At 28.6% G+C, this 72,089-nt stretch overlaps 2 protein-coding genes across 2 annotated transcripts; one reads left to right on the top strand and one right to left on the bottom strand.

Moving 5' to 3' along the window:
* Positions 1-1,705: 1,705 nt before the first annotated feature.
* LOC132933613 (uncharacterized) lies at positions 1,706-37,066 on the top strand. Its single transcript, XM_060999884.1, has 26 exons — positions 1,706-4,034; positions 10,927-11,046; positions 11,802-11,957; positions 15,922-16,059; positions 16,129-16,275; positions 18,508-18,615; positions 18,687-18,803; positions 20,891-21,065; positions 21,213-21,366; positions 21,457-21,583; positions 21,762-21,847; positions 21,950-22,352; positions 22,991-23,166; positions 24,556-24,679; positions 27,098-27,246; positions 28,159-28,308; positions 28,409-29,648; positions 30,323-30,852; positions 34,805-35,098; positions 35,206-35,411; positions 35,528-35,748; positions 35,860-36,080; positions 36,211-36,578; positions 36,658-36,781; positions 36,870-36,959; positions 37,049-37,066. Exons 1-26 carry the CDS (start codon positions 1,706-1,708, stop codon positions 37,064-37,066), a joined length of 7,971 nt encoding a protein of 2,656 aa, XP_060855867.1.
* Positions 37,067-50,280: 13,214 nt separating this feature from the next.
* Positions 50,281-59,385, bottom strand: LOC132933624 (uncharacterized). The gene is made up of 8 exons (XM_060999892.1): positions 59,172-59,385; positions 58,013-58,081; positions 57,484-57,608; positions 57,244-57,313; positions 57,049-57,126; positions 56,684-56,944; positions 56,355-56,540; positions 50,281-50,291 (listed from the first exon to the last, which is right to left on the bottom strand). The coding sequence occupies exons 2-8, from the start codon at positions 58,077-58,079 to the stop codon at positions 50,281-50,283; spliced, it is 798 nt and encodes a 265-aa protein (XP_060855875.1). The 5' UTR covers positions 58,080-58,081; positions 59,172-59,385.
* Between the last annotated feature and the right edge of the window lie 12,704 nt (positions 59,386-72,089).

Genomic DNA, 72,089 nt, shown 5'->3' on the forward strand with positions numbered 1-72,089 from the left:
CACGATCGGCCGTCATGACACACGCGTTTCTATAGTTTGTTTTATATAAAAAAAAAATATATCAGAAAAAAATGCTAAAAATCTGGGTTCTTCGATCAGAATCGAACCAGCAACATCAAGGTTGATACCTCATGGTATTGACCATTACGCTATCTATCTTGCCATCATGGCCGACCGTGACAGTTTTTTTTCGTAGCCTCCATTCAGTATTTTCACTTCAATAAAGTCTAATGGGCAATATCATGAGCTATCAACTACGGCGTTGCTGGGTCAATGCCGGTCGAGGAATCAGCTTTTTTGAATTTTATTTCTGATAGATATTTCACTCCGTGCGTGCATTTTCAACACGCAGCTTTTAGTATTTTAATTTTATCCAGGTATCCGTTTATTCTGCATAGTTTGTATTCGGTCTACCAATAATTTTTCACAACTGTGGTAGTGCAGATTCTTGTTACAAAACTAAATATAAATTTAGAAAATTATTAGTACTAATGATTCAATAAAAATCTCTGCTAAACTTTTATTCGCTTTTACAGTAGACTCTACAAATCTACAACCTATTTATGGACCGTAAACAGTATACTTAAAACTATACAAACGTTATTATCTTAATGGAGTTACCTAATATAATTTATAAATACATTTTTTTTTTCATAGGTTATCATCAGACAAATTCCATATTATTGGCAATTATATTTGGATCACTTATATGAAAGATACGCAATCGTTAAGTAAGTTTTTTTAAATTTTTTTAGCTTTAGACATAGGTACGGATAAATATCTGATAAAAGCCGTATAATATTGACTTATAAATATACAGTGGAACCTTATTGAAAACGAATCAGTTGGGGGCAAAAAAAATTTTTGAGGAAAATTGTTTGTACATTTTAATATGCAAGGGGTAAGATATTACTTCGAGTTATCGACAGTTCTACTTACAGACGTTTTTGAGTTATCGAGGTTCTACTGTGTATAGAAAATAATAAATTAATATTTCGATAATTAAAAAATAATCAAATTCTCCGTTAATAAGAGAATTTGATAGCCGACAGTTTTTTTTCAGGTTTTATAAACTTATTTATCTTACTATATACATAGATAAGATATCGTTAATAGATGGTAAATTTTTGTTAAAATAACGATCAATATCTAATAATACAAAGGATATAAACATTACCTATAGTTATATAGACGATTGATAGTTTAGCCTTTTTTCAGTTGATGATATTGAATAGGTAAACAAAGTGTAGTAGGTAAGTGTTTTTATGATAATTTGGGAATACCATTGTATACAATTGATTTTTTTTTGTCATTACCATTTATTAGTCACGTAAATATACAGAACAAATTTCGTTATTCACCTTTAATTTGAGGAAAAATTAATAAGACTCTTTCAGTAATTTCAAATTAAGACTTTATATGAAAATATATTTTTTTAATAGAATAATTTATTGATAATAAAACACCATCAAAAATATATTCAATTAATATTGTACATTTAAAATTAAATGTTTTTTTTTTCAGTTTTCTTAGGTGATCAAGAAATTAAATATGATTCCTAAAATACCTGCATAATTATCCAGCTCTTCCAATATTCGTATGGTCTATTCATAATTTAAGGCGTAGAACAAGATTTCGTTCAAAACGATGTAAACAATAAAACAATATATTATATTAAGTGACAAGGTGTCTAGTACCTAGTACAATGTCAAACGAGGGGTGGTCTGCTAGAAATGACGCCCTAACTGAGTTTTCATACGGAACAAACGAAAATCAGTACACTGGAATATACTTGAATCATGAATATTTAAATGACATTTCTATTATGGTATCGCCAAATAATCCAGAAAGAAACGGGGAAACTATAAACGATAACACGGGAGTAGTCCATACATTGAGTCAATTAAATCAACCACAACAAAACTCAGCAACAACACCACGTCCATTAATCCACACCGACGATTCAAATGAAACACCGCTATCGTTGAATGTAGAATGTGATGAACCAGTCGTAAAATCGTATTATAGAAACAATACTTCCCCCAGACCAATTAACATGAATAATGTCGTCAATATTCCAAACATAAGAAATAAAAGGCCATCGAACTACGGCTACCAGAATAGATATAATAATCAACCGTATCTCCCTACAAGCTTACAGCATTTGATGCCCGTGGAACAAATTGAAAGCGGACCGTTTTCTCCATATAGGATTGTAAATGCAAGCCCATCTACTTCTACTTCATTCAGACCATCGGATCGACACCAATATACTCATAATAATAATAACTCTATTCGTGTACAGGAATATCCTAGTTCACCGTACCGTTGCGAATCAGTTATAAAATATTGTCAACCGATAGAAAACAAATTTGAAACCTTCAATGCATCAAAACGCGATCCGAGGCTAATAAACCGTGATAGCAATACGTACAGGTTGGATAATTTTGAAGAATTGACACCATTAAGTTACACCAATAAAGAAACATATTTAGACGAGGACTTACGAGTAATCAACATTAAATTAAAAAACATGAACTCAAGTTACAGATTTGGTGTTGTAAATGATTTGCGTAGCGCTGATAACTTTAATATACACAACATTAGGAGCGGAAGAGACCCACGTGTTAAACATACCCAAAACGACCGGGAATCTGAAACATACATAGATTGTAATAAACATTTGAATATTTTGAATACTGAACGATACAAAAAATTAAATGTTGGAAAGATGATTGGTGTAATAGATGTAAGGAGTGACAATGAAGACGTTGTGAATGATATTGAAACTACAAGTACTTCTAATGTGGTAGAACAATATCATAAAAAGAAAAAGGAAACACTCAGGAAATCAAGGGAAGACGACCAAAAAGAATTAACAGAAACTGTAGAAAACATCATTTTAAATTTAAATGATGATATAAGTGATTTAAGATGCACAACAAGAACACTTTCAAAGAAAAATGATGGAATAAATAAAACAAATGATCTTAATGATCAAACAAAAAATAACATTAAAAAGGCAAATCAAAATATTTTAACTGTTGAAAATTCCAGTGTTGATAATACGCACAAGAATGTTGATGATATTTTTGGATCAATTGGAACCTATCAAAATTATAAACAGCTATCAGAACGATCAATAGAACTTGTTGATTTGACGTATGAGGAGAACACAGCTGATGTAAGGACTAATCAAAATGTTGACGCTGGAATGTTTACTACAAAATTAAAAGACATGTTATTAATGTCTACATTTAATAAAGAAAAATTGGAAAAATTTAACAAGTCTTCAGAAAATTCAGAAAAACTTAACACCAATAAAAATGAAACCAATGCTGAAAACATAATATTAAATGAAGATCGTTCTATTGTTGATCAGCGTAAGACATCTGAGAAAAAATCACATAAACACAAATCAAAAAAACGTAATAAATCTAAAGATAATAATAAACATTCTGAAATGTATAAAGATGGAAATTCAAGTAAAACTGATTCCGGTGTCATAACAATCGATTCTGCATTTAAAAATACCAATTCTGAACAAGCAATTAACAGCGGACAAACCTGCGATGAACAAACAAACAATGCTGGAATGTGGACAAAACTATTCAAACAGGAAAAAAAAAATGAATTGATAAGTAAGCCGAATTTGATGGTTCAACGTGGAAATCAAACTCCTAATATTAACAAGAAATTTATGAAAAACGCATGTGATATTATTGAAAATATCCAAAATGAAATATTCAATTTAGTAGAAAGTATTAACAGCGAAACCTATGTAGGAGTGCAGCCGAATCCAAATACTTCTACTGAAAGTGCAATATCAGTAACGGACGTAGGTGAAAAAACATACTACGCCCACGATCAAATATCAATCAGAGTGCAAGATCCATATGAAACAACTGAATCTAACTTTCCTAACATAAATCACAGATCGTCGATAAATTTAAAAAAAATCGTTACCGGTGGACGAGGAACTAATGAAAATTCGCTCAAATCAAATACCGTTCAATCATTACCAAACCCTGAACGTAAGTAAAAAACAGTGATAACACTTTATTTTTCCTAGTCAATAACTCATTTCCAATAATTCTTGTTTTTGTAAATATCGTTACTCTTTTTATTTTTTAAATTTTTTTTTTTATTTTTTTTAAAAATTTTGTGTATGTGTACACGTTTAGTAGTCGAAATACTGCTTCGATTTTTAAATTCAGTATCTTGTTCGATGGGAAAATGAATCTAGTTGGTAGTTTTGGAAGGTCGAAATTTAAAATTCCCAATAGTTTTCAAAAGCGCCCGGAAAAACAAAATAAAAATTAAGGAAAAACGGGAATTTTTACGCAAAATTGGTTTTTGACAATATCGATTTTGGCTTTTGCTGTAACTCAAAAACAAATGATCGTAAATCCATGAATTTTTCAATGAATGTTTATATTAGCATTTTCTATACACCATAACATTTTCCAAATATTTTGACTTATTTTGAGCTGTTTACGAATATACTTAGTTTCCAACTTTTTTATGTTTTTTTTCTATGAATGTCAATAAAACTTTATTTGTTAAGTAAAAAGCTTCACAATTAAAAACAAAGCTTCTGTTATGTTGTAACAATTATATTTGAAAAATATTAAAATTCCTTAGTCACAGTTTTTTTTTATAAGCATTTTAAGTTCAAAAATTGACAAAATATGGAAAAATCACACAAATTAGCTAATTATTTTCAATTGAGAATTCATAAAAATGTTCTTTTTAAATCTAAGATTTGAAAATGTAGTACAAGATTATCCATAAGTTTGTCTACCTTTATCAAGAAAAAAAATATCTACAAGAAAGTCAAGTTAAACTTTTATGAGCGTTTGAAAATCATATTTTTACAACATTTGATATTCACTCGATTTCTCATGTAACAATATTCTTATTTTGCGTTTTTGCGGTTTTGCGTTATTTTTTGTTCAATGAAATTCTATAAATTACGTTTTGCGATATTTTTCGTTTAATGATATTCTATAAATTACGTTTTTCTTTAATATGTTTTGTTTAATGATATATAATATATTATTTTGTTAATCATTATGTTTTGTTTCGTGGCATTTAATTATTTTTGATTACCGCTTTCCGTTGTAATTACGTTTACAAATTTCAATCGTTTTTTTTCAAACATAACGTTATTATAACGTTTGCAAGCCTATTGGTTTAATTAATTATAAAATTTTGTTTGACGGCAAAAAACTAGTAGGTATACCGTATTTCAGATACTTTGTCAAAAATTCCAATTTTAATATCAGATACTTGTAACTTGTAATATTACTTAAGTATATATTTTGTATAATTTATAAGTTAGAACCTTAAATACCTACACTGATATAATTAGGTAGCATCGGCGTAATTAGGGGGGCTAGGGGGGCTTAGCCCTCCTATATTAGTATTTAGCCCCCCTAAAAGGTTTTACTTTTCAGCCCCTCCTTATAGGCTCGTAGTTAAAACCTAAATCCTTACTGAGAAAAAAAATTGTTTAAAATAATTAATATGTAATAATTATAATATTATAATAATATAATATATAATATAATATAAGTGGATGTACCAAGTACGAATTTATCGTATATGGGTCATAGTTTTCGCGGAAGAAATTTGCGGGGAATTATTGATTCCGCCGGCTATTAATTCCGCCCGCTACTGTTTATAAAATCTACATTTAATATTTGATAATTTAAAAAATAAAAATTTGTGATAATAACTTAAGGTAGGTCTCGAACTCTCGACCAACCTTAATTTAAGTATTAATTTTTATTTTCTTAAGCCAAAGTCTTGTTTATGAATGTTATTTGGCCCTAAATTGTATACAATTATATAATAAATTCTATGTAGGTATAAAATGAAAATGTATAAATGTAAATCATTTTTTTCTAATTAATATTATGTTTATAATATTTTAAAATGTATAATGTAAATTGAATAAAATTATAATAATAATATATAAATATAAAATAAAAATATAGGTATAAATCAAACTACTTTTGATAATATTTGGGCACATGTTTTAAATAAGTGAACCTAGAAATTTTATTATCGTTCAAATCATTTGATAAATTTTTAATACTTTGTTTTTTTTTGTTAAAAGCACTATTTTTGCTATTTGTCTCGATGTTTATTCCGTTTATATGTATGTAAGTGTCAGTTTGTATTTTTTTATTTAAAACATGGGTGAATATGAAAATGTTGGGGTGAGCTTTTGTGAATTGTGAATTTAATTTTGAGTGGAAAAACTCACAGCTATTTGTAGTACGTTCTGATGTTATTTCTCTCGATGCCCAAATACGTGGATTGAATTTTGCACCTTCATCAATATAATATTCAACTAAATAATCGCAGAACTTAATTATTATCCTTTCATCATCTGGAGAAACTGACATCAAATCTGTCGTAAAGCAATCGCTTACTTCTTCTGGATTTAGTAATGGTAAGCCAAATACCCATTTTAGCCAATTACCTATTTCACTTGATGCGTCTTTATATTCTTTTGATAAGCCTAAAAAATAAAAATTATAAATTAATTAATATTAATAATACATAATACGACAATAATAGTATTGTATGTGTATTTGAATTTATATGTTTACCAAGACTTTGAATTCGTTTCCACCAATTTTGTGTTAAATGAAATCTGCAACCAACCATTCTTATTTCTGGCCATATTGTTTTTGCACCAATATGTATAGCTTCTTCAAAATCGGAAACTATTTTCGATGGAGTGAATAATAAATTTATTTCCGAACATTTTTCAACCACATATCCGAACGATAGTGCATATGTGTCTTTACATTTGTCTGGTAGTAAGAAGTACACGAGTGGAATATAATGTCCGTTCTTGAAGATGTGTATAGTAAAAAGCTGAAGAAAATATTTTGGACAGTAGGTAAAAGTACCATCCACAAATATTTTGTCTACTGAACATAGAAGTTTTAAATTCGTTTCTGTTGAAAAACATATAATTTTGTTCACTGAACCGACAACAAGAATAAAGTTTTCGTCCTGGACAGTTTTAATTTGACGCTCGCTCATTACGTTGATTACTTCTATAATATTTGTTGGGAGTTTCGGATATGACGAGCTACGAGAACGGTATAAACATTGATAAATATTATTGATATCTGTACCTGTAAACGTTTGTGTTAGTTCTGGATTAGTTAAAATGCCTCTATTTATGACTTTTGAAGGCCTTTCCAATTCGTCTTCCGATTTTCGTTTGAGTCCATTAGAAAATGATTTTTTTGTTATACTTGATTCAGTTTCTTGGTGATGGTTGACATTATGTGTACTTTCATTTTTTTAAATGTTCTTAACTGCTTGATCTAAATATATTTTCGCAGTACACTTTTTATGTATGCACTGCCATTTAAAAGCATCCAAATATTTCATGTAATCTTTTTTATAATATTTACTATTATTATACAAAATCAAATAATTTTTTCGTTCACTTGATATAATAGTAAAGTTCATTGTAATTAAAAATGTAACAAATTGTAATTAAGATCCTAATACAAATGTGCGAGTGTGTGACACTTTATACTCGTGGAGCAATTTCGTTAACTAGATCGATACTGTCGATACTGATCAGCAACTATGCGAGAAGTAACAAGGGAAGTCCATATTTTAACAAGCGGAACCGAGCCAACATAAATATACTATTATTATAGTCTTATATTTTATCTTAAAGATAAGATTTCAGTTAGAGTCATAGGTAGGTAATCAGTATAATAAATACGTAGCTTAATACGTTATAGCAATAGGTACGGTTTGAAATAAAATGTATTACTCGTGCGCTACACGCATAATATTATAAGAAACCTGATGGTTGTAAAAACGTTAATTTGGCACAATATCAAAAATAGATTTATAGATTTATAAAATTTATAAATTCACTTATTAACTGTTTCCAAATATTACCAAAAGTAGTTATACACTTTAATTTTGAACTATACAATTTAGACTATATACAATTAACAATATATGTATATTCACATACACATATTAATTAAATACTAATATTTATATTGTCCAAATTATACCAAATAGAATATACATTTTAAAATACATATACAAAGGGGGGGGGGGGGGATGAATAATGTCCGGCGGAATCAATGTGTAAATATTGTAAACGGTAGCCGGCGGAATTAATAGCCGGCGGAATCGATATGTAGATATTATAAACAGTAGCCGGCGGAATCGATATGCGCCCAAATGTGCGTGTTGTGCATAGCTTATCTGCTTATTACATATTAGCTTCAAGCTTATATAACGCCCCTATGGCCCATTATAATATTATATATTATTTTATTATATTTCAATAGGTACCCTTATTGGCGTACCTACCTATTCTTATAATAGTTATATTAGTTGCATCGTACTGTGTGATCAAAAATAAAAATTCTCATTAGTTTTCAAAAGCACCGGGAAAAACTAAAATAAATTAAGGAAAAACGGTAATTTTTACGCAAAATCGATAATGGCTGTAGAATGAAGTACACGAAATTTTCACTGAATATACCTTACCATTGTATTAGCATTTTTCTTACACGATACAATTTTCAAAATGTTTAACTTGTTTTGAGCTGTTTACGGATATTTTTAGTTTTCAATTTTTTCTATAAATATTAATAAAATGTTGTTAGTTAAAAACATAATACAAGGCTCCTATTATATTGTTACAATTGCAGTTGAAAAATATTAAAAATACATAAGTCACAATTTTTTTTTTTATAAGCATTTAAAGTTTGTATTTTGACACAATACGTAAAAATGACGAAAATGAGAAAATTTTGTGACTATTAAATTTCAGTGACGCTAATTAGGGGGGTGTGGGGGCTTTGCCTTCGACGGCTTATTTACACTTTCGTTTTCTAGGACTCTAGCCCCTGTAACTAATCAATCCTAGTTACGCCCATGATTTAAAAAACGTATGACTGTAGATACTTGAAAATTTCACTGAATGTTTGTATTAGTATTTTCTACAATTGATTTGACTCTCTTTGAGCTGTTTACGGACAATTTCAAATTTAAATTGTTTTATTTTTTTTCTATATAAATCAAAAACATATTATTTGTTGGGTGAAAAAGCATGAAAATGCAATACAAGACTCCTGATATAGGTATTGTTAAAATAGCAGTTTGAAATTATTAAAAATACATAGGCACAATTTTTTTTTTATAAGCATTCAAAGTTCGATATTTGACAAAATGTATCAAATTTAAAATTTAATAATTATTTTGTAGTTAAAAGTTTAACATTTTATAAACTTTTAAAGTTAAGGATTGAAAATTTAAAACAAGATTCCACGTAAATAGGTTATATATAAATTACTTTATTCACAATAATATCATCAAATATACTTGGTAATATCATAGGCTGACCGATCGTTTTCGCTAATAATCGTTTTTCTTATACAACGATATTATATCATTGATTTCAAATTTAACACCATCCATTACAGTGACCCACTTGTAACCTACTGTACAGTAGAGCATCTTCCACTTACCCACCTTTTTTTTTTTAATTCTCATATTTGAATATGTAATACAAAATTACTAAAAAGTTTGTTTACTTTTATCGAAAAAAAAATGTCCACAAGCAAATCGAATTAAATTTTTTTGAGCCTTTGAAATTCATATTTTTTTAAGATTGGATATGAACTCAATTTTTCAATTAGTTATTTTGTTCTTATTCAAAAAAAAAACATTTGTAGATACATGAAAATTTTACTGAATGTTTATATTTTTATTTTCTATACACCATACAATTTTGAAAATATTTTGACTCTTTTTGAGCTGTTTACGGACATTGTCAGTTTTCAATTTTTTTAGGTTTTTTATAAGCATTAAATTTTAAAGTTTAAAATTTTACAAAATTTTATAATTATTTTATAGTTAAAAATGTATTAAATGTTCAACTTTAATATCTAATATGATTGAACATTTTAATCAAGGTTCCACGTAAATAGGTTATATATAAATAACTTTCTTCGCAATAATATCATCAGATATACATAGTAATATTATAGGCTGACTGACCATCTTCGCTCAGAATCGTTTTTCTTATACAATTATATTATATCATTGAATTCAAATTTAACATCATCCATTACAGTGACTCACTTGTAACCTACTGTACAGCAGAGCGACTTCCACTTACCCACCTTATTGATACTGAATTTAGTAATTATAAAGTCGCGGTTTTTTTTTCGACTTTTTTTCTCTATGACTATATCAGCTAATACATTTTTGCAAATCGTATTCTAATATAGAACATATTACTCAGTTAAAATACAAATTTTGTTAACAAATCCAAATTTTTATTTCTGTTTGCGATTAAAAATTTTTAAAACTCGAATTTTATAAAAACCAGAGAAGAACCTCAATATTCCCATTTTCAAGTTCATACGTTTCGTCATTTTATGAAAAAGTAAGCGAATGCAGTAAAGCTATATTATACTTTTAATTTATATTTTGCTAGACAGATGGAACCCCTGTTATATTTTTGCCATCCAGATTTCCGACTTTTCCTATGCAGTTTCCTAAAAAATATTTTTTATACAACGATTGTCCTGTCAATTACGAATACCACAAAAAATCAGATAAAACGCGCCTAACTCAAAATAGCGATGTTGGAAAAAAATTCCAAGTTTTAACCTTATGTTACTCATGTTTTATTGCAAGTTAAAATAAAAACCAAATTTACGAATCGACTGTCATACGTTTTTTTAATTAATAAATATGGCTTTGAACGAAGAAACAGATTTTAAACAAATGTGTTGGAAAACATTTTGCTTTTGCCTAGGATAAACAACGCGTGGATCACATTCTGTAAATTGTTTAGTACTTGCTAATTCACTAAAATTATTTGGTTTTGGGTTTTTGGTTACTTAGAAGATGAATTCGGCAAGGATGTAGAAGAACAAATTATTGAGTGTCCTTCTGAAAACATGTCTAACAGAAATTCTACAATACATTATGCTGCAAGTGACTTTAATTGCGAATCAAATGAAGGTAGGTATATAATATTAACAATTATTAGGTCCCAGATGTTGATGACCTAAAAACCTATAAAAATGGCCTAAAAATGTAATTAGGCCATCAAAAAAATAAAAAAATGAACCCCCTAAAAAAATATCCTACATTTCGTATTGTATGTTAATGGTTAAATACTAAAAATAAATGCTAGTAAAACTGCTAAAAATAATAACATTATTGATTGATTTTTTATTCAAAAAATAAAATTTATAAACTATAAACTTACGTGATTTTTAATCTGAAAACTATGTTTCAACTAGAAAACAATTTAGTAATAGATTTGGTTTTAAGCATTTTTCGTAACTTGTACCTAGGGGAAATAATATTAAATAAGTTTAAGGGTAATATTCATACGTATTTATTAATTATTGTTATCGTCGTAATCAGATATTATTAAAAATAATTAAGTTGTGGTTTTTTTTTGACTTGTTGAAAATATAAAAATATAACAATGAGTCAATGACTAATAATTATTAACTCGATATTGTTCCTTCGATTGTTGAAATAAAAAAGTTAAAATGATCTAAAACTTAAAAAATGCTAAATGGAAATAAGTTATAGAGAATCATATGTTAATGAACATATTATTTTAAGTTAGAAAAACATCGTTTCTATAATGTACCAAAATACCTTGGTTCATGTGAATATCATCAACATCCGGGTCGCAATCATTATTTACACATTGATATTGTATAACTGGAATTGATTAATAATAAAACATTGTGTTATAGCGAGTTTTGAAAATGTTGACGACGAACAAAATTGTTCATATTATACTGAATATCAAAGCACTGGTACAAACGAAACAGATATAATATATGAATCCCACGAAGACGCCTCCCAATCACAGACAGTTGATTGCATGTTTGATAACTCACCATCTGTAGGTGAGTTAAATATAAACTAATTTAATATTAAATTAAGGGTATTGTAAACGAATTATAACATAATAATATAATAAACGACATTTAGTCCATCATAACGACCATACTTTCAAAGCAACGAAATGTCTCAAAAACAGATCTGAATTTTTCAAGAACTTTATTCGTCTCACTTTTTAAGGTCATGTACGAAGCGATGAATTTATTAATTTTACAATTGTTATGCAAGGTTCCTCATAAGTCGTTAATATTATTATTAATTGAAAATTTCGAAAATACTTGTTAGTTTTCTTAAGAAGCGTTTTAAGTACAAATTTTAAGGTTCCATATTATTATAATTCCATATAAGAATAATAATTTATCATCACACGATTATTGTTTTTATGTTATTATTCACAAGTATAAATCGCGAAAATTCGACACTACTTATTTACTTAAATCATACTTAAATCATTGCACATACTCAATACAATTTTTAAAATATTTAGACTATTCAATCGGTTGTAATATAAAACTATCGAATTTTTTGACCAATCAATTAAATCCTTAAAAATTACATAATTATATTCTGACTGATTAAAACTAGACCACCAATTTTTCAACTCATTTCTCTTGCTTAGTTTATCCAAAAATATTTAAGTTAAAAGTTACTTTTATTTTTTTTAACACGCACAAGTTACAATTTAAGTACAAAACATTTTTTACAATGCAATTTAGTTGATTTTAGTTGTACTCGGCCATTTAGAAGTATATATTGAAAGAAATAAAAGAAAAGGTAGGCTAATTTCTAGATAGAACCCTACTGTTCTGTTCTATATGGAAGTCAATTATTATGTAGGTTAAGGTTTTAAAAGAAACGGCAGCAATGTTTTATTAAACTGGGTCATCTGGTAATGTGTTTGAGTCTGTAATTTTCCGTTGAAATGTATAATTATTAAACATTGTTTTGATCCCAATTCAAGTCCAAAAATAGTTTATCAACCAATTTCACCGTCTACAATTTACATTAATAACATATTATTATAACATTGTAAATAATATTTCTGTTTATTTTATTTTTTTAATAATATATCTTTTTTTTCTTTTTCTTTCATTAATAGTCTTAAATATTCACTCCCAACTTTATAGGATAAGACACCCTTGACATACACTTCAATGTAGGTGTCTGTCACCGGCCATATCTTAATTATTCACTAATGAAACCTAGTGATCCACTCACCACTCTCATCGTTTCCTTTTCATACACATCCTCCACTACTTTCAAATACACCCTTGGTAGGTATTCTTTACCTTATTAACTCATAATTCTATCATATGCGGCATAAGGCTGGGCATCAACGAGTTAAAAGTTGAAATTAAGTTAATTTTAACTCGTTACTTTTTTATCAAATTAACTTTTAACTTAATAAGTCACTTTTTTCAAGATTAACGCATTGACTTCAAGTTAATTTTATTTCAAAAGTATCTAAATTAAGTTAATTTTCGTCCGAAGAATAATGACAATTTTTGAATGAGGTTTTTACTTTGATGTATCATTTTAAATTCCCCCAGTAATTTTCTTGGGCGTAAAGAAAAACTATCTAATAAACTATATTACGTGTCTGGAATTTTTTATTTAAATAAATTAGTAAATTTTAACTTTTCACTAAATTAAGTTACTTTTTTTCAAAGTTAACTTTTAACTTAACGAGTTAACGAAAAATTTACGAGTGACTTTTAACTTAACTTAAGTTTATTATTTTAGAATAACTTAACTTAACGAGTTAAAAATATTGTTAACTAGCCCAGCCTTGTATATGCCTTCTCAAATTCTTTAAACACCATACACAAACATATTTTTTCTCCGTTTATTTCTCCAGAATCTGCCTCATGCAGAATATCAGTCCTATCTAGTATAAACCCAAACTGATGACTTAAAAATAGTAGTCTTATTACTTACTCCGATTTCAATAATCTTAACCAAATCTTCATACTATAGCTCCTGCTGATTCCACCATCAGTGTTCAGATTAGATAAGTACTTTTTATCTAGATAAAGATAAAGATAAATTCTTTTTTATCTAGATAAAATAAGGGATACAATTATTTTTTAAATGGTTTTAAATTTAGGTATTTTTTAGTTGGGCACTAGGAATATAATAATAATGATATAAATAAAAATAATTACATTAGTTATAAACCATAAACTTTATTTGAGAATCTGTATTCTGTATAAATATTTAAAAATGCGTTTGTACAATTTCACGATTTTTATCAATAAAAAATGTATCTAGATGAATTTATTTAGATTAGTAAAAAAATTATCTAAGATGAACGTTTCGATACTTCGTTACTATTTATCTAGATAAGATAAAAGATATACAAATGACTATATAGATAAGTCCAAACACTGTCCACCATACAGGGATTTTTAACAATTAGTGAAATAAAACAATAATATATATTTTAAACCTACCTATGTGCCATGTGGTTATATTAGAAAACAAAATTATCATGATTCATGACTATACAATTAATTAACTATATAATAAATTAGTACCTGCATATTGTAATTAAAATAATTTAACTTGCTATGTTTCAAGTTACTTTTTAAAAACTAGATATACAACTGAACTTAACATCTCGTTAATAAAAACTCGTTAATATTCAGGATTAGTTAAATCATAGTTTAGTTCTCTATAGTATTCGTCAACAATTTATTTTTTCGTTAATTCGTCGTTGATACTCACTACACTTCTCTTATTCCTATTATAGATGCTTATTAAACGTTCCATCCTTTTGTTTTAAATACCTTGACGTACAATTAATTATTTTAAAAATAAACCAACTAGGTAATTGAATGATGAGATTAGCCAATGTTGACACCACAATAATCGTATTTTAATCTTATCATAATAATAATGTAACTTCTATTACCATTATACTTAACCCTTGTCTATTATAGTTAAGAATATTAAAAAATCGATTGTTTTATTTTCATTTTAAATCCTTTTTAGTTATTAAATTATGATCTCGTGACGTTAGGTACACCATTATCGTGGATTCATTTTTCCAGTTTCACATAAGTATGGTTAAAATTAACTGATATAACTGAGTAAGTAAAATTATTAATTAAGGAGAAATAACTATGCATGTTTAAAACGATTGAATGCAGCTTTAGGTGGTCAATGAGAATGAATTAAATATAATAAGCTTTAATACTTTTATAAAATTATTATTTAATTTAAAATTAACTACGTAATAAATAATTATTTATACAACAGATTTATTAAAATTGATATTCAGTAGGTAGGCAATTAATTGTACTAAATTAGATTTAAAAGAATTATTAGAATACACGTACAACTTTATGCATATTTTTAGGCCTATAGATGCATATCAGCGGTTCCCAACCCGGGGGTTACCCAAGGGGTAAAACACGATTTTTTAGGAGTAAAGATTAAACTATTTTTTTACGATTCAAAAAGTAATTTTGTTATAATAGAATTGTTGTTAATAGTTTTGGGGGTTACTTTATCTTATGTCCAAATGACTCTGATGATTGTATTTAATTTATTTTTGTCAACTTTTTTTTCGGAGCGAGGGATATTTGTTAATATCTAACCTGATTTATGGGTAATAGTCTCCAAAAGGTTGGGAACAGCTGTTGTATACCTTAGGTACAATCATTTTTGCTTTTTGATAGTAAAATTATACGTAGCCATTTTGTATACACTGATTATTAAAAAAGCTCCAAGGTAAATAGTATTTCATGAAATGTATTAAGACATTGAGATTTATCTGGGACTTAACGATTTTTTTTTTAGTTAAATTATAAGTCATATAATCTTTATCAAGATAAGGTGATATATAAGTATTATTTATCTGGATACGTCTCTAAACTGAAGTCTTTTGATATCTAAACGGGATTATATAGATTTTTTAATAGAGGAGTAATATTGAAAATTTAAAAACACTTTTACTTTTATTAGATCGTGGATACAACTCTGCATTGGATTTAGAAAAAGAAGTACCACCGTATATTAAATTATCTGATCAAATTTTAAACGAAAATTCTATATCATGTGATGGAAATGATTTCAATTACAATATGAGTCTAATCAAACTGGGTATGTAATGTTAAAATATTAATAACGTCAATAAAAATTATTTAAATAAACATGATTTAATATTTTAAGAACATTTCGAAGTTTCAAATTACGAAGAAAAATTTGCTATTGATATGGAAGGCACTGATACATATGAAACAGGATACAGAACTGAAACGCTTGAGGATGACACCCAATCACCGAGATATACTTTCATCGACGACGAGCAACCAGATGGTGAGTTAAGAAGCTTACAAGTAAATATACATAAGTCGCTCGTTTATACTGTAGTGAACAATTCAACGAAAGCTTTTTACTTTAATTATTATTTTTGGTATACTTAAGCAACATATTATGTCTGATTTTCGAAATAGCATTATCCGCATTGTGTCATAACTCATCAGTGTGACAGTGCGATGTGATTGTCTAATGAATTTTGATTGGTGCCTAAATAAATTATACCATTGTTTGTATACACTTGTAAATCCACACTAAACAATACCGGAGATGCACAAAATAATGAGCTCTGTTTTTCAAATCCATCGCAGTTTTTTCCAACGACTTTTGCCCTTAGATGGTCTGAGTCAGGGACTGGAACCTTTATGATTCTATCGGTTTGGGTTTAGGTTTTGGTTCTCAAAAATACAAAATTGATGTTCCGGTTCTGGTTTCAGTTTTCAAAAATATCAAATTTCCGTTTCGGTTTCGGTTAATACCGGTTTTAACCATTTATATTTTGACCTTTCCTTTTTGTTTTATTTTTATCAATTAAGTACTGTATAAAAAAATTAACATATTAAGAACCTAGAAGTAAGTTAAGTTATTAATTTATTTTGTTTTTAATTTTATTATATTTTACTATTACAGTCTATTTCATTTTAATATCAAAAAATATTCACCTCAAATCATTTAAAGTTAAAAATGTATATCATTTGAATCTAACTTAAATGGAAATACTGTATAAGCACTATAGTCTATAATTTAGTTTTGGGTTAGAAAAAAATTAAGTACGCTAGCGTTCTATAAACAAATTAACTTTTTGTTATTGGTACATTTTAACTTAACTTAACTGAGTTAAAAAAAAATCATTAACTTGCCCAGCCTTGTCTCTATTTAATGACAGCTTTTAATTTTAATTAAGTGTACCTATTTCAGAGTTTAGGTAATATAATATCATTAACACTAAAACTATAAAAGATATACTATTTTATTCAATAATTTACTGACTGTTTATGGAAGTTTCACTATTTCACGAATTCTAAACACTATAAGATTTTTGAAAAAGACATTACTGGCATATAATACGTATATTGTATATGAATAGCAAAACCAAATTGTAATATATTTAAAACATAACTAGGTATCCACTATACCTACCTGTTTTATCTGTTAATAATATTTAAATTTCAAACTAATAGACGATACCCACATTAGGTATTTAATATTATAATTGCAGCTCTGCAGGCATATTAGTTAGGGAACTATTATAAGACAACTTACTCTGAAACACTTATAAACGTACAAACTGTTATTATTTTTAGAAATTCTACATTAGTTGTTGTAAATTGTGATTCGCGATTCAATAATAATTGAACGCAGGTAGGTACCGGGCTTGTTATAGATTACATAGAAATTAGAATTTGGATTTTTGGAATTCGTTTTATGACAATTTTGTTGTACGCATAATAATATTATTATTTCTTAGTGTTGATAAACTTTTATAGATCTGTGATTTTATAATTCTAAGTTATTACTAATTAGTAGTAATAACTAACTTTATAATTATATTATGCCTACTACTATAAATAAATATCTATTGGATTTTGGAACCGAAAAAAACCAAATAACCTCTACATCAAAATATAGGTTCCGGTCCGGTTGCGGTCCCAAGATTTTAAAAAAAGTTTCGGTCCAAAACCTTTCAATTTCGGTGCAGTTCCTGGTCTGAGTTTCATGATATTTAAACCAATAGAGTCTTTTCCCCTACAATTATTGCCGCTGAGTCCGTCTCATTTCAACCAAAAATGCACGTTCAAACTCTTGCAGTGTTGTCAATGTAAAAACACGCTTGTTGTCACGGTTTTTACTATAGTTGACGGTATAATTTTGAAAAATATATGATACGGTTATCATTATCACATAGCAACAACATGATAATATGATTGTAAGTTAAATCCAAATTATTACCTATTTAATAAGATCTTTATACGACTGAGAATCTACTCAGTAGGAAGACGTATAATACAATATAAAGTTCTGTTGAGCTTTATGTAAGCAGTACCTATCTGTCATGTACAATACAATTAAAAATTAACATAAAGATCTTTACCCTAGGTCGACCTAGGTACATTCAATATTAATTTAGAAACAATATCGAAACTATTTTAGTCCTGTTTTGAATTTTTCATATAGACCACTTTATAATAAGCTAGCCGCTTAGATTTATTCACTTAAATATTGTTTTATCAGTTCATAACGTCGAATTTGGAGTGGACAATGAAGAACCTGTAGATCCATTTCTTGACTGCATTGTTGAAGAAAATTCTGAAACACGTGACGCGAATGAATCAAATATAGGTACCACAAACATCATATTACGGTGACGTCGTTGAAACGAAATCCACTGATAATACATTAACTGTTTTTAGAAGTTCTGAACACCGAACTAAATGTGCCCTCCGTGGAAAACGAAGACACTGAGGTATACGAAATTATCGACAACGTATGGTCCGCTGACGAACCGCCCACTGACGTACAACCTGTCGGTGAGTTAAAAATCGAGACAGAATTTAAAAATGAATATCGTAATCAATCTTTAGCGGAGCCTTCAACGATTTTATTGTTACCTTACATATTTTATATACCTATATGTTATTTCCACCATCGGTAGCTGACAATACAATTTTTTTAAAACAATGGTTTTTGCTGAAAAGTTCCTGTCCCCGGCAGCATAGTATTATTATAATTCTTCTTGATTTCAATGTTAATATTTATCACCCGTTTTCAAATGAAAAAAGTTTAAATCGATACTATTACGTGTAACAATGTAACGCATTATTGGTAGGTACGATGATATAGACACGTAAACGCTTTAGTTATGACTGAAAGTATTGTTGAAGTAGTATCTACCTACAACAAATACATTTCATAATATTGGAACTCAATATTATATTATTGCACTGGCTGATCGTGGCTTGGCGTTGCCCGTGAAAACTTAAACGCCCGTGGACTAACTGCTTCTTAAACTCTGTTAAATGTAAGCTGCCCTGTTATTTAACAAGGTCATTTGGATTTTGTCGATCAAATATGTGTTACAGGTGTAAATTTATATTCGATCGTAATAATCGTTTTTTTATCTGTGAAACCATCGGGAGTCCTATAAAATGATATTAGCAAAAAAAAATTCGATTTTCAGCAGCCGAAAAAAAATGCATGTTGTGCAAGATGTTGCACTTTTGCCTAGTTCCTTACACAAATGTGTTCATGAACAAATGGCAATAATTTTTGTTCTACAAAATCTGTGGGAAAAAAATGTTGTGCCATACCGAGAAACCGTTTGGTAATAGTACTGATATGAGTTACTCTGTAGTGACCTTTATATGTTGAACATGGAAGCTACGAACCTGGAACTGGAACCTTTTGAATTCATTGATATCCGTCCAGGTACTGGTTCTCGAAGAAATAAAATAACTGTTCCGGTTCGGTTCTAGTTTTTTGATAAAAAAAAAAAAAAATAAAGGTATTGGTTCTAAATAATTTCTGTACTGGTTACAAATAATTTAAGTACAGAAAAGTATAATAATTTTAAATACCTATCCGAAATGCGGGTTTTAATTAATAGTATGAGAAATATTAGAAAATTCATATGATCATTCATAGTTTATACATTAAACAGTAATAAAAAAAATTATGATAAATAAAATTATTTTTTTTTTACCTAAAGAACCTATTAAATTTAAAATTTCCGGTTCGGTTCCGGTACTTTATTAATTAAAAAAAGTTAAATCGTTAGATTTTTTGTTTTCTTTTATTACATTTTAATCGATTGTTTTCTTGTCAAAAAACATTTCAGTTACTGTTTGTTTTTTTTTTTGAATAAATATAAATAAATATACAATAGAAACAGGGTACATAAACATAGTCAAATTATCTTATTTTTTTTTTTCAAATACTTAAAATTTTTTTATTCGGATAATGCGAAACAGTTATTCACAGATTCAAATCTGTTTTTTCCCCTTCTTCGCGTTTTTTTATTTCATTCAAGTTCGTTACCTGGAATTTTCCAACATTTCTACGCTTATAATTTTAACCCAAACATCTGCTTAACAGAATCAATAGTAAAAAAATATTGACGCTCAAAATATTGACTTAATCACCGGCGGGTCTACCCGATGTAATTGTACAATTTCAGTAGCCCAATAATCGTAAACCGTTTTAAAAAAAGGTCGATTGTGGCCACGTTCTCGGTCGCCAAATCAACAAGTCTTACAGTATACCTTTTATCAAAACACGATGTTTCATTGATAAAAACCCCTCTCATATTATTTCATAGTTCAATTCATCAATTATTATTTGTAAACAAAAAAAACATAGTAAATGGGCGTAGGTATGATACTCAAATCGGATAAACTATCTGGTTTAATAATAATAAATTTAAAATGTGCGGAAATTTCTTACAACCAGGTAATACAGGTTACTATAATTACTTATAATTACATATGTTACATATTTTTAACTGAATACTACAGTTTTATTAATATTTTAAGAATCTTATACACATGTCACAGATAATTGTGATCATTGTGAACTGTGACTAGATAATTGCATATGAAATTCGTCTTATCTTCTTAAGGTGAACATTTTGAGATGGATTATTTTTATAATATAATCAAAATTAACCACAGTTTATTTCGCGTTAATCTACACACCGAAGATGATATTTTCAACTTCATACAGTTATATTCACAACGAACCCAAACGAGTTGGCGCGTTTTGAAATCCTTTAAATCCCAAAAATATGACGTTTGGTAAGTATTACATTTATTATCATATTATGGCACTGTGTGCAAAACGAATCTGCATGTCAATCGCTTTGTCGGAAAAAAATTAAATGGGACATATTTTTATTAATAATTACAATATGTGTATTTATTTTTTAAACGCAATTACTATAGTAAAATCTTTGGATGTCTTCACAATGGTTTGTTTAAGCTTTTAAAAAAACCAGATAAAAAAATAAAGCCAGACAAATGTGAGTGCCAATCAGAAATTGACATTAAAATAAAATGCTCAACCATAAGAGGAAAAAATAGCGATCCCTATTTAAAAGTAAATATTATATTTGTTTTATTTTGTTAACTCTCTTGAAAATGTTCATCATATTCTACTCTAAGTTATGTTGGTATATGGTGTGTTTAGAACGGTTTACCAGCAATTGTGAGATTCAAAAACGACCATAACCATTTAGTTCCTAAAGTCACAGAACTACCCTTGTTGAAATCCATAACGGACAATAATATACAAATAACGTTGGATAAAGGTTTCGGTAAGTTTAGTCTTACACGTATTGCGGGTAATATTACAATTATTGTAGGTCTACTCGTATCTTATATTCATTAATTTATTAATATTTAAAAATATACACAATACTTGAACTTAGCGCTATGATAGTTAGAATAATATAAACCCTACCTAAATCTTTTTTTTGTGAAATTATTTAACAGAGCCAGCAAAGATACGTCGAGCTTATAACATTGGAATTAACCCAAATTCAAGCCCGCCGGTTATCGACATTACAAATTTGTCAGACGTAAATAATATTATTCCATTGAATTGATTCTGAAACTATAATATTTCGGAATCTGACATTTTAAATGTTTACGTTTTGTTTTTTTTTTTTTTGCAAATTTAGGACGACGTAGAGATTGTCGAAATTACTGATATTGATACCAGTGACCAGATCACGGAAAATAATTTGTTCGGCAAGTGGGAGGACGCAAATATACAATGCGATACCGTGGAGACGAAAAACAACAAACGCCTCGAACCGGGGCAACAGGTCGTCAACAACGGCGAACGCGCCAACGACGACGGCACGTCCCATCAGTTGGTGGACACCAGTTACAGAAAAGATTATAGCCGGACGCTAAAAGGCATAATTTCGGACCGCGTAAAGGCGAAGTGGCTAAGCGATAAAATGACGACCGAAGCCGATCAAGTGAGCCTTTATAAATGCTCGGGGAAAAAATGCAGTGCGGTGTTCAGCCGCCGGAAAACGTTCGTGCCACACTTGAACGACCATTGTCGTAAAGCAAGTAAGACTTACACGATTGCTATTATTTGTATTATTCTTTCAAGGCCACTGTTTTAATAATATATCCTATTACTATTGGTTACCCACGTGAGAACTGAGCGAGTTTGTTGTTATGTTGTCTAACTCAAAAAGATAAGTACCCAAATCACTTCGTGTAAAACATTTGTGAAATTGCGAACAACATTTTTGCTTTTAAATTACAGTATTGGCCACTTAAATAGAACATTTTGTTACGTTTTTAAACTTGTTGGAGGAGCGAAACATTTTTATCGACAATATTATAGACAATTGCTCAAATGTTTTTTGTTTTTTTAGTTTTTCCGATTATTTTATAAAGTAATAAGAATTTTCAATTTTCAATTTCAATAAGTATTTACTAGATAAAATTCTCTACCAGAAACTTAAATTGAAGTTAATGATCAGTAAATGATAAATAAGAAAAAAAAAATTTGTATATTAACCTGTAAATTAACAATTTGTAATGGAACGATTTTCTTATTTCTCGATAATTTATTTTTTGTTCTTGGTCCAATTATTTTCAACACTCCTTTTGGAGCTCTACGTGCCATGTTGAAACGCGTTTTACAGTACTTTGACGTATTTTATTATAATGGTTGTTGTATTATTCTATTGTTTCAGAAAGCCAGAAGAAAACTCTTCAGTTCATGATATGCATGTATTGCTTCAAGTCGTTCGATATGATCAACATAGACGCGTTGGCCAATCACATCTTCGACAACTATAGTTTTTGCAAATACTTCTGTCAGTATTGCTTGTACCGCGCGTACACGGCGTCTCACGTCTTAGTCCACGAGGTAAGTCGGTGACCCGTGGTCAGAGTACCCAAGTTATATCTGGTTATAATGTCTGCAAGTACCCGTTTAATATGTACTGCAAAAATATCTCTCTTGTAAAAAAATATTTCCATAAACTTTGCAACGGCTGGCTGACAAGCAGAACGATATGTTTAATAGGTCAATAAGTGCCCAGTACAAAACGAAAAGCCACGTGCTATTGAGGCATTTCACATAACCTTACGGTTTAGCTTTAGTATATTTAACATTCTCGTAAAAATTACTTATAAAATTGTATTTAAATAGTTACGGATACGAATTCAGAATTATACATCCATTTGCAAATACTTTGACAAGATGACATGTTTTCAAATACTTTTAAAAATATTATTTTGACTTTACCTTTTTAAATATACAAGTTGGTAGGTGGCAAAACTAATTTTGTAATTATTAATTCAATAATTTTAATGTCATATTTAATAGAGTGTCGTTAGAATTTAGAACTCTGTGCTACACAGGTACTCAATTTCTTATTGAAAAATGAAAACAAATAAAAAATTAATATATTTTATTTCTGAAATATAGGTAATCGAATTTTTTTTAAATTTTTTACGTACAATCATACATAAGCAATCATTCAAAAACATACATATAATTCATCAATTTTCCTAGCAAATGAAATATATCGAGTTGCCTGCTACATTCCTTACATTACTTTCCCATAATATTTCGGTTGCATCCGAGTTGGTTCCCGAAATTAAAATTCCTATACTAGTTGGGTCCCGAATTTTTTTCGATGAGTACCACACTAAACTAACGTTTTCCTTACTATTTTGACAGACTTTGCCAATTAAAAGTGTCTATGATCTATTTTTGACCACTGCTAGTATGGTTAAAAATGTTTTTTTGCTAATAAAAATATAAGTTGTTAGAATTTTACAAAATATAAATTATGATTTAAAAAACCACTTTTGTGCTGTGAAAAGACTTTACAACATTTTACAAAATCGAATCAACTAATTTTTCTGCAGATTTTTAGGCACGAAGTGAATTATTGAGGGTACGATTTAGGGTACAGTTAAATAAATTTTGAATTACACAATAAAGTGATATTTTTGAAACGTAGTTAATCATATTATTATATATATATGTATTTTTAATATTTGTTTTTTCCATTTTTGAAATCGTTTTTATTTTATATTTCAATATTTGTATATATTACCTAAAATAATCTAGGACTCAACTACTGCCAGTGATTAACTCCCCCCCCCTCCACTCGGTAGGGACTCGACAGGGACTCCCAGTATAGACTCGACTCGGATGCGCCTAATATTTCGATAGTCATCGCGCTGGCCATGAAGGTTTGATAAAATATAATAACTATCGTTGTTTATTATCGTTAATTTTTAGTATATAATTCACGGCGAAAAGAAACCTTCGATATTACAACTCAAGGATCGGGATGACAAAAGCAAGGAAATTGTTAAGGTGGTTGACTTTAACAAATTCGTGTTGCGTTACGTTTGCAACATCGGTAAGCTTTTGAAATTTATTTTAAATAATGTACAATTAGTACTAGAGGTGGGTCAAACTGTTCGAAGTTTGAAAAATCGAACCGAACAAAAAGTTTGAAATTCTATAATTAAACTGAACCTCAAAACATTTCGAACACGTCAAACGATTCGAACGAAAATGTTTTTATTTCCGTTGGACATAAAACAAAAAGCTTGGTACGGAATTTCATTCAAAAACTCTGTTTGGGTTCAGTTTTGTATCAAAAGAAATGTTCGGTTTGAGTCGACATCACACTAAATTGTTCGGCTCGAAACCATATTTTTGAGTTCGACTCACCTCTAATATTGTAATTATTATTATTATTCTATGCATCGTGGAATAGTTAAAATTAAAGTCTTTAAAACACTTTTCATGACAACTTATCTAGTTTAGAAGTATTTTATACACAATTAATCTCTAATTAGGTAGTTTAATGATTTAAGTTTCGTTTAGGCACGTATTATTCTCGTAGTCGCTAAAATAGATTTTCACTGTAGACCTGTTGTAGTTATTACTCGACCATTAAAAAAAAAAACGGCCGATAGGTACATTTTTAACAGTGAAATATAGTTGAGATTGAAGGCAACCGAAGATAAACAGTATTTTTAAATTAAATAAAAAACTGTTTATCTCTTTTTTATTTTAGCTGAACAACCAGAATTATTTCCAAATGTAGAAAAAGTATCATCAAGAACAACGTTACACCAGCACAAAAAGTTCTGAATTTCGTACAAAATTGTCATACGATTATGTAACCGTTTCTTAACTTAAAATGGAAGTTAAGAATTAAAATGTACAAGTACCGTTTAAAGTTATTTTTTTGATTTTAAATTTTCACAAGACTTTACACTATTTTGTTACCAAATTTGGTAACCAAAGTGCAAAATTCCTCACTTAACTCAAATCCCGTTAAAACCCGTTAAAACCCGTTAAAAATGGGACAGTCATCATCGTGACCGTTTTCCCGATATTCTTCAAAATTATCTCTTTAACTTGACATTTTAAAAAAATCTTGTAATAATTTTGTAACCAAATATAACTCAAAATTCGAGATACATCACTTAACTTAAATCCTGTAAATTTGGTTTTAAGTTGACCGGTTGCCAGCGATGATTCAAATTTTGTTACAAATTGATTACAGCCCCTTGTGAACATTTCGTACAACAATTTAGAACTCGGGGTGCGGACGTGACGTTGCTATGAGCTTATATTTTTACAACTACTTTGATTTAAATTTAAATATTACCAAACAAACAAACGTATACTAAATCTGTTAGTTTTAACTTTTGTTTACCTAGGTAGGTACATTATTTTTTAAATATCTATTCGATCTTTTGGATTCCTGCGTGAAACATTAGTTTTTATAAAACTTGATATTTGCGTAGGATTCTTATAAATAGAGTAAAAAATTCCAAAAAATAGTGTTTTCGTAAAATGTTTCATTTGATTATTAAAATTTAAAAAAAAACGTAATTTTAATATAGTTCTAGGCATCAACGCTGTAACGTATCCACCTGTATTATTTTATCGAATTGTATTTTATTTTACTCTATGATAGGTGCAAATTTTATAATTTGAATAATACAGATAATATTCGTTTATTTTCTATTCCGTGAATCTATATTACTGTCCCACACTTAATAAGTACTAACCTAATGTGTAAAGATACTTCGATGTTCTGGGTGATTATTTTATCACACGACACTAATTACTCAATATTTCGAAAGGTATATTGACTTTTTAAAATTATGTTTTTACACGATTTGAAGTCGGTTTAAAACAAGATTTTTATAAAAAAATTTTATTTTTTTATCTTTATAAGTGTTTTACTTGTTTCAATGACAACGTACAGTTGTAATGTCGTGTTCTAAAGCAGTATATTACATTTTCATTAGTATTTTTGTTGCATACAAATCTAATTTAGGACGAGTATAGTTTATGAGTAATCACTATTTAAAGTTTTGATGATAGGGGGTGAAGTGGACAAACATTTTGTGGGATAACTGCGTATTACTCCACTCAGCTAATCTATACTTTTAATGCTTATCACTCATAAGCTAATGGTCCGAAATACAATTTTTTTTGTTTTTAAATATTCAGAAAAACATTTTGTTTTAGAATATGAAATGACAATTGTAAGTGGTCATTGAACAAATCAAAAAACATAAACAATTATAAGGATAAAAATATAATATCTTTAAACAAATGTTGTTTTGTAGCGACTTGAAACCGTGTAAAAACATATTTTCAAAAAAGAAACACAATATTGAAATAATGAGTGATGTGTTATTAATTTAATCACACTGTGCCTCTGTTTAATGATAATAAAATACTATTCCTGACAAAAATCGATATTTTCTTCCCGATTAAGCCTAAAATGTTGTCTTAACTCGTTTAGGAAACTGTGCTTTCTATTCTTATATGAATAGTGATTTCTTGTATCATTTGAGCCACGATCATGTAGAGTGTGGCCAATTCTATTGCAACATTTGTGATAAACACGATGGAAATGGATTTGAAGCGTTCAATCCGATATCGTTCGTTAAAGTAAGCATGTAATTTGTTTATATTATATAATTAGCTTACATTTTTATAACTTGTTGACTTTCATTTTTTAACACATTTTTAATACTCTGCACGAAGTCTTGTAATTATATACATATTATACTTATTTTTTTTTTATTTAGAAAAATATACAATTTTTAGGTACAATAATGTTATATTAAAAGTATACGATTTTATACTTTTTGTAAAATAAAATGAATTAATTGAGATATTCATATACGAGTGTGGAGAAAACCGTCAAATTGATGGAACTCCGGCTTACATAATATTGTAATATAATATTAAATATAAATATAATAATAACTTAAATTTCTATTGCCATCTGAGACACATGTCGTTTATATCTTTAAGTCTCTCTGCAAAATAACATAATATACCTAATAATAACCAATTCTAGGCAAGTTAATGATTTTTTTTTACTCAGTTAAACTAATAGAAAATTCATGATTGTCGTATTAATGCTCTTACATGGGGAACTAATAGCCCTTCTTTATTAATGGTATTTATCTACAAATATAAATAAGAAATTCTTCGTAAATACTCGTAACATATTTTTTTCTTATTATATTTTTCATATTCAACAAAGTTACAGTGGTAACATAATATATGGTAATATATAGACATAATTCTCTGGGTAATATAATGAAAATTCAAAATTAACTCAACTGGGATAATTAAGAAACTATAATTTGATTTAAAGTTTAAGCAGAGGTATATGAGTTAAGTTTAAGGTCAAATTCACTAAAATATCAAACTATCAAAATAAGTTTATACGTTTAAATTAACTTAACTTTAACTTATTAACTCAATAATGCTCAGCCTCGATGATAATAATAATGTACCAATAATAGTTTACATAATTATTTCTAATAAATTATAATTTATATTTTTCAGCATTTTAGTGTGCACAATATAAACACATATCAATGTATTTTTTGCCTATTTGGTACAGAATTGCTCAATCACATGATCATTCACTTAGCGATGGAGCATTTTGAATACGAACCGTTATGCTTGGAACGAAGTCCGATAAACATTTTTTGCGTAAGTACATTATTAAAGAATAACGTTTACATATAATAGTAGTTAATAACAGTATAGAATAACAATAATTATTGATATTGTTTACAATGATTTGTTGCAGGACGACAAAAAGATTGAAAATCTTATAATTTTAAACATTAAGAAATCTATACCCGCTGGTATAATAAAAGTTGTGAATGCAAAATCACTAAAAGATCTTAATAAAAAAAAATGTCAAACAGATCCCGCTGACACAATATGTACAAATGTGAAATCAGTTAACATCGACAATACTACTCAGGTCTCAAAACGAAGTATTAAAGAAGTGATTCGCCCATCAAAAAACACACTAAAGCTAGCCATTGACAACAAGAATAATACGATTATATCTGACGGAGCAAAAAGAAACGTTCCAAGAGATGAACAACAAATTCCAAATGTTGAGGCATCAATCGTAAATGAGAAAAAAAAATCATCACAACTGTCAATTTATGAAATTATGAACAATTCTGAATTAAAAAAAAAATTTGGAAAACCATTTAAAGAAAAAGGCTTAAAAACCCCTTCATTTGACGATCGGATCGATAGGTCCAAAAAACATGCAAATAAGAGATTGGACAATACATGTAAAAAGAATGAAATTCGTCAAACGAGTTCAAGAAACACGAGTGCAAATACGAAAACAGTTGACATTGAAAATACTACACAGATCTTAAGAAGAAGTACGAGAAATGTTCACCCATCAAAAAACACAATAAAACCGGAAATTGATAACAAAAATAATACGGTTATATCTGACGAAGCGAAACGAAACGTTCCAAAAGATGATGAAAAACGATTTCCGAATAGTGGGGCATCAATCGAAAAAGAAAAAAAGAAATTATCCCAACTGGCAATTCATGATATTAGAAAAAATAACATATCAAAACCGGAAATTGATAACAAAAACAATACGGTTATATCTGATAAAGCGAAAAGAAACGTTCCAAGAGATAATTCAAAACGAATTCCAAATAGTGAGGCATCAATCGAAAATGACAAAAATAAATCATCACAACTGGCAATTCATGATATTAGAAAAAATAACACAACAAAACTGGAAATTGATAACAAAAACAACACGGTTATATCTGACGAAGCGAAAAGAAACGTTCCACGAGATGATGTAGAACGAATTCCAAATAGTGGGGCATCAATCGAAAATGAGAAAAATAAATCATCACAACTGGCAATTCATGATATTAAAAAAAATATTAAATCAAAAAAAACTATTAGGAAACCAGTTAAAGAAAAGTCTTTAGAAATCACTTCATCCGACGGATCGATAGAGCAGTGTAAGTTGATTTCTAAAAAAAGTAGTGGTACGTTTACTAAAGTTATATTATCGATTTCATAGGCGCAAATAAGGTGGGACATGAGCGGGCTTGGTGACATGATAGAAATTGAACACGAATCTCCGAATTTATCGTTTAATTTATTTCGACTATTCCAAGGCTTTGATTAAATATAATATATATTATGTAAAATTTATGATCATGTAATAATAATAATTTTACCAATATTAACTATATCACATTATACGTGAACGATTATTTTCTATCGAACAAATATTGATGATGATTAGGTAAGCATTGTTGTAAGAGCGATTTAAGGTAGGTTAGGGTTTAATTAATAGTTAGATCATATAAAAAATATAAAATTAATTGATGTTTAATAATTATAATTTAAAGTCTTCAGAGATTTTTGCAAAGTCACCTAACCAAAACCTAAATCAATGTAATAGTGTAATTATAAATAAATAAATAAAAAATATACCATTCATATGTCTGGAAATGATATTGTAATTATTATATTATTCTCGTTTGTATGATATTATGGCAAAGTGAACAGAGCTATCTTTGTCAGTTTTCTGCCAAAATACGAGGCTTAGGTTTTGTTCCCGCTGGTTGAACGCCGTAATTTACGCCTATGAATTCGACTTTGTTAAGTTTAACATCAAACCTTGGAGTTGTTATCTTAATCGCCTGCATTTCAGATAAAGTCATCCCAGCCGGAATTTCGTATCAAGATCACTTGAAGAAGTGTCCCACGGAAAGTCCCACGGAGTGTACTTTTTGCCTGGCACAGGTGGAGTCGACATTTGATGTTGTCAAATTTCCGAGGCTCCCTGTGCTGAACTGTTTTACGTGTACTTTTTGCAACTTGAAGTTACCGTCTAGTGACACGGCCAAGAGCCATGTAAAAGAAGTACACAATATCTCCAACGTCGAGTTCGTGCCCGTAGATATTAACGCGACTAATATCGAGAAGGACCGATTTCTCGTGTGTGAGGACAAATGTTTGAAACGACAAAAACGAGCAAACGACAGTAGCTTTTACACGGAAATCTGTAAAACCGTCGAAAACATGAAACGATCTAAAGTTGTTAGTAAAGACGATGATTTGCAATTGACTACGATTGGAAATACTACGAATATCTCGAAACAGCAGGTTGAACGTAACCCGGATGAATCACTACAACAACACAAGACCACGAAAAGAAAATATTCCAATGAGAGCACCAACGTAAGTATATATTTTTTGGACTAAAATTTTTTGGATCGGAATATGTGTTGTACCTACATTTGTAATCTTCCGGTTGAAAGTGGTTTTCGATATCAATTTTTATATGGTTTAAACTCGGTCAAAATAAGAATTTAATTAGAGTTTATTAATTGGAAAAAACTAACATAAAATAATGGAAAATGTTATAAAAACTACCTATCGAATAAATCAATGTTGTTCAATTTTTTTTTCAATCCCAGACAGAAATTATCGCAGAGACTTTCCATTAAATACATAGCATTTTCTAGGCATGATAAAACTTTAAAAATATTTCTATTTTTTTTTACTTTTGCTTAGTTTTATTGTTATTTGTAGGTCATAATGTGTTATGCAATTTGTTAAGGTTCTTCATATGTAGGGCAGACTAACTCGTAGCATTTGCATATTTGTTTTGCACAGTCACAAAAATAGCAGAGTACAAAACAAACAAATTTCATGTTTTTACAAACTAGTTTTGAAATTTTGATATTATGTTGGGAATATTTCTTTAATTTTATAGTACTGGATATATATTTTAACGTAATTAACAATTTTATCAATTTTTCCTATACCAAAGTTTTTATTTTAAATTTCACAACCAAAACATAAATTAATTTTTTATTTTTGTCGAATGGTTTTTAAATGTCGGTGGTAAGATAAATTTTCCGTAAATTTATTTTATTAATAGATCGATAATCGTTTAAAATTTGATGTCACTAGATTATTATGTTATTATATTATAGGCACATTATTGCCAGCATTAAATTTTATTTTTAAAATGCATATTTTGTGGCTTTCATGGTTACAAGTCCTTTGCCTTACTCGTAAGTATACGATTCTGAGTGGACATATGAATGTAGGTATTGGTTTTACAATGATATTTGATTCTTTTTTATATGTCTAAAATCAACCTTAGGAGAAGTAAAAATACTCAGATATTCAACCTTTGATATACCTTTGCATACCTTTGATATAGCAAGTTGGAGTGAATTGTAATCAACATTTTGGCAGGCGTCAATTAAGCGCATACGACATTTTAGTGCGTGGCGATTCAACGCAACAAATAATAAATTTAAAAATATGGGTATTATTATACCTTAGATTTTATATTTAAAATTAATTTTAATTAGTTACCTGCGCAGTGTCAGCCCAGCTACTAAACTCGAGTGCTTTGAAAATAACAATACAACGTGTACGCCAAATTAAACAAATTTATTGCCACAGCCAACCCAAATTATTTACTTTTCGAAATACCTGATTTATTCCAAAATACATTGAGAGGAGTGGAGTTATTTTTTCCAGTGAAATGTTGATGATCAAATTTCAATTGTTTTACATGGAAAAATTTAGGACTTCTGGCATACCTGTTTGAAACACTGGTTATCTAACGGTACATTTTCATCATGTGCCAATTTATTTAAACAATTATATACGATACATACAGTTCAGTTTTCTAATGACATACCTAAGCACCTATATTACTATTTTCCTTGATTTAAAATTAACAAAATCAGATTTAAATCCAACTTCATTTTTCAATGTATTCGTAAAGGCAGTGTTGAATTCTATTAAATTCAAATTTCTAAAGATAAAATTCAAGTTTACTATTTCTATTTAAGGCAAAAGATTTAAGTGTAAATGGGACATATTATTTATTTGGAATAATGGGTTTTATGTTCTTTTAATGCCTTCATATCCTACCATAGGTACGTAAATGTATTGACTGTATAAAAAAAGAAGATAGTTTTGATAAGATAGCTATCGAACAACTCATTGCTAGAGACGTTTGACCCAACCAAAAATAAGTGTAATACAACAAAAAAAATTGTACGTGTATACAAAGATTTCAAAAACCGACAGCTCCCTGAATACTTCTAAGGAATATTCCATGATTTTAATTTTAAAAAAATACTTATTTTATGGAATTATTTGTACTGCGTCAGGCCGCCACACTTATATTTAGCAATAATAATAATAATAATTTTAACACGATTTTACTTTGGCACATATTATATTATATTGGTAAACTTTAAATATATCTAATTAATTTAGTATATTTTAATAAACATGATGTGCACCGACTTTTTTTGCGCTCAGATGTCGTATGATCTGTCTAATTATCGTTCGTTGATATGTCACAGCTGAATTTATTATCGTGCGATAAAATTTTGAATTAATGCTCCAAATTATCGCAGTTCCAGTCAGGGGTTGCATTTCAGAACAAAATTCCGTTTTATGTTATTTCATATTTACAATTAAAATGTTACAACATTTTTGCGTTTATCGTTATTTAGAACTAAAACGTTATATACGTTTTGTGTTTATCGTTATCTCAAATAGTGTAATACCTATTAAATTTAAAAATAATAACTAATATGGCCCGGTCACAGAATAAAATATAATCAATTCTTAAATTGTTTTGCATGAAATATTTAATGTTTCTACGAAATAAATAGACCTTTCATGTAAATAGATTTAAACATTTCATTTTGTGTTATTTTTCATTCAATGATATTCAATAATTTACGTTTTGCGTTATTTTGCGTTTAATGATATTCTATAAATTACATTTTGCGTTATGTTTTATTTAATGGTTTACTACATATTAACGTTATAATCATAATGCTATTATAACTTTACAAGCGTTGGTTCCAGCAAATAGAATCTAGTTCATACTTTTGGTAGTCAAGAGGAAACAATTTCCTTTACTTTTCAAAATAAACTACAAAAATCCGTTTTAATTTTTTTTTGTCATTCAAAAATGAATGACTAGAGATTTGATAATTTTCAAATATTATTTATATTAGCATTTTATAAAAGTTATATAATTTTCAAAATATTTTGGCAGTTTTTGTGGTAGATATATTATATAAATATTTGATAATTTTGTATTTTTGTCTCATTTCTATAAATGATTATAAACAAAATATATATCGGGTCGGTTTAAACAATTCTCAGCTGAATTTATTTTCATAAAAAGTTTATGTAGTATGCGAAACAAATGTAGTTACAAGGAGTCAAGACATTATTTATTGACATTACACTATTGGCAACAAATGAAAACAAAATTGGTAATAAGAATCCATCTTGGGGTACACAAGAAGGTGGCCACAAAATATTTGATCTGATACCAAAGATTTCTAGCTACTGTTGTTTATTTGTTAAAAAAGATTCAAACAAAGGAAGGAGAGGGTTACAAAAATTCAGATGGTTCAAAGAAAAAATAAATGAAGTGTCCTTAGTTATAGGCTAACAGTCTGTCTCCGCTCTGAGTAGTTTTTCATTGTATACAATGATTTATTATTGAAATCGTATTCAACAAATCCTTTACAGTGAATTATACAATGACGAGGTACACCCGACACTAATAAATATATATCAGAGCAACTACCCCAGTTTTTTTAAATTTTAAGTTTATTTTAAATTTTACACATCAAATAATTTTTGTACTTTTGTTGACACATTTATAATTTAATTAATTAAAAACAACCCCAATACTAAGTGAGAGAAATACTAAATGACAACCTGTCTGTACCGCTCTAATTTAATAACACAGAAATGCCATGGGGAATTCATTATATTGAAAAAACAAGTAAAAACAGCGGCAGAAAAACACATCTGTTATTTTTAAAATAGTCGGTAAAAAGTTTACCCCTGACTAGTAAAATATGAATGATGTCATCCGTTAAACCTAACAAATCAATAAACTTTTGTCATAACTTGAGTATAATATAGTATAATAAAATAGGAATCCTTAGACTCACATCCATACCCTTTTCTCAGTATTATTTATTCGTTTTTAATGATTAATCATTGAATTAAACATTTACATATACCTAGATATACGACCGACATTCTCCATTCACCGTTATAACATTATAATATATCAATTAATTAATTTTTTTATTTATTATTATTATTACAAATATTATAGAACGTCGCCGCCGTGGACTACAAAAAAACACCTTGCTGGAAAAGGTTATACGATAATATTCCGGGCGTTACAATATCCATGTATTTTTCTCCTCGCAATATTGACAACATCCCGCTAACACCATACTTCTTGAATCCGGTAGGATGTTTACTGTGCAACTACCACACTAAAGTGCGATCTAATCTAGTGTCACACCTGAACCGGCATGGAGTAGAACCGGTCGTCTTGAATAAACACATATTATCTAAATCTGTAATAAATAAACTCAAGCCTGCGGCAACCGTGTCCGAGCCAGTGAATAATTCACTCTGTTCATCTAAAGCAAAACAAAACGAAAAGGTAGTACTTCCACTTTAAAACTATTTATTTTTAATGATTCTTCTCTAAATGTGTATTATCAGGGTCAAACAGTTGAAAATAGTATAGATGAATCAACTATTAATACTATTAAACCTCAATCATTGCAGCTGGTAAATCATATTCCCAAGTTCGTTCCAAAACAAAAACGTTTTAGATGTGCATTACCCAAATGTTTTCACTTCAGTGAGAATTTTGGAAATCTGCAGCAGCATATAACGAAAGATCATTCCAAGTTTTCGTATTTTGTGTAAGTATAACTATGTTACTATAAGCAGGAGCACTGCAGCACCACAATATTCCTTTATTAACGTGTTTATATTTCATCATAATAATATGTTTTTATATATATATATACGTTTCTAGATGTCCACATTGTAGGCCATTAATTGTTACGTTCGACAGTTTCCATGCATTGGCGTATCATTATAATTTTCATGGTAGTAACTTATACATTTGTCAGTACTGTGATTACATTCATTATGACTGTTCAAAAATAGAATCACATCAGACAAGAAAACACCCGTTTAGAATGAGCGGCGAGAATAATTTAAACGTAATCGCGATTAGAAAATCCAACTATCCAGGTTTGTGTATATGTTATTATACAGCTAATTTGTTTGAATGACTCATAGGTATGTACTCTATGTGTAAAATTATACCAATGCCATTTACTTATTTCCTAACACTTGAAATAGATATGGAAACGTCCAAATGGCAATGCAATATATGTGAACCTGGTATTAAGTATACAGAATCACAAATTGCTGCACACCTATCAATTGTTCATAAAATAAAGAAAATGTTTAGATGCCCTATTTGTCAATTTGATCACAGTAATTACGATGTGTTTGAACAACATTTCGCGTTGCATCATCCATCTCTGGATGTAAAAAACTTGGATGCACATTTTGAAAAAGTAAGATCCTGTAGCTGCCCGATAAATATTGCGATGGACAATATATTAACTTGTGCACTATGCTAACGTACTTGTCTTAGAAAATTATTGACCGTTTTTCAAAAATAAAAATAAAATAAAACATTTTTAGATTAGTCCAGATGTAGAGCTCGAACCAGCCGACAAGCAAACAAACGTTGACAAACAAGGTAGGACTAGAGAAAGTCCTTCGCTAAATGTGCCAGAAGCTTTTGACGGTGCCACTGAACCAAGGGCCGCGTTACCCTCACCACGAAAAACTCCGATAAAATTGACTTCCGTGCGCAAGACATCTGCTAAATCGTTCAACATACCGGAAGATCAAGGGAAAACACTTGACAACCCTTCTAGCGAACTGAACGATTATTCGAAATTAAAGTGCTCGACGGCAAAATACGAATGTCCTGTATGCAACGAGTTCGCAGTCGAGGAAAAAGAATCTTTCCGAGAACACTTATTAAAAGAAATAAATAGTACACTGTAATGCAACTGTTTTTGTTATTTTTTCTCACTCTTTCATAAACATTTTATTAATTAACAATGTTTTCGTTTACTACAGATGGAAGTGTTTGGAATGCTTTACGATCAGCAATTCAGCAATGAAAATGAAAACGCATGTAATAAAACACAACCGATTAAAGCGGAAATTTGAGAAAATCGAAATAACTAAGAAAAGTACTTTGGTGAATATTATCATTTTTATTACTACATCTCGACATTTATTACCAAAAGATAATATCAAAAATAAATAAGATTTTTTTTTGTATAAAGGTTGATGGAATAATTGACTATCAAAATATGCTTATGGAACATAAATTGCTCAAAAAAAACAATCAACATACCGTAAAAAATGGAGCCAAAGTATAAAATATTATTATTTTACCATTATATCATAATATTACATTTTTCATCAAGAAAACCAAATTAAGTTAAATTAAATTTTTTTTAAGCATGGTAATGTTCAATAGAAATAGATGTACTCAACGCTCAAACTTTTCACATATGTTCAATGACAAAATCGTTAATACCAACGTTTCAATGCTAAAATTATTGGTAAGTAATAACCACACGTCATATTATTTTATTTTGTTTTGATTCGAAATTTGAATATAATGAAATGAAAAACTCATGTCAGTCGTGATCTTTATGGTGATACATCGTGGCATGCCTCAATACATTTATTTACTGATGTTGTAGCGTGGGGGAGGGGGAGGGCTGATCAGTGGAAAATAGATAAACTACAAGTACAAAAAATAGTGCATAAAAAAAATATTAGAAGATTAACTCATTAACATGATAAATGCAATAAAAAAACAGAAATTATATAAAACAACTACGGAACAATAGATTTCACGCACTCAAGCCATAAATCATTTACTCAAGAAATGAAAAACCAAACAAAAAGGCTTCAAAACTTAAAAACATAGGAAAAATAAAAATGTGCAATGGTCATAGCAAGTCTATAAGAACAGAACTAAGACACTAAAAAACAAAAGTAACACCTACTCCAACATCCTCCGCATGGTGTATCTTTTACAGTAAGCGAGGTCGGCAATGCTCTGGTCAAAACCAAACTAAACAAAGCAGCTAGGTTTTGATGTGGTATACCTTTGAGTTGTCAACCACGCTAGACCAGAACCCGTGAGTGAATAATGGGGTTCTTACAGCGATGTACTATCCACAAGAGCAATCCGAAATAGTTTAAATGAGTTAATTGCACTCCTTAAAACAGAAAAGAAAATAATTGAGGCTGCTGAATACCATACAATCTCATTACACGTAAGATCTTGGACAGAATCATTTTTCAGCGCATACATGCATACATACAATATATTATTATATGTATGCGGCCACTCCATTAGAACAAGCTGGTTTTAGAAATAATAGAGGATGCGAGGAACAAGTGGTAGTAACAGTTAAAGAAAAAGGTAAAATTCATCGTAGCCTTTTGATCTCTCTGCCACGTATGAAATGGTTCGGATACATGTAAAAATGTGTCGATTTATCAAAGTTAATAAATTTAACAAAAGACAGTGACACTTTTAGAAAAAACCTTGGCAAAACGACATTTCCAGTTACTTACTGGCAAATAAAAAGTAGATGATGGACAGAAGATAATGGGCTGTGATAAATCCTGGTCCCGATATAGATCAACCAATATTTAAACGATTTACCAAAGACCGAACTTACAATATACCAATCGCACGCCAATCTTACTAATGGTAATCTAATCTTGACCAATTATCTGGAAATAATAAATACATATTTCTAAAAATAGCGTTTAAAGCTAAATCAATCGAAAACTATTTAGCGAATTTCAACTTAAAAACATACAGACCAAGGAAAAACTTGAGGTTATGAATGGGAGTAAACTGAAATTGCATTCCCAAATACCTGGGTATAACCCAGGACCGTGCACTCACGTTCAAAGAGCATCTGCTTATCATCTATAGAAAGATACGGTCAAGGATTATATCAGTAGAAATTCTGACTGGTTAGGATACTAACTACCGATGAGAATACATTAAGAATATTTACATTTGGATTAGAATAAAGTACGGGTCCCAAGTATGGTGTAAAAGCTCACGTGTGAAGAAATCTGATTTTCACCTCTACAGTGCTATGTGAATAATAATCTGTACCATAAAATCTACACCAATACAATGGCTATTGATATTGGCCAATATTAAACATCCACGGCTCCATACCTATGAAGGATATAGATACTCATAAAAGCCATTAAGTAGTCTGAAGACCTAAAGTGCTCAATCTTGTACAACATGTTTGATCAAACACCTGAGCTGAAATCCATGTGCCCAACATGAGAAGGATAGAATAATCTAAGCTAACTTTACAATAAAGGTAATTAGAAACTGGTACTTTACCCTAATAGCGAAATCATAGAGATGAACATCCCTCGTAGCACCTGTTCTAAAATAAACAGATTGCGAACAAACTAAGGTCGGAACGGGGTTCAAGACAACCCAGCTTGTGACTGTTGAAATTGGAAACAGACAGTAAACATATTTTAATAAAATGCCAAAAGGGAATATTCAGCCATGGTTTTGAGGGATTACAAGTAGTGACTCCAGAGGTAGTAAACTGGTAGACCTCGACAAGCATCTATGACAAGTTATACCTTTCCACACCTTTTCCTATATTAATAATTTTTTTTAGGTATTTGTAATTATATTTATTTCAAACAATGTATGTATAATAATTCATATTATGTTATTGTGTTTTGTAGTATTGTTAGCTATATTAATTTGTGTGTAAAGCCATATTAAAGAACAAATAAATGGCCTTAAAAAATAAAAACTAAAAATGTTTATTTATTTAAATACAAAAAAAATAACAATTTAATAGGTACTTAAAATTGTTGGTACCTAACATTTTTGTACATATCTTAATACTTAAGAAAATGTAATATCAATTCAAAGATTTGAAAATTAGAAAAGACTCATCGCGATGGTTTTATCGGTGGACATCATCCCGGGGCTATATTGTTCATTCAAACACGAAAAATAAAATGTTAAATTATATTAAATGTATTCTGCGTTTAACTATTTTACACATGCTAAATTTACTGGACATGAATTTTTTAATAACCTAATTTTTCCTTAGTCTAGAATAATTTTAAAAATATGCTATAAATACTGAAATTACCTAAAAATTCTAAACAAATCGAAAAAAAGCAAAAATAAAAGTGAGAGTTTTAATTTTAAAATATATTTTACACATGAATCGTATTATTTGTTGTGTACCTACTTAGAAATTCACTTTACATTGAATTCTGGGCCTTTTAGCTATTAGTGAATGAAAAAAATAATTGTAATTCTACTATTTTACACGTTTTTTCCACATTTTTAATGAGATGTAGGTAAAAAAAACACAGAAAAAGCAAAAAAGAAATCAGAACTTATATAATATAATATTTATTAATCTATATTTTTAAATATACCTCGAGACCAATACTAAATATTTAATGTTAAAATTGACATTTCAACTTTTAAGACTTTCTAATTTTATCTGATTTTTTATATTTGCTTATTTTTCATACTTGAAACTTCTGAAACCCATCTGTGTTTGGTGGTGGTAAAAAAAAAAACAGTAACATTTTAAAGAAATCTTTTTTAAAATAACCTCTCAATCATATTTCTTCTAAATGCTTGTGATTGTCGGCCACAATAAAATATGTATAATATTTAAAACAATTTTTTTTCACAGGTGTACAAAGCAATGATATAATTATTTAATTGCATAGCTCACAAGGTGGCTGTTACCTATTATAGAAGACTACGTCGCTCCACTAGAAGTGAATGTTTTGAAACTATAATAATTGTATTATCCTAAAGTACCTATATATTTTGGTAATTGAGTACAAATACCTATATTTAAGATTAAACCGTTAAGTTAAGTATAGTTTAGTTTATATTAATTTGTTTAGTGGTTTTAGGATTTATATGCATTAGTTTGTAATGGGTTGAAGGTATGCTTTTGCAACACCCAATTAGTACAGTATTTTCTTTTTTAATGATTCTGCAGCGAATGAAACTATTTATATTTCTGTTTTTTTTTCTAACACACCTACTTTATGGCTTTGGTTTTTTGTATTCGAAGGTTGTAAATACATAATAATACGTTACGCACGTTTTTCTGTAAAATTTTTAACTGGTTCACAGTCATGTTTCGACATTTCGAGAACTTTGACTGAACTCGTAATATTTAAATTTAAATACCGACTACATTTCACGATTCGAGACTACTTGGCGTTAAACACCTTTATAAAAATCTGCAAAGTAATTGAATAAACCAAGGCTGGGCATTAACGAGTTAAAAGTCTAAATTTAAAAGTAAAAACGTTAAGTTAATTAACTCGTTGCTTTTTTCAAGATTAACGTGTTAATTTCATATTAATTTTATTTCTAAAGAATTTAAATTAAGTTAATTTTCGTCCAAAGAATAATGAAAATTGTTGAATAGGTTTTTCACTTTGATCAATCATTTTAAATTTATACCAAATAAAGTTACTTTTTTTTCAAAGTTAACTTTTAACTTAACGAGTTAACGAAAAAAATACGAATAACTTTTAACTTAACTTAACTTGATTATTTTAAAATAACTTAACTAACTTAACGAGTTAAAAAAAATCGTTAACTTGCCCAGTCCTGGAATAAACAGTGATCTATATTTTACGCCATAAAAAAAATAAAATTAACTCATACCTACGAGTACTCATGACTAAATAATGGTAGCCAAAAATATTTGTTTGAAATTATTAAAAATTCTTATCTAATTCGGAACACGAAGATTGAAATATTTTCATTACATAATATATAAACAGATACGATTTCAAACGAGGATATTATGCATGTACCTATATATTGTAATTACTAATTTACGACTTTCAAATTCGATGGGCACAAATAATTAAAACACAATCGTTTGCATTGTGAAATATAAATTCAAATGCCTAAATATCATGTTGGTGATTCTGTTAATATAATATCCCATAAAAATAAAATGAATTTATCAAACTCAAAATATAATAAAATAAATAAGTTCATTATAATATTGTTTAAACCCTATCGGATTGTTATGATATACCTACATAATATTATATTTTAAATAAATCATTATTATATCTTACTTTTTATATTGCACATAAATACTAATCACTAATAACTAATATTTTTAGGTAATTTATTCTATTTTATAAATAATTATTAAGTAAATGGCTCCCTAAACAAAAGGAAAGTGCATTTTTTTTTCAGGAAAAGAAAAAAAACCGTTTATCAAATGATCATAATGTTTAAACATTTTTATTTTAGTTTTGAAAAAAATGACGTCAAGTCTGGCAAAGACTTTTTGCTAGTAAAATACTTTTTATTTTTAAATTTACTCAATATTATAACATAAAATAAATTTAAATTTTTTTTAAAAAAACGTTTATACCTATATCTATAATAAATACCTACTTGATCGTTTTTATTGGTAAAAATGTGTACAATTTAACGTTAGATTAAAATTGAGCAAGTTTCGACTTTTCTGTTTATTGCTCATAAAATCGTGACAAAGGGAAATCCATCAATCTTTGATATAAATGTATACAAAAATATAGCTATCAAAGTGTAATTTTCTGAAAAAAAAAATGAACTTGCCTCAGGGGAGCCTTTAATTATATTGATGTTATTATATGGTGTATTGTCTCCAATTATTTTTTTTTTTTGATATTTTATAAGTAATATTAAGTAATAAGTATCTTATGTTTTTAGAAAATAATTATTTTATGTATTGTTCTCCCATAAATATATATATAATATAATATAATATTATAATAATCGTAAACAATAAAAAAATATATAGAGGCCAAATAATAAATCACGCGTGAAAACTGTTTAAGCAATTTTCGGATAATATTGTACTACCATTCACTGTGCGCTATAAACGGAACTACAGTGGTTAAAAAAGTTATTGTCTCCAATCTAACCGTTAAGTTTAGCTAAATTCGAATATTATAAAATTTTTATGAGAGGACCTATTTTTTTTATCAAAATCATTTAACGCGTGCGAGAACCATTTGGTCGGGCACTATGCCGCAATAATGTCCCTCTATTCTTAGAGTTAGGTAGAGATAGAAACGACATTTTCAACGTATGGAAAATATTTTGGATTTCGACTGTACAACTTTACACATATCAACATCACGACTAATACGACGATAGTCATTCGTGTTTTAAAATCCGCTGTGTTCATGTTTTTCAAATGATGATACCGTACAGTCGAAAAAATAGTATTGTCGCGGAGAAATTTCATTTTAAACTTTACTTGCAGACGTATTTACCCTTGGTCTACCTATCGTGTACCATTTTCCTACTAAACTTCATAATTACTTGGGACCACATTGTAAGTCACTTCGAATTAGTATGTATAGGTACACCACTACACGCTACATCAACCTTGATATGTTCTCAATCTGTTTGTTGTAGAACAGGTGGTTCGGCGGAAGTTCATAACTTTGATTCCGTTATTCGGGTCCAGTAGAGTACCGATCCCTAATTACTGTTGTTGTAGAGCTATCCCAAAGTGTCCTAAAATATCACTGAAATCGCCTAAACCATATTTATTTAAAAGCGGTCGTATGGCATCCTCTTAGCACAATTTATTATATACATTTATTGTCATAGTTTTGGAAAAAAGGATTTTTTATTTTATTTTAAGAGAGCATCGAATAATGCAGTACAATTAATTTAATAAAATAAAAAGCGTGGAACGCAGGATGCACGTAGGAATGTAACTTTAAACTTTTACTCGTAGTGGCGGTTTTGACATGTATTTTTACATGAGGTGACCAAATATTAAAGTAAACACTTTTAATCTAACACAGCGTAATATACGCATAATATTATGTTAAAGTATTCTTTAAAATTTTAATTCATGGACGATGGATGAAAGATCAGCCAGAGTGCCCAGCGGTAGCGGCTCGTGAGTAATTAATATACTGTGGAGACTTAACTTAGCTTCTACAATAATTATTAAACGTAACAAATTATGAAGACGTTCAGTGCCTAACGGCACTGGCCGGTTGGCGTTACGGTTGTCGGTATTATTATAATATTTATATATATTCAATTCAGATAAAAATACTAGTGTACATTTTTATTTTTAATTAATGTTATTATTTACAAGTAGCTGATTTTTATTTTCTCGAGGGGAGAGACGCAGTCTCAAAGTCTTCCCCGGCGAGCCGCCCTTGGTGCCCAGCTGAATGACAGACAAACGAGCGACGGCCGTGTCGGGGGGTGGGTGCTCACTGCCCCCCAGTGCTGTCAAGACGTGAAAACCGACTGAAAACAGCGCTCAGCTGAGCCGTGTGAGAGCGTTGACCGTCGTTCGGAGGCGGTGGATTTTGATCGCCTCGGTGGGCGTTTTATTCTATTCACAAAATTTTACATGTTTATGCGTCTGTGCGTAGAAGCCCCTCGCAAGCATCAACTGAGACCGCCTCTGACGATTGTCGAGCCTCCAGCGGTCGGTCACGCAGCCATCCTTGCGTATCGTGTAAGTCCTGTACAAATATAACTTAAATATTCCAAATTTTTGTCTATCTAATCATTAGATTCGAATGCATCTAATAATATAATAATATTATGTGATGTATTTTAAATTAAAATGGAAGTATCGAAATGGATTAACATAATTAACAATTCGAATACAATTCAAAACAGTACCTGCAATACATCGTAAAGTAAACAAATATTATTGTTAATTTCTGAATTTACAAGTACTTCACCCCCAAAACCGCCACTGTATTGAACGTCAATTCATCAGTGTCTAATTAAGTTTTCAAAAATGTATCAATTATCCTTTGACTAAAAATTATCTTCCCGTTCGTGTTCAGTTCACATGCTCGCTCACATGTTGTGGAAGGGGAGAATGGGTTCAACCAGAGGTGTCATTGACTATGAAAGTTATTTTAACCAAGTCTTGTGATTTCAATATAGTTAATTCGATTATTATTGGCAAAACTCTACCTCTCTTGTCTTCTCGTTCATGTTCGATTCACATGCTGGCTCACATGTTGGGGAAGGGAAGAATGAGTCTAACCAGAGTCTCATTGACTATGAAAGTTAATTTAACCAGATCTTGTGATTTCAATATAGTTAAATCAATTATTATTGGCACGACCCTCTCCCCCCACTGGAAAATTCATGTGCGCTACACTGACGTTGCAAATTTGTCCTGGGCCCTCACCCGAGTTTCTCGGTGTATGAATTAAACATTTTAAAAATAAATAAGATCAATTATGGAATAGTAACTTTATTCTAAATGACACTTAAAATATTTGATATCCCTTAAAAACTTAGTATGTAAGCATATAATAATTGTAGTCTTAGTTTAATATATAAGATATATTTATTTAATACAAATTTAGCAAAGGTTTTATTGATTTTTATTCACTGATATTTAATTAAGTTTTCAAAAATGTATTAATTTATCAACAAAAAATGATAATAACGTTTAATACGTTAATATCAAAAAAAAAAATCTATTATTGATATTACTTAGGTATATGTATCAAATTAGTCGATAAGTATCAATCACCGAAATGTTGATCGAAACACATCATTAAAGCCCGTACCCCTATAGTATATGTAAGCATATTCTAAATAGAAAATGTATTTTTAGAATGTTTTAGTGTATAAGGTGATATTTATTGATGATTTTGAAAGAGCGTTGTGAAATTTAGTACAAATTCGTAGGGGTGCCCAGACTTGTATTTCAGATAGTGTTTTAGATAGCCCTCACCTGCAAAGACGATTTTTTTTCTAGAGGATACAACCTATAATGTTTATACACAATAATACAAATAATAATATAACAATCATGTAATTTATAAAGTTGCATTATGACAGACCAGTGGTCCAATCAATTAATTCGTTAATCACCAAATCATTATTTTGAAGTAATTTATCGTCTTGTAAACAGCGGGCTCGATTATTTTAAACTCGTCCTATTATAAATGATGGTTATAACGCGTACATTTTTGTACTCAGGAAAACCGATAAAATACGGTCCCTGATCCAGGGGCTCAATTTTTAGAGCCCAGATTACAAAGTTGTAGGAAGTGTCCGGGCACGCCTATGAATTATCGTAAAATAAATCAGAGGCGTCGAGTGTAGGATCTCAGATAATGTACATTTAAACGTTTTGTATTCCCTATTAATATTTAGATGTAAGTTTTCATAAATGTATTCAACAATTAACCGAAGTTCTCTTGATATACATAATTGTATTCATTTAATATTTAAGTAGCAAAATGTAAGATTTTTCATTATTTTAATAGATCGTCACACAGTATTGTAGTGTGTTTAAAATAACTCAAAGGTGTTGAATGTAGGATTTAAGATACTATAGCTTTTAACGTTTTATTCTTATTGGATGTAAGTTTTCTAGAATCTATTGATCATTTAACTGGAGTTCTCTTAGCATAAAATGTACCTACCGTAAAAGTGCTTAACTCGAGGCACAAAATACGTCGTTTTGGCTTATTTTTGCTATAACTTCTTTTGTCATCTGCACGATATGATAGCATTTGATAATGACCACACTAAAAATGTCAAGTCGCTCTCGACCATTAAAGTCATTAGATGGTTAAGCCAGGTTTATTATGATATCTTAATAATTTATAAAAGGTAGGACTTTACTAACAGCTTAAACAACACCAATTCAATTACGATTTACTCGTGTAATAATTTACTTGACATATTCTCTACGACGGTTTAAGAGATTAAAATATTTCAAAAAATATCGACGTTTTTTTGTTTTAAGTGTAACTTGGGACATTATACATTTTTTATTACTTTATTCAATATAACTTTGTTTTTCTAAATTAATAAGTTAACTGTAATTTTTTTAATAACTTTTAACTTAACTGAATAAAAATAAAAATTAGAATAACTATTAACTTCAAACTTTTTTAAATGTTTTCTATCAACTTAACTTAACTTAATTAACAATTATCATTAACTTGCAAGTGGCGGGCCAGGCTTGCAATTATTAATATTTAATACTGCAATTTAGAGGATTGCATTTTTTTCTTGTAGCTTTACCTAATAACAACTGATATACTATATTAATGACACATTCTTATGTAAACTAATGTAAGGAAAACATTTTTTTTCGTGTGTTTTGTCCCAAGATAGCTTAAAATTTTTCTGCAAAATTAAATAACTGCCCGAGATACGGCCTTTCAATGGTCACACGGACAGCCAAAAAAATACATAAATAAAATCATAAATTAAGTTGGTGTAGTTTAAATTATAATACACAATAATGTAGGCATGTCAAATTCAAAGTATTAACTGGGCTCTATCTATTTAAAACAATTTTATACAATTTTAATTTTATTCATCTCCCACTTACAATAGGTAGGTACAATACTTACCTATTAAGTTACAGTTTATTAGCAGATAAGACAGAAAAATATCATAATGTACAAACCGCACTAACATTATTGTGACATAAAGGGAAAATCGTATAATTTTTGTTTAAATTAATTATTGTTCATTGATATTGCTATCCAAGTGCCATAACAAAAAAACCGAGCTGACGACCACGTGTTTGACATGTCTACATTAAAGTAAAGACCATGAGACGAATATTAATATGAATCACTAATATCACATACGATGATTATATTTTACTGAGATATATAAATCATTGAAGTCCAAAACTGCCCCAAGTTACCCACGTTTACGGTATCCCTTTAATATTTAAGTACCTATATAAAGGATTTTATTAAAAATAAAAAACGGATCGTCACACAACTATAGTGAGTATGAAAGAAATTAAAGGCGTTAAATGTTGGCTCTATAAAAAGGAGCCTTTTGACGTTTTTTTCTTATTCTTATTCTTTATTGATTTTTGGCTTAGTATACATTTTTAGAAAAATGTATTTATGATTTTACTTAAATTTGAGTTTCCGTATACACTGTTATTAAAACAATAAAAAAAAAATGCCTTATTGATGTTTACTTTTATTATAATAGTCGGTAAATAGATATCTGCCACTGAAATAATACCGTATCGGTTAAAATCTTCTTAATAAAGAATCGATTCTTTTAATATTTAAGGTGACTAACAAAATGTAAGGTTTCCCTTTTATTTTAATTGATCTTCGACAAAATATAAGGCGATCGAAAGAAATCGACGTCTTAGAGTTTTAGGATTCTAGAAAATGTACCTTTAAACATTTTATTATTACTACTATTATTCATTCATATTTAGATTAAAGTATTTCAAAACTGTGATTATAATTTTATTTTACTTAGATCTATGTTTCGGTTTTACGTTTTATTAAAAAAAAAAAAACAATTATATGATATTGATGTTGCATATTATACTTACATTATAATTGTTGATAAGTACCCACCACCGAAGTGTTACTTAAAATATCATTGGAGATGACACCATATCACTTAAAATAATAGTATGCAGCATCCTCTCGATTATATAGAATTCATTCCTAATTTTTTTTTTTGACGACAATATACTATAAGGTTATTATTTTGTTTTAATGCATAATCAAAAAATTCCACTGATTTTATAAAATGATTTTTTTTTTAAACGAATTGATGTTATAAGTTATTTTTAACCTTATTTAAGTTTTCAGACTTGTGCCTGTTTATAATCTAATTAAAATAAATGTTTCCGTGGATGTGACTATCCAAAAAAAAAAAAAGATGCGTTATTAGATACTGCTGTCTGAGTATAGATTATAATTATACCTACTTAGTACCTCTACCTACCTATCACTGAAATGTTACCAACTGAAAAATATAATGTTCGTGACGTGTAGTTAAGCAGACACAAACAATAATATTACCTATGACGTGACGAAATATTTTTTTGTAAAGTATTTACCATGTTTCACATTTTGTATGTAAATAAAACCATAATAGAACAGGACTATCGTTACGTCATTATCTCCGGTGATTAGACACAAAAACAAATATAGATAAAAATTATCCTCTTTTCAATTCATAGTTACAACGGAGTATTAAATCTTTTACCATGAAATCGCAAGTTCAAAAGTCATAAAAAATAGTATTATGGAGTACTACACCGTATTTAGATTTAGGTTTACCTTCACATATGATATAGGACTATTAGGTATATTAGCAAAGGTGGGTAAATAGTTAATTTATCTTCTAATTAACTCAAGAACTTAACTAGATAGTTTAATTTACTACGTAACTAGGGAAAGACAAACGAAATGTAGAAAGAGTAGCCAGGCCCATCTTTTTAGCCAGGGCCAAGACAAGGAAACTACGGAGGAGTGGCGTAGAACATACTATCATGAATGACAGGAAGAATGGGACGCCTCGTCTAAGAGAAGATGGACAAGGAAGCCCATTAAATATGTAAAGGGATGTACACTCAGGAACTTTGGAAATGTAAATTTACACTTGAACAAATTCTAACAGGGCGTTGTTTCTTTGGATTTTAGGTTTAAGATCAGACGGGACCCGAAGTGCGTGGACTGTGGAACTTCCGTTGACGGTGCAGAGCATACTCTTTCCATGAGCGACAGGCGGTGGAGTCCAAGGCGTGCACTAGAGGACTTCGAGCTGGATGGTATCATTGATCTGATGAACTCAAAGAAGAGAAAGGACGGACAACACAATGACTTAACGAGTGATACATCGATGGCTTCTCACGTGGGCACAGTAGTTAAGTCCTGTTCTGTGTGCGCCGAAGGCGGAATTTTGAAGGGTAGAGCCTTCAATTATATGTACAGGCAGACGCCTTAGTGTTAAGATTGTTTGTTGTAAAGTATTATTATTAATAAATGATACGGATACGAGGGGAAGGGCTGTCCTATATAGGTAAAAAGCCCCGTCGTAGCACCGTGGTTCATGCACACAAAAAAAAAATTCTTTAATTTACTGTTGAAAATAACTTGGCTATTTTCGACCGATTTAAAAATAATCCATCATGTTACAGATGTTTTTCAACATTTTGGTTTTAATAATAGTGGTACCCATTTTCATTACTGTACCTACACACGATTTAAAATTAAAAATAAATATAATATTAGTAGGAGACAGGTGTCCAAAGCGGCCACCCTAAGGTTCAACACAGTGTCACACTTTAGGATTTTTTTTTTTTATGAAACCTTCAAGATTGTCTAGTTATACTTGTCAGGAATCATAATTTTCAATCAGAAATTATTTTAAACAAATAAATAAAAAGTTATTTTCATTTTTTTTTAAAGTACAAAAATGTTCACTTTGCCCACCAAAGGTGTTCAAAGTGGTCAGTCAATGTCCACTTTGACCGCCGGTTTAAAATTTCTATTATTATTCATTATTTCATAATATTATCATAAATATATATATATATAATATAACTTATATTATATTTTTACAACTTTTCTTTGATAAATAAGTAACTTCATTTCAAGCTTTGGGTATCTTATTAATATTTTTATAATTAATTAATAAATTAATCAAACTTGATATTTTTTTGGTGAGTAACAAAGCTAATTTATAAAATAAACATATCAATTTAATACGCTTTTGAAAACAAATAAATAAACCACCATAGTGACCACTTTGCCCTTTTATAATGTTTAATTTACTATTTAAAAAATATTAATCCTATTAACTAATTCAACTTAAGCTAATTCTATAATATTATATAAAAACTTATATAGAATTAAAAAAAAAATAATTTGGGTATATTAATTACTAAATTAATAAAGTATAATTATTTATTAAGAGCACTTCCCTTACATCAACAGCATCCAAAAATGATTTTTTTTTTTTTAAACGAGACGGTAAATGTTTTTATCAATAGTGGTTTATCAGTTGATGAATATGATAACAACAAACCAATCCACGTGATGAAACCAGCTGTTTATTTATTTACGACAGAATGACCACTTTAGCCGCTATGGCCACTTTGTACACCCTTCCCCTACCTAGTTGCCTACTGGCCATTGTAATAATATTAATAACTAGAGTACGGATTTTTAAGGCGTTTTCTCGCTTTAAAACGATGACATGACAGCTATAAATTTGATTTATACTACTCCGAAGCAAATACACCACATTTTATTTTGCTTTTTTTAGTATTTTTGGAATTTCAATGTTTTTTCAAAATCTATTTTAGATAAACGCGTTTGAAAGGTAATAATTTGTTTCAAGGAAATGGCTCAATTTATTGTATCTCGTTATATTTGATTTCATTTATCGATAAAAGTTGTTACCATCGTTTTTCCATCGTGTGTCATTTTTTAGGATTCGTAGAGCTTTAATTTTTTATTTTCAGTATTTTTCTTTAGTATTTTGGAGTGAATAGAAATCTATTTTATTATAATATTATTATGATTTTTTTTATAGCTTTTTTGAATATTTGTAGAGTTTTATTGCTTTCTTTTAAAGATCCGTGAAGTTAGTGGGAGATTAAACAGCACTAATTCCCGCTACACCACCAAGGTTGCTTAGAGTAAGAAATATAAAGTTATGAAAAAATTTAAAAAAAAAAAATTGTATATTACATTTCATTTTTGTTTTATTATTTGTTTATCAATGATGTACCATGGTACCCACACCTAAGTATAACTGATTTTCAGTACATCTGGTTTAAAGTATAAGAAAATACGAGTGTGAAGCTGCTCCCTCCACATTGTCCAATTATGTCTAAGCCTCCGTCATAATTTTGAAAATAATTTAAAAACCTGGTTTCATAATTTTAAAACTTTTATTTTAGCTATAAATAGGTATATTGTATGGTATGACAACGGTATCGTGTAAACGACGTTTGAAAAAACAGACAAAATACAATTAATAATAAATTAACTTATTATTTGAAATAAATTACAATCAATCGATAGGCAGCACAGGTGGCTGTAATTGTATTATAAAACAAGCAAGTGCGTCGTTAGCGGGATGCAAAGGCATTGGACTCTTTTTTAACTCATCTCGTTACATTTTTATTTTTTATGGTTTCAGGATAAAATTGATAATTTTTTTGAATTTAAATTATCCATTTGGCTGTACATATTATGTTTTTTGTAAAACTTAAATACATTAACTACTCACAAATAATTAATTTAAAACATTTGGATATTTTTTTTTTTGAATACCAAACAAAGTTTGGAAATAACTCCCCTGACGACGAGATAATACTTACAACAATATAAAATATGGAGTTGGACACGTCATGGTGTGTACCATGAAAATGCAAAATGTGTGGTTCTAATTAAAAATATATAATATGTAGCTATTATATTATAAATGAGTAGGGCAGAGGACTTGTAGCTCTAAAAAATCACCAAATACGCACTTAAATATAGACAATTTGCACTATCAATATATGCATTTTAAAATGAATATTTTTGAACAAATAACAAACATTTATCTGTAGATACCTTTATTTTGTTGAATACATTTTATTTACAACTTTATTTAACAACTTACAAGTTACAATTAATTATTTGAATTATGCGAGTTTATTTTATGAGTTTTATTATTTGGATACTTCTTCAAAACTTTCAACTTTCAACTTTTTCAACTAGGTACCTACTAAAGAACAATTGACAAAATATTTTTGTTTCAATATTTAAAGATTCACACACATTCTTACCTTGGATCTAAAAGTACAAAATGGAAGAAATATACTCTAAAAACCAAAAAATCGCAAAATATGCATTTATATATATTACCTATGCAAAATATTTTTTTTAAATTTGCTTTGTGGAAGCATGAAACGTATTTGTTTCTCACTCTGCTATTTTTGTGACTGTGCAAAACAAATATGCAAATGCTACAAGTCCTCTGCTCTATAAATGAGTATAACTTCTCGAAAATGTTTTTCGAGAGAAAAAGTGTAAAGTACGAATTTTAATTTTAGTTAGTGGCTGTTAATTTATAGTTTTGTGGACGAGTATTACTTCAAACAGGTGTTCAAACAGTCAAATCAGAATGCAATAAAATAAATTATCATCTAATAAGACGTGTGATACATTATATGTAGTTAGTGAAATACAAATATAAATACATTTAAGAACATTTAAAATATTCATTCTGTAGCGAGGTCTCTAGGACCAAAAAATTGTCAGGATAAACATTTGCTTTTTTTTCTAACCGAAATTTACGGTATGAAAAAACGACGTTTGAGTGTGTTAATTATTTTTTTAACTGATTGGACCTCCATAGAATCTAGCATAAAAGTATACTGGTTATTTAATCTTTTTCGTATTTTAAATTTTTAAACAAAAACAGGGATATATAGTAGGGCTATAATATAGGGAACCGCTCTGTTGCACAGTAGGTATCAAGGTATCGAGTGTACATCGTCATAGAGTACCTAAGTCGCTGTAACTACGAATTATATCGGTTCGATTTGAACTCAATAATAAATCGCGGTGGGAATACCCAAAGCTGGGCGTTGACGTGTTAAAAAGTTAAAGTTAAGTTACTTTTGACCAAGTCAAATAAAGAATTACTTTTTCTTAAAAGTAACAACTTCTAACTTAAAGAGTTATATTTTTTTCCATGTCGTTCATATTATGAGTTAATTAATTTTATTGTCACGTTAAGTTAATTTTATTCCCAAACCACATATTGGCTGTGATTAAAAATATATTCAGTATATAAATTAACGAATAATCAATTTTTAGTATACACGTTTGTATACTTATTACTCGTTACCTAATCATTATTAATATTATTATTTTTTTTTTTAACATTTATTTAGAAAATATACAATCTGTAAGGTTTTTTACAATAGGCTAATAGGCATATATGCGGTGTTTATGTGATTTTAACGTGAGTTAACATGATTTTAAGGAACTATCCAATAGCAGTACTTATGGCTTGAGGGTTAATATTATTAAATAACATGTACACGGAAAAAACAAAACAGTTATTTTCACTATAAAAATAGTAAAATTAATTGTATTATACAATTGCTATAGGGATAGCTATAATGTTAGTCAGATTTACTAAAAATATATAGTTATGATTTTATAGTTAGCCAGACAAAAATTATAGTGTTTTGTACCAAACATGTTTAGTACTCTTTACTTTACAATTTAATTATTTGAACAATATTTATAGTAATTTGAATATAATTTTATAGTACTCTTTACTTTTAAATTTATTTATTTGACAATGTTTATAGTAATTTGAACATATCTTAATAGTAATCTGTACTTTTAAATTTAGTTATTTGACAATTTTTATAGTAATTCAAATATAATTGTATAGTACTCTTTACTTTATAATTTAGTTGTTTGACAATGTTTATAGTAATTTGAACATATCTTTATAGTACTATGTACTTTTTAATTTAGTTATTTAAATAATATTTATAGTTATATAAAAACAAAACTTATAGTGTTGGCGACTATTAACCAAAGTGAAATTTACTACAATAAAACTTCTTCACGATAACAATTGGTTCCTCGACTTATACCTATAGTGATAAGCAGCATACCTACAAATTGAAATATTAAAGTATTGAAGTTTGGTTATTTATAACAGAACCTAGTTATACAGGTTATTTTTCTTGGACAGTAAGGCAATTTTCAGTTTTAATTTGAATATAATAATTAATATTAAAATTGAAATTTGATTATTAAGTAATAAATTGTTCATGTTTTTTTGCAAGTACACAATTTAAAAGATATAATGTGTTAAATTTACATTTTATTAAACTTTCATTACACATATTGATACAAATTATAATATATATTAAATAATACAAAACAACTTTTTACATATAAAAGTACCAAACATATTTTACAAAACAATAGACAATATGTAATTAATTATATACAATATTAAGTTATAATAACAATGTAATTAATAATTATATATAATATGAACATTAGAGATATAAAATTACTATAAATATTATACCTAATACAATAAATGCCTACTGTATTATAATAAATTATAGTATTCAGTGTAATGTAACAACAGTAGGTACATTTCTGAAACTGTATACAAATAAAAATAACAATTTAAAAATATTAAATATTTTTTCAAATTTATGTATACATTTTTATAAATACACTTCCATTAGAAATGCTTGTATGGTGAACAGGAAAACTATTATCCAAATCATTTAATTTTGTACATTTTAATTCAGAAGTTAACATAACATTAAATGCTCCAAAATGTTCATCATAATGAATAGTATTAAACAAATTATAAATAATGAATGATTCATCTTGTATGATAAAAATACATTTAATTAATCCGAATATAGGTAACATGTCATTTTCATCGCATATATTAATAACCACAGACATATTTTTTGTATTGTATAAAATTCCCTTGATATTTATCCAAGAAACAAAGGATACATTATTTAAATCATAATGATCTGAATATCTATTATATAATTCAATGTCCATTGGACTTAATTTTATTATTGGTCCTATTCCTGTATGAATGGTATAATGATCTATTTTAGTTGATAATAATCTATAAGAAAGCCTTAATTGTTGTTTTAGACATAATGTTTTTTGAATATTTTTTCTTGATGTTATTGAATGAGCAGTATTTTTTAATTCTCTGTGCTTGCCTTCAAATCGCATTGCCCAAAATAATGATAAAGGGCCAGATTTTTTAATGATTAAAGGATAATGAACCATATGATGGTGTTTTGGCTTTAAATTTATACGAAATATTTTAAGGTATGTAGTGTGGTGTTCGGTAATTAGACATTTTAACATCATTAAAAATGGAATTTCAAAACCAGACCAAAAAACTAAAGTTCTTGGTATTTATCCAATCAAAAAGGAAAGTATCATAAAAACATTAGTTCCTTTAATGCCAGAAACAAGGAAACAATTCTGGCTAGATTTTCCATGTGCTATGGAAGCACCAGATTTATACAGTGACTACGAAAATTAAAAATATTAATATAATGATAGTTATTATTATAAAAATGTCAGTCTGATTAAATTATTTTTAATTATTTTAAAAATTATTTTATAAATTGTTAATTTAAAGTAAAAAGTACTTACTTGCTCAAAAGTGTTTGCAACTTATTTATTTATATAATAATATGTATATTGTACCAAATGTATTGTATAAATATGTTATTAGTTATTACTATTTACTACTAAGTTAGTAATTACTTTATAGATTTTTCTATTAATTTTCCTTATAATATTACATAGGTAGTTTAAAAAAAAAACAGTATCTCCCTATTATAATAAATTTTGTTAGAATAAAATATACAGTATCTCCATAGAAATGGATATACTGTAAATTTGCTTCTGATAGTGCTTATAAAATAAGCAGTAAGTCCATTTTAATGGTCAAGGAATTTACGAAAATATTTAGAAACTCATAAAATCAATTCTATGATATAAAATTAGTATATACACGTTTATTTTAGGATCGTATGTTAATTATACTTGGTGCACGGATCAGTAATGAGTCTAAACCTGTTTAGTCGATTTCCCAACATTTTGCTTAGATGGAGATACTGCTTTTTCGCTAAGCACGGCAGTATTATGTAAACATCAAAATAATTAAATAATATTTGCTATTTTTTTGTTTTTAATCAAAGACAATAAATAAAATATTGAGTATTATTATTATTTTATGGTTTTATTATAAAAAAACTTGCATAGTAATTAATAATCATTAGTCAAATATACATTATGTTCTTATAATAAGTACCCTACATCATTCTTAATCACTTATGAAAAAAAATTTGTACCTTTTGCAATTTTGGAAAATTGAGACCTGTTAATTTTATTTGCACCTTCTGTATTGTATATAGCATCTTTTATCACTACTCCACAAAGCCGATTTCTCATTTTTTGGCATAATGTCCCATTTGAAGCATAATACTGTAGTATAATAACACCATCTTGGTATTTTTTTAATATGTGTTTGATAAAATTATCTAGTTTAGGTACAATTTAAAACTGTTTATCATGTAATATATAAAATAATAAATTGATTGAACTTATTCTTTTTATAGATATAGTAAATAATTTTTTTTTTTTCAAAAATGAAATGACTTAATTAATTTGAACAATATTATACCTTTAGTGGAATTGATTTTACTGGAATTTTCCTCTATAGTCAGATCACTACAATTATCGCTATTAGAGGCTTCAATCACTGATAAATTGTCAAAAATAGTACTTTTTATATTTTTGTTAGGATTTATACCTTTACTGGAATTGATTTCACTGGAAATTTCCTCTACAATTAGATCACTACAATTATCACTATTAGAGTTTTCATTCTCTGATAAATTGTCAAAAATAGTACATTTTATTTTTTTGTTAGGATTTAAATTGTCTACACACATAAACAAAAAATATCATTAAGTAGGTATGTACAATGTTTTTTGTTATTTTTTTATAGTCATATTGTAAGAAATTAATAATGTATATTACCTATACCTGAATTTCTTTTAGTGATGATCTTTACAGGATCAGATGTCTTATTTTTAGAAGGTCCGGCAACATTGTATGATATATCTATTATGTAATTTATAATATATGTTAGGTATATATTTAATTACAATGTGCAATGTACTTAAACTATTTTTACATTATAATAGTATGAAAATGTATTTTCTAAAAAAACGTTATTACCTCTTTCATCTACAACAGCATCCACATTCATTAACAATGTAAATTGTGACTCTTTTTCAATTTGAATAATCTTATAAAGTGAACATAAAATGTAGAGGATAACATTTTTAAACATTTTTATTTATGAATCAATTATTATTTTAAAAAGTTGGCTCATAACACATTAATTTTAAATATTATAAATATTATTTAATTGAGTACCTATCTAGTTACAAATAAAACTGTTAACTATATATTTACTTCAATAGGATTTTTCAATTTTTCCAATTCATTTATAAAATTGGCCCTTTGTCCCATTTTTGAAACTAAGTTTACTAACATTGATTCAGTCAACAAAAATAAGGCTTTTTTATCAATGTCTTCTTCTGCAAAAAAATATTATCAATTATCATATCTTATGACAAATCCAATAATTATTTGTTGAACAAATATCACTCGAACATTTTAATCTAACTGTCTACTGACCAAGTTTATTTATGTTTTTGATTTTGAAACTATTGAATATTGGTCTACTTTAGATTAAAAAAATATTATTCAAGTATCATTTTTTGTTTAAAACAAATAACTATTTATTTTAAATACTTTAAAAATACAAGATTCAAAAGTAATTAAAAATTAAAAAGTAGGTAAGTCATAATTTAACATTTTAATCTGAGCCCTTATTTTAAGTTATTCCCCACATTGTATTAAGTGAGGTCGTTTGTATATTATATATTATTACCTTGTATTTATAAATTATTTAAAAATCTGTTATTATAAAAAAATTTACCTTCAAATGTACTGATCAAATGTTTAAATCCAATATTAAGTAACCATTTTTTCGTGAAATCATCCATGTCTAAATATAAAATAAATAAGTAATTTTCATCACAATATATTATTATATATTCTACTATAAAAAATAGAAGTATAAAAAAACCATGTTGAGTAACAATTATAATGATTTTTTGCATAATTAGTAGTAGTTTCAAGTATATATTTGGCAGGCGCCAGCGCACTATTTGTTTTCTCTCTCTGACCCACGCGCAACATAACCAATTTACGTTCAGCAGACCAATTTTGTGTTGTTACTTTTAGTATTAGAATGAATTTACTTATTATCAAACTCTAACTTAAGAACATTACCTGTCACTGTTTTTTTTTTAAATATTTTTATTTGTATGCGATTTTTAAGTTTTAACCAATTTTAAATTATGCTCATTGGCTCTTACATGCTCATAACTTACGTCTTACATACGCATTAAAGTATTAAAAAAAAATATAACGACACAGGCAATGTTATAATTTGTTTGATAATAGATAGATTACAATACTAACAGATCCAATACTAAAAGTAACAATACACAATTGGTTCTGCTGAACGTAAATTTCATAGGTATAAGGTGAGCCCGACATCCTTTTTAGACAGGACAAAATGAGGGATAATCACCGTGATTTGAGTTCACTTTTACTTTAAAATAATTTAAAGACACATACAATTGGAAGAGACTAAGATAGTATATAAATTATACAATATATTCTACAAATAAATACCTACATATTAATTTGCTAATATTGTTCTTCTAATTTATTTTTCTGGCACAGCTAGATTAAAAACGAATCTATTAGTTACCCTAGCCCCCACCCCATTAAAATTTTTAGATAATTCCCTTAATATTAAGACAATTTACTGTAAGCACCTCCTATTTCTATAGTCTGTATGATGATAATAATAAAATTAATATTACTATTTACCTACTCTTTTATATTCAAAATGTTTCAAATGTTTATAAATGCATTGCCATGCTAATAAACGTAGCCATGTAGGTATAATAGGCATATTCGTATTATGTATTTAATTGATTAATTATGTAAGAATAAGTGTGAAAAATTTAACTGTATAAAAATAATTAAATTTTATAATATAAATAATAAATATTTAAACTTACCGTTTGATGTCTGTAGACTGTAATATTATAATCTTGTCTCTAAATAATAATTTTTAAACACTGTACGTTTGAGTAAAACTGTCGGAGCATTAACTATAATATGATGGATATTATATTATGATCATTAACACTGGTAACCTATTTTAAATCGTAATGATTAAAATATGAACTTCATGAATTATGAACTGTATAATAGTCGAATAGTCGATCGATGACTGAGCAATGAGCAATGAGCATTGGCATTCGAGCCCGTTGTTCATTTGCAATCAACACGATGTTCGCTGAATTTAATTTCGCGAAATTCAGTGTTGCATCAGAGTGCTTTGTGTCCTTTGTCGATGGTGATCTGGGTTTCTACCATGGATGTTTTATTATATGATATATCTACGATTTTCGATATTCTTTCGGTATTTCATATCTCGCGTATTACATATAATATATATCACATAGGTATATTTATACCTAAGTAGGTACTATTAACACTATAGTAATAAATACCTATATCTTAAAGGATAAAGGATTATAATCTTTTATCTATGGGATAAAGTTAGAAGAACATTATCTAAATCGTCTGTTTTAAAAGAAAATCGCCGTAGATAGGTACCTAAACATAATGATTAATGAATATAATGATTAATGACCATGTCACCTAACCTATTAACAGCTTAATTCGTTTGAAATTATTGTAAAAATGTAAGAATTTACCAATGTCTTCCGCGGACCATGCGCATATCAAGTATTTCATAGTTCACGTTAACGGCTTAAGCGTAAACAGCACGTATTGTACGGGAACTGAATTTAATACGAAAATGGAAAAAAAACCAAACCTAACCTTTTTTCCCAAATTTAATAATGTTATAGGTACATTGTTACCTTATCACATTATACTGTATATTATATTATTCTATACTAGTATTTTTATAGTAGGTATACTAATTTTAACTATTGGTAGGTATTATAGTAAACTATTTTAATTATATTTTTTAGTTCAAATATTGAAACTATTCAATAATTATAAAATATAGTAAACATTACTATAAAAAACAAAACCATATTTATATGATAATAATAATTATATAATTTTAGTTATTTTACCTATTAAATAATTATACTTCCTCATGTTTATAGTAATTTTAACTATTAGTATTAGTAAACTATTTTAACTATATTGTTTTAATTAATTCAAACATTATACATTTAAATGACTATAACACATAGTAAAAATTACTATAAAAAACAACTATATTTAAATAATTGTAATAATTATATCATTTTAGTTATTTTACCTAGTAAATTGTTATGCTTACTATATTTTACTTAACTATAATTTTTTAGTAATTTTTTTTTTCCGTGATATTACTTATTATTATATTTTTATTCATTCGTGGAACTACAGCGATAACTTGGTCTGTCGGTGCAATTAATGTAAGCCCGCGCGCAGTTCATCGTACTTACTGTTTACTTATCGAAATAAATTTAACAACACCGCGGCACGGGAAAAAAAATTACTATAATATTATAGTTAAACAAATTATAGTAAATATAACTATTTAATAGGTAAAATAACTAAAATTATTTACTTATTATTAATATAGAAATATAGTTATTAGTTATGGTTGGGTTTACTATATTTTATAGTTAATGCAGTTTTTAATGTTTGAATTAACTAAAAAATATAGCTAAAATAGCATATTTCAGTTCGAATAGCTATAATAACTTGACTATTCAATTTTAGTAAATCTGATTAATCTTATAGCTATCCCTATAGAAATTATAATGTACAGTCAATCCTACTACTTTTATAGTACAAACAACTGTTTTGTTTTTTCCGTGGGGACACGGGTTGATTTTATTTTTTAATAAACCGCGCGACATGTCCGGCTCGTAATAAGCAGACAACAAAGTTTGAAATTCTTTTGCAAAGACCGTTTATTGTATACTACATGTTTACGTATAGATTTTAATAGTGGACATAGAGAAGCTGATTGCCACGGAAAAAAAAAATTGCTATAATATTATAGTTGAACAAATTATAGTAAATATAACTATTTGATAGGTAAATTTACTAAAATGATTTACTTATTATTACTATATAAATATAGTTATTAGATATGGTTAGGTTTACTGTATTTTATAGTTAATGGAGTTTTTAATATTGTTTGAATTAACTAAAAAATATAGTTAAAATAGCATATTTCAGTTCGAATAACTATGTAATAACTTGACTAGAATATTTTAGTAAATCTGATCAATCTTATAGGTATCCCTAATTAGCAATTATTATGTAAAGTCAATCCTACTATTTTTATAGTACAAACAACTGTTTTGTTTTTTCCGTTAACAAATATTTCCGTAGACTGCGTCACATGTGGTCGAAAATTATTTTTTGTTGAATTGTTTTTTGCTGAAAACATTGCATTCAAAAATGTAGGTACACAATTTAGTTAATATTTCAAATATGCAAAAAAAAATATTTCTAAATCACAACAAAATAACAAAAATCCTTATCCTTTGTTTAAATACCTTATAGACGACGTGTCGACTTCAAATGTGTACAGACAAATTGTGTTTACAAAATATTACTTAAAGTTTTTGGTCTCAGTATATACTACTCATGAGAAACCTTGTATTAAATGGTCCAACCTTAGCTATAAAAATTTAACGTTTAATACATTTTTCACCTGAAAACACTTTTGAAATTGTCGCGATTTTGACAAAATTTAAACGCTTGAAAAGATTATGAAAAAACAAGCTTAAATATCCATAATAATATGTTCAAATAGCTACCATAACAAGTCATGAGGAACCTCGTATTAAATGTTCTAGCCATTTGACCTAGCGATCGATTCTGTATCGATATTGTCGTACCTATACGGCTATACTGTTGAGTGTAGACAGTCATCGATTTTAAATTATAACATAATATATTTCCAGTAGGACGCCAAACTCACAAAGGGTGCGGTACTGCGCATGCGTTGGCTACCCGACAATCGGCTGGCCCTTACAGCCACCTAACCCTTAACCTAACCCCTCCCTCCCACACCATTTGACATTCTATCCCTTAATAAATGTATTATTCGTATACGAAAACTGTAAACAACTTGGTTTAATTTATACTTAAACCGCTTTAAATTGATATTGACACGAGTTTTTAGTATTTGTGTAATATCTTATGAAAATGCAGGGAACCATAAAATTATGGTATTACGATGGCAAAATGCACAGTGCACCCAATGCGCAGTTGATCCAAGAATAAAAAAATTTGAAAATGCCAACTCGCGAGTTTTTTTCTCTTAGCCTTCGCAGTGCTGATACAATATTAGCATGTAGCGCCATTATACTATGAGAGCCAAATGAATTATTGTGAACGAGAGCCAGCCAGTATATATTGTACTATTAAAACTATTATTTATTTAATTTAAACATTTTCGGTCGGTTAAAAAATACAATGTTGACAATCGATAACTGATAATCTAGCCGAAGAACTTCGTAAAAAAAAAAAAACATTATTATTGTAAATAAATATTATGCACCACTTACGTGTGTCAAAATGTCTCGTGTTTCTGATTCTTGAAGTGTTTTTTAATGATATTTTTCTGTGTCAGTATATTTGCCGAGCTTTTTAAGGGGGACTTCCACTTCTTCCCGTCTCCAATATTGAAATAATTACATATCCCTACCACTTTGAATCAATCGATGACAACAAAAAACAAAGTTATCGCACGACAAAATATAAACTACGAACGTTTCTAAACATATCACCAAAAACGTGGATATAATCGAGTCAATACTAACGTTTCGGCTGTCTAACTGGTTAATACATAATATTTTGTTTTAAAATAATCTGAAACATTTACGTCAAAACGGTCACGCCAAAAACGGCCACGCGAATAAAATGTCCCATTCTCTTGGCGGAATACAGACATGCAACTGCTACTGTGTGCAGTGTTTGAACATTTCAAGAAATTTAAAAATTGAAATATTTCAACCGTGCGAAATATTTCAGTATTTTAATACATTTGGTTTTATTTTTAAATAGGTTTTATATTTACATGTTTTGATTGTCATAAATCACCTTCATAATAGTATGGTACCTATATATTATGTGGTGTCCCGTCAATAGATAGCGGATAATTGATAGCGTGACAATAGATAGCGGTCAATCTATAGCGCGTAAATTGATCGTGAGCGACTTTTGATAGTATGACAATTTATAGCGTCGTATAGAATTTCTTAAATAAAATAAAACCTAATAAACCCGATATATATCAGAATCGGAAACTTAATATTATTACTATCTAAAATAATATAGGCAATAAAGATAATGAGACTATATTCAATACCTATACTAGTACCTATACTATACAGTATATCAGCTGTCAGCCGGTACAACACCATAATATAACAGTGCTACTTCTAACTATTACCTATATAATAAAGTAATTTTAAAATGTCTTTAAAATATATAAAAAGTGAAAGAGGTGCAAATATATTAGTTCATGAAGGTTTTATGTATCATTTCGAAAAAAAATAGAGTACAAAAGAAAATATGGAGATGCGTACGTTTTAAAAATAAATGCCGAGGCCGCGTTCATGCTATTGGTGATATCAATAATGAGAATTTTAATTTTGAAATTCCAGACCGATTCACGAAAACAACGAATGGTGAGCAATTTTTACAATTTGATATAACAGATCTGAGACAAATCGAATTCTATAATTCTGTAGTTTGTGTAATGTAGTTGATACAAGTTGGTATACGATATTATACATGCGTATATTGTATACCTACTGAATTCTTACATTAGAATTTAGAACACTGAACATCCCAGACAGCATTTTGTAATGATAATATTATTATGGTATTATAATAACGTTATACTAATAAGTAATAATATTCGTTATTACAATGTTATAATAATATTATTAATCATAAAATGTCTGTCTGGGATTGTGTTAAAAAAAAAAAATAAATCGTGTTTTTATTTGTGTTAAAAAACATTTAAATGTTTCACGTTTTCGTGAAATATTTCACCGTATAGTGAAATATTTCATACTTCAAACACTAACTGTATGAATCGTGAGCTGAGTCGCCAGCTATTATTTCTGGCAGTCTTGCCAGTGTTGAAACAATACTAGTGCTTGTGTGGAAATATATTTTAGCAAATAAGTAAATAACTAGGTCGGGCCAGCGAAAGAATATAATGTTTAAGTGGAAATAAAAATTGTACTATTATGTACCTAACGCGCAGGCGTGGGTGGTGCTGCCCATCGATACTGAAAGTGACGTGAAACTCGGCAAGATCATAAAATATAAAATGATGACTAAACGCAAACGAGAGCAACCAATCGGAGTTACGAGCTAAATAAAATATCTTACGCTTGATTCGCACCAATAAAAGTGTTTCCGACCCCAAAGCTGCGTTTGAGTTTTTTATTTCAGTTTTCTTACGTTCTCTACTTTTAAAAAGGACAGTAACCTTATAAACCCAGTGCTTTGAAAGTTCCTTTAAACAAGGAATTAATTCACGATCATCTTGTTAAAAAGGGACAAACCTTTCTTCGTTCCCAAACAAAGAACATTTTTAGTTCCTCAGTAATTTCAAAATTGTTTTAGTATAATTTTAGATTTGGAGCGGACCGATGAATGTATTGATTTTACAATGATGTGTGTTTTTTTATTATTTTTATTTTTGTGTCTGTCATCACGGTTTGGGGCAGTAAAACTTCTACGATTTTCTTCAACAGTATCTTGTTCGATGAAAAAGTTAATCTAGTTGGTGCATTTAGGACGTCAAATTTTCAAATTTTCAATAGTTTTCAAAAGTGCCAGGAAAAACAATATAAAAATTAAAGAAAAACGGGAATTTTTACGCTAAATAGGTTTTTGATAAAATCGAATTTTATTTTTTGGTGTAACTTTAAAACAAATGAACGTATATACGTGAATTTTTCACTGGTTGTTTATATTTGCATTCTCTATAAACGATAAAATGTTCAAAATATTTTTATTTGTTTTGAACTGTTTAGAAACATTTTCTGGTTTCCAATTTTATTAGTCTTTTTTTCTTTGAATTTCAATAAAACTTTATTTGTTGGGTAAAAAAGCTTGAAAATTTAATATAAGGCTCCTACTATATTGTTACAATGACATTTCAAAAATATTAAAAATCCTTAGTCAAAGTTTTATTTATAAGCATTTAAAGTTCAAATATTGACAAAATACGGAAAAATCACGAAAATTAGTAAATTATTTTGAGCGAAGAATACATAAAAATTTTTCTTTTTAAATCTAAAATTTGAATATGCGATACAAGATTATCAATAAGTTTGTCTACCTTTAACAAATAAAATGTCTAGAAGAAAGTCAAATTAAATTTTTATGAGCCTTTGAAATTCATATTTTTAAAACATTTGATATTCACTCGATTTCTCGTGTAACGATTTTCTAATTTTGTTATGATTGAAAAACGTATGACTGTAGATACTTGAAAATTTCACTGAATGTTTATATAAGCATTTCTATACGCGAAAAAATTTCGAAAATAATTCGAATCTTTTTGAGCTGTTTACGGACATTGTTAGTTTTCAATTTTTTTTAGTTATTTTTTCTATAAATATCAATGAAATGTTATTTGTTGGGTGAAAATTTAATGCAAGGCTCTTGATATATTGTTACAATAGCAGTTGAAAAATATTAAAAATACATAGGCACAATTTTTTTTATAAGCATTTAAAGTTTAAATGTTGACAAAATTTATCAAACTTAAAATTTAATAATTATTTTGTAGTTAAAATTTATAAAACGTTCGATTTTTGTAGCTAAGGATTGAAAATTTAAAACAAGGTTCCACGTAAATAAGTAAATATATAAATTACTTTATTTACAATAATATCATCAAATATACTTGGTAATATCATAGGCTGACTGACTGTTTTCGCTCAGAATCGTTTTTCTTATACAATGATATTATATCATTGAATTCATATTTAACACCATCCATAACAGTGACCCACTTGTAACCTACTGTACAGCAGAGTGACATCCACTTACCCACCTTTTTAATAATATATTGTTTAGTTATGCACAGTTACTTTGTTTTTAAAATGTTCAATTTATTGATTTTGTACAAGGTTAGACCGATAATTTCCTAAAAAATTAACGAAAACATTCGAACGAGTTCCTTCCACGGTCCTTCACGGTCTATGCAGTTAATTTAAACGGAACAGTACCTACTTCGGTATATTATGAAATCCTGGAAGTCGTTCTGATTTAGGAGGGACGAACGTATATCTAACGAGTGGTGTACATCAACAAAACTAAAGACACTTATCTAATTTATTTTAGAGGGATAGATAGTCATCAGCTTAGGCTCCGCGAAAGCAGAATAACATGACGTCATAGGTTTAAACTCGAGGCATTTTTAGCGGGAGATGCGAGGAAAAAAAACACGAAATTGTCAAATGTTTATAAATAGGTAGGTATGTAAAAAAGGCCAAAATATTTTGAAAATTATACCATATATAAGAATTTCTATTTTGGTGAGAGTTTCGTGTAGGTACTTATCTATTCAATTATTCGCGTTTGATGAAAACGAAATAAGGAAATCGTATGATGAGAAATCGTTGTTTTACACGTGATTACACTGCATTAAAATTTAAATTTCAGGCGCCCATCAAAAAATATAAGCGAGTAATTGGATGTCACTCTGCTGTACAGTATGCTACAAGCGGGTCACTGTATAATGGACGGTATTAAATTTGAATTCAATGATATCATATCATTGTATACGAAAAACGATTCTGAGTGGAGACCGTTTTTCATTGTGGATATTTTATATTATATTTATATTGTTATTACTTATTATTAATGTGGTTGACGATCAGTTGAATTAGAACAATACAATTACAACGAATTAACTATAATCGTTATTCTTGGTTATTTAATATGTAATTTCGTCCAAATTTGAATATTTCATACATTTTTAACTACGAAATCGTCATTAAATTGTATAAATGCTGTCATAAATCGGAAATAGATCGAAAACGGTCAAAATATTTATCAAGTTTAGGAGCTGATAAAATAAACATATGATTTAAATTTAAAGGGTCTACTGTTAGCTGTTTTAGAATTACAACAAAATAAGAAAATTGTATTTTTGAATTTTAGATTTAAAAAGAAACATTTTTAGGAATTTCAAACTCAAAATAATTTGCACATTTTCGTGATTTGTATACCTTTTGTTAAAATACGATCTTTAAGTCTTTAAATGCTATTAAAAAAAAATTGTAAAGTGTAATCCAGTGTTACTGCCCCAAACGGTAATAAATGACACAAAAATAAAAATAAAAAAATCATATTTAATTGTAAAATCAATACATCCATCGCTCCACTCAGAATCTAAAATGTGGAATTACGTTCAACTTTAATTTTTAATTACTGTAATATTAACTCATGAGGAACCTTGAATTACACTTTCCAAATCTTAGGCATGAATATGTTAAACGTTTTAGGAATTTCTAACTACAGCATGGCTTGCAAATTTTTTGTAATTTTGACAAAATTCTATCATTAACGCATGGTAGTATACTGCCTACTGGTACAATTATACCGGTATAATAAAGTATTATGAAAAAAAAAATTAAAATATCGTATTTTAACAGCACTATCTTTATGTACCCACTTATTACAATTAATTGTCCTAACTTCGTTAGAAATCTGGCTTGATTTATAATTCGGGTTATCAAATGCACACTTACGGTCGAAAAACATACGACAACATTGATTGATGTAACACGCAAAAAAAATTAATATTAAATGTTCACCGAGAAATATTTCGATTAAAACTCAGTATTATAGTTGCGCTCTCTGGTGGTTTAAAATAATTCCACTAAGCTACTCTCGGAGGTCCGCCGTTGTAGTTGCCGAAATGTAGATTGAGCTGTTCTATCGATTTCGGTCAATTTTTTTTAATACTATAATATTATTATTAGTTATTAAAATAATAATTGAAATCACCATGTATGTGCATCGAATCGTTTGTTGACATCGCAGTGTAATACCTATACTATTTGCTCTCATAAAAATATAGAAAATTGAAATTTTTGCATAAAAAAAAAGTAAAATGTAATATATTTTATTTTGTAAAAACAATATACATTTAAAAACAACATACAATTATTACAATACTTATAATGTCATATTATATTTGAAAAGGTAAGTCTCAAAAGTCCTGAGATAGTGGAGGAGACAAGAGAGTTTATACAGTTTAATGACTTAAAATTGTTCTTGTTTACAATACGTTCGAAAGCAATTAATACAAATGAGAAAGAACGGTATATATAATATATTATAGACCATATTAAGATGTATAAAAAAAAAAATTAAAAATGTAATTTAGGGTTTTAAGTGCATTGTATTTAAATTATTTTTAACATTGTGTTAGTCTTATTTCATAAATAACATATTTTTACACAATTTGAAATTTTTTAAACTATTTATATTTATACAAAAATGTATTATCATAATAATTATATTATTATACATTTGCACTAAACACGTTTTTATTGATTTGTCCTGTATCATAATAATATTGCGTTTAAAACTAAAACCATTACGACTGGAGTAAAATAAATTATGTAAATTACATAAGAAAACTAGTTGATATAATGTTTGAAATAATAATATATCGTAAAACCTCCCTTGATGGACACCTGTAAATATTAAATAGCGGACAAAATTTAAGTGACCAAGAATATTCGGTACTTGGTGAGGTTTCACTGTATTACATATTGGCGAACTAAATGGTGTTAGTATGTACAAATAGAGAAATTGGCTCAAATATATTATATTGACCGGTCATTACCAGTTACCACTATAAATATTTAATATTAAGTAGCTTTTAATTAAAATATAGATGGAGCGCAAATGATATGAGTTAGAGTTTTGCAAATAAAAAGCCGGTTTAATCCATAAATTTTATTTTGAAAATATTAAAAATACAAAATAAATTATAACTGATAATATAATTCTCACGTTTGAATTTTGGACATTGTTACGAAATAATAACGAGCAACACTTTTATCACACAACAATATAAGATAGTACGCCGTAGCCAGTAGGTATATAACTAGAGATGCAAGTTTGACAATAATTTTAATTTGAAAAAGTTGCGTAAATAATAAGGAAATATTTTATTTATATTTTTTGGCCAAGAACTTCACATTTGCAAAATATTTTGTAAAACACATTAACAAAACATTTTAATCATATTTTTTCAAAAAATATTTTCATGGAAACATAAAAATATCAATTCAACATTTTTGTGCAATCATATAGTCCAATATTTTGTTGTCATGAGAATAAAATATTTATATATTATACCAGTCAAATATTCATTATTCAAGCACTCCAAAATATTCACAAAATATTATCATTTCCCAAATGCTTTGTGGGTAGGCACACTATATGTATAGTGACTCGAAAAATAAAAAATACATTTCTCACGAGTTGTATTTTTTTGGTCAACAATAACGAAAAACCGTAGAAAAACTGAAACACATTAAAAACCCTCCTCGAAATTCAGGTCCAAGTACGCCACTGGTCGCAGTGTTTTCCTTTTTTACAAATAGTTATAATGCAAAATATGTTGATGATGCTGCAAAAATAATATAAATACTATTGTTATTATAATATATAACACAATATTATAATGTTATATCAGTCTAATGCGGTGACTCTTTCCATAATATTTAAATATTTCCGATAACTTCTGCAACTGTCACTTCTATGTCACGGCGAGTGTTCACCCGTTCAGTCGATTTTCAACTGGTAAAGAAGCTAAGATAATTAAACGTCTGTATATTGATGGGTACATGTTTTCGTTATACGTTCAGCCAAAGCAGTTGCAACATTTTTTTATGGGTTTTGTTTTTATATTTTGTTCTTTCCATAATGCGAATTCCTCCAAAGCCGAATAGTCGTCAGCTCCAATGTCAATAGATTGAATAATACATTTTACCACCACCAAATGATTGTATTCCTACATTATAAACTATAGAGATGTTCCGGGTACCCGGCAATCACTCGATGGCCGGGTACTCGATATCATAATATTTAAGACTCGGCTCTCACTCGGTACCCGGCGAAATACTACATTTTTACCCGACTCATATCCAATGGCAAACGCTGATAATCTGTTTATAAATATACGCATACCAATAAATATATTATACTTAACGGGAAAAATCTAAAATTCTAGGGTAATAAATTGTAATTTATTTTGGTACATATTGGAAATTGCTGCACCGATTGACAATGGCCAGTTGATTATACACAAATCGTGTTTTTCTTCTACGAATTACAAAAATAAATCTCGTGTTTACTGTCTAATGTGAATATTATAGTTGATACTTGGCACTTTGACAGTGGTATAATACCCATTTCGTATTTACATTTCTACTCGGCCTATACTCGATACCCGGTTAGTGTTAAAATTTTTACCCGGCCAATACTCGATACCCGGTTAGTGTTAAAATTTTTACTCGGCCAATACTCGATACCCGGTCAGTATAACACATTTTACTCGGCCAGTACTCGGCACCCGGTGTAATACCAGATTCTCTACCCTAAACATCTCTGTTATAAACATTATATTTTTGATATAAATACGGCCATGGGGGTAACACCTAACCCCCTCCCCCCCCCCCACCGGCTACGCCACTGACAGTGTCACTTGGAAGCAGGACGAATTAATATCTTATAATAATAATATAATATACTATAGTTTATAGATTATAATACTCGCGTATAGGTACTCGGCCCGCGACAATATTATACTTTGCCGTCGTCATAGCGATCGTGCATTTGACCGGGCCGCGATTCCCGCAGCGTCTGCACCGCGAAATAATATACCAATTAGTTCGTCGACGATTATACGGCGCAAAGGTCCCCGACACGGTCGTTAAAACGCATATTATCATCGAACAATAATACTAATATAATAACGCGTAGGTATAATATGCCACGAGAGCGTATCGTGTCTAGGTAGGTGCGACCCCCAATGTTATATCGATTAATTCATTATCGAACCGAAAACTCTACCGCCGATGCCATTCTGCTAGCGTTCTGCGCAGTCCCGCCGGTACCTACCACAAAATAATCGACAAAAGTATTTAGAATTTATAAATCTACGGTTCGGGACTCCGTTCGTTTTCGTATTTCATATTCCGAGTGGAGCGATGAATGTAATAGGTTTTTTTTTTTTACATTTTTGTTGTTGTACATTCTCAGCAAAGCGAATGAATTGTACTTATACTGCAATGATGATGTGTTTCAGTCGTCAAAATGTTGGGTGGTAAAAAATTGGGAGGTCGGAATCGTAAGTTCTCAGTTATTTTTGAAAGAGTCAAAACCTCCCCCCCCCCAAAAAAATGATAATTTTTACGCAAAACTGATTTTTCGAAAAATTGAATTTATTTTTATGGTGTAACTCTAAAACTATTGGTTATCAGTGTTTACGGTTGTAAACGCTTAAAATGTTCACCATAAATTGGAATTTTTCATTGGTTTTTTTTTAAACACAACCCACTTACAACCTCACAACCTAATGTTATTAAATATTTAAGTTGAATTTGAAACACCTGCGTGCACCTACCAGTAATTTTTAATAGACCGATAACAAAAAAAAACTACACTGACGTTATAACTGACATTAATAATAAAAAAAAAATATTTCAAGTATACGTTTAGAAAAAAATTAAATATTATTATTATTACTTACCAATCGATGTATCCAGCGATGCCGTTTCGACGTTTAATGTCTAAATTTATATTGATAAATATACGGGTAATATTTTACAAATTTAGTATAAACCACCAGTTCAAAATATGTATAATAGTTATAGCCTTTGATTTTA

This window comes from Metopolophium dirhodum, chromosome 1 (assembly GCF_019925205.1).
Source record: "Metopolophium dirhodum isolate CAU chromosome 1, ASM1992520v1, whole genome shotgun sequence".
Taxonomy (NCBI): domain Eukaryota; kingdom Metazoa; phylum Arthropoda; class Insecta; order Hemiptera; family Aphididae; genus Metopolophium; species Metopolophium dirhodum.

What these genes read in the sequence shown, in the direction of transcription:
- LOC132933613 (XM_060999884.1), top strand. Translation starts at nt 1,706, where the DNA reads ATGTCAAACGAGGGGTGGTCTGCTAGAAATGACGCCCTAACTGAGTTT. An exon ending in AACGTTGGATAAAGGTTTCG is followed by an intron (nt 21,584 to 21,761) that starts GTAAGTTTAGTC and finishes ATTATTTAACAG; the next exon opens with AGCCAGCAAAGATACGTCGA. An exon ending in GTCCGATAAACATTTTTTGC is followed by an intron (nt 28,309 to 28,408) that starts GTAAGTACATTA and finishes GATTTGTTGCAG; the next exon opens with GACGACAAAAAGATTGAAAA.
- LOC132933624 (XM_060999892.1), bottom strand. Translation starts at nt 58,079, where the DNA reads ATGGATGATTTCACGAAAAAATGGTTACTTAATATTGGATTTAAACAT. An exon ending in AATTGAAAAATCCTATTGAA is followed by an intron (nt 57,314 to 57,483) that starts GTAAATATATAG and finishes TCACTTTATAAG; the next exon opens with ATTATTCAAATTGAAAAAGA. An exon ending in CATCACTAAAAGAAATTCAG is followed by an intron (nt 56,945 to 57,048) that starts GTATAGGTAATA and finishes TTATGTGTGTAG; the next exon opens with ACAATTTAAATCCTAACAAA.